Source organism: Phaseolus vulgaris, chromosome 8 (genome assembly GCF_000499845.2).
Source record: "Phaseolus vulgaris cultivar G19833 chromosome 8, P. vulgaris v2.0, whole genome shotgun sequence".
Classification (NCBI taxonomy): domain Eukaryota; kingdom Viridiplantae; phylum Streptophyta; class Magnoliopsida; order Fabales; family Fabaceae; genus Phaseolus; species Phaseolus vulgaris.
In genome coordinates this window covers 38,904,384-38,975,068 of record NC_023752.2, presented here as the reverse complement: position 1 = coordinate 38,975,068, position 70,685 = coordinate 38,904,384, and the positions used below count along the sequence as shown (strand labels likewise).

Here is a 70,685-nt window from a genome sequence, read left to right as displayed (position 1 = left end):
GCGATGCGGCAACGGTGAGAGCGGGGGAACCGAGTCAATCCTTTCTTCTTGTTCCTCGTGGGCTGGTGGAGGTGGAGGTGATGTGGCACTTGGAGGATCGTCCCTGAGAGAGCTCCCACCACCGGGAGACGCGGCTGATGAGGCAGGAAGGCCCGTAGCCCTCCTCTTATGGGAAACCAGGGCAGTGCCCGAGTCTTCACTGTCAGAGTCTACTTCCAGCACCCTTTTTCCTTTGTTAGGGCGTGCTGGGGCAGGGGTCGACGCCATGGCTAATGGAACAGCGACAATGGGAGGAGGAGAAGCAGATGGTGGAGGAGTCGGCAGGGAAGCGACGGTGGGCACGTCAGAGGCAGCGGCGTCTCCACCCTCTTTGGCAGATTTTGTGTTCTTCAAAAATTTGGCAAGAGCGAGTCGCCTCGAAGAAGTCATCACTGAACCTGCAGCAGAGAAGAATAGCAGAGCAAAGATTAATTCAGATAAAGCAGAAGGGGAGTTTTATAGCCAGACACGCGCAGATAACCACAAGGGTTCAAGCAAGCAAGTGAATCCGTATAACCACAACAGCTAATGCAGTATAAATAATCAAGGGCAGATACCAAAGTAGGTAGAGAGCCCATGGGCGTTGAATTCATTTGCGATGAGCTTGGCAGTATCGAAGACTACCCCAAGCCCCGCCAAGGCTTTGCACATGTCCCGATCAGCGGAGGCGAGCTGATCCAAAGCCAGGGCCTTCATGGTTATGGGCTTATCCGTCCAGTATAGGGGAAAGCCTTCTAGGGCGGTAGGATCGCGCTTGGTCACACGTACTTTGAAGAACTTCCCTTTCCATCCTTTGAACGAATTTTGGAAGAGCGTGAGGATGATGCGCCCGGCGACGCCAGAAAAGCTCATCCATAGGCTCTTCCCTTGTTTCTTTACCTCGAAAAAATGAAGAAAAACGTCCCCGGAAGAGGGGACACCCAGATATCCGCAGAGGATCTGAAACCCCCTTACGAAGGCCCAGCTGTTGGGGTGGAGCTGGGCTGGGGCGGTGTTTATCTCTGTGAGCAGTTCCCTCTCGAAGGAAGTAAGAGGCAGACGCAGGCCCACTCTCTTGAGCACCATTTGGTAAAGGAAGAAGAAGGGGCTTCCCCAGTGTCCCTTAAGTCCACACAAACGGGTATCCCAGGTCTCACCCGGCATACCAGGACGTGGGAGTCGTGAGTTTTATGGAAGGCGTTGAAATTGTAAAGCGCGGGGTCCCCCCTATGGGCCTCCACGTCCTCAACAGAGTTTAGGGTGGAGCATTCGTCGAGGAGATCGTCGGGGGCCCAGTCATACTCACCTTTATAGTAAGACTTAGGGAGCGGAGGAGGCGCGACGGTCTTAGTTTTCACCATTGATGCAAGAGCTGAAGAACAAAAGAGGAAAGAAAGGGTTCAGAGAAAAAGGGGTTTGGAGAAGAAAAGGGGAAAAAATGGAGGAATCCTAGGAGAACCCTACCCACACGAGAGAAAAGAGGAACGAGAGGAACGAAGAAGCACAAGAACGATATCTAAAGAAATGCAGTAACATGGACAGTCCCAGGCAGTTCATGCAGTAAAGGGAATCATCAAGGACAGGAAAAACCGTACCTTTGGGGGTTGAAGGGCGTGGAGAGCGGAAGCACGAAAGGGCAGGGGTCGCGAGAGAAGGGATTCGAAGAAGATGAACAGTGAGGAAAAGCAGAGAAAGTGGATGTAACAGTGGTTCCAAGCGCGGGGTTTGGGTAACTTAAACGTTACACTTGCAACTCAAGGAGCGTTAATTGGGGACCGTGCGATGGTGCCGCGTGTCAAAGGATGGGGCGCTCAAGGGGAGCGCAAGAGGTTCTCAAGGATGATCGCGTGATGAGCCACGTGGCACGAGATTAAGCATGGCCCCAAAAAGCGTTGATTTCCCCGCTTTAGAGGATGTCCAATCAGCCATTAAGAGCACCCCTAGGGTTCGGAGAGTGTCATGTCAATGTTTTCAAGGTTGCTACGTCATCAAGAATGACACGTCACCGGGTGCCACGTGGATGGCGTGGGCGAAGCCTTAGTCTTTCCGCTGAAGACCAGTCATCAGCTTAAGACTGGGGGGCTTGTGTACCGTCCCGTACCCGGGCGTTGACAAAGTCAAGGTCAAAGTCAATGTAAAGGTCAAAGTCAACGTGAGGCGTCGCCTAGGTGGAGGTGACGCCAAATACAGGCCTCGCCAAGAGAAAGCGTCGCCAAGGTAAGGCGTCGCCTAGCAGGACGTCGCCAGGATAGGGCGCCGCCCAACTGGGTGTCACCAAGATGGAATGACTCAAGGGCAAGGTGACCACAGCGCTGCTCCCCGGTACCCATGGGTAGGAAAGACCATGGAGGGGGCGACGCCGTGGGAAGGCCCCAAACCCTGGATAACCAGGGAACAGTAATAAAGAGAAGAGAAAGGTGGCTTCAAGGCCATAGAAATAGCGCCAGTATAGAGCAACCTGCCTCGTGAAGTGCCCCTGCCGTCCAGAAACGCCCTTGGGATAGATACGACCCAGGAGAGGGGTCACGCCCGGGGGCAGCCAGGCACAGGGCGCGAGAGGAAGGTAGATACGCTCTCACAGTGAGTGACTAGAGGCTTGGGGGCATGAGTTGGCACCCAAAAAGTCACCCCTTGCGCAGTTGCACTCCCAGGTAAGAGGACTCATGCGAGGAAACACCCTCAGAAAGGGTAACGGTGCTGTGAGGCCCTCCACGTGTACAGCAGCCAAGTCAGGATGGAAATGCCACGTTGCCAGGTGTGAGGTAATTAAGGTTATTTAACACATTTTCCGTTTCGAGCGTTTAAGGTACTGTAAATGCTCCCGCACGTTTCGAACGTCTTAAATGCGCTGAGCGTTTTATAATTAAATGCGCTTTAAGGCGCTTTGAATACAGGAAGAGCTTAAATAGCGCCTTGAATGTTGGGAACGGGGTTGGAACTTTTGGCAAATTTTCCAGAGACACTCTAGTTGCTTGCTCGAGCCTTGAGGTTACGCACAAGGGACTAGGGAAAGATTGTTTGTCAGAAGGAGAATATACACACAATACACAATCCATTTTCAAGACCTTCAGAGTGCCAAACGCGGTGCTCAGAGACGGAGGTGCACAGTTTTTGGTGTTTCTTGCTGGCTGACTTGAGTGTCGGAGTGCAAACGGCCGCTAGGGCGCCCTTTTTGTCCTCTTTTTGCAGGAATCCACAGGTAACCAATGGGAAGGAGTCCCTAGCTGAAGATTAAGGTCGCGCACGAAGACGTCCCAGTCAACCGGACGGAACAGACACCATGGTCAGATCAAGCTCGGGGTATTGGCAAGCGACTTGCTCCAGGGCGGCGTCGAACCCGGCGGCAAGGACTTGGGCGGAGCTTTGCTCGAGCTCTTCGATTTGTTTCTTCAGCTCGTCAGTTCGTTTCTTCAGCTCTTCAGTTTCCCCGCGAGCTTGAGCAAGGTCTTCAGCAACCTTTTTGCATTCGTTCCGCACCTGGGCCAGCTCTGCAGCAATCTTCTTGTTTTCCTCTTGAGCTTTGGCGAGCTCAGCCATGGTGTCGTCCCTCGCCTTCTCGACCTTCCCGAGGACTTCCCGATCTGCCGACCTTTTTTCAAGGTTTTCCACCTTGGTCGCATCTGCTTTCATTGCAGCCTCCAAGTTGGCCACCTTGAGCCTGTAATGTACAAGCTTGCTCTCCAGCTCGATTTTCTCTTGGGCTTGGAGGTGCAGTTTTTGGCGCAGATCGGAAGCCTCCTTGCGCGCGCCCCTTAGCTCAGCGCTCATGGCGTCCTCCAATCTTGAATGATCGATCTCTGCCACCATCAGATTGCAAGAAAGCTTCTCTGCCTCCATCCTTATCAGGCGGTTTGCCTCCTTAAGCGCCGCATTCTCGTCTTGAAGCTTCTTGCTCGAGTTCTTCACAACCTTCGTTATGATCGAGGGGAGATCCTCTGCCATCATCTTCAGTTTGGCTGTGAAGGGCCCCCAGATCTCTTCGATGGAGGGGGGAAGGCTTGCAATTGTTGCTAGTGGAGGTGCTGGAGGAGCTTGGTGCTGACTTTCACCACCACCCTCTTGAGTCTGTAGAGCAAGGGGGGCTTCTTGGCGTGGTTGTGAAGTGGGAGATTCGGTTATGAGTATTGGAGAGTTGTGAGCACCCTCATCTCCACCTGGTGCGGCCCCAGCAATAGAGGTGGTTGAAGGAGGACCCTCTCCAGCAGATACGAACGGCGTGGAGGCGCTTGGAGGGTTCTCTATGAAATTGGGGTCGCTGCTTTCAACCGCAGGGGGTAAGACAGCCAAGGGTGTTGCTTGGACTGGTTGTGCTGGAGCTGGAGGTGAGGGCGGTGTTGGAGCTGGGGGTGAAGGCGGTGTTGGACTTGGGAGTGCAAGTGGCGAGGAGGGAGCCACCCTTGTCCTCTTGGTAACGAGGACATCCTCGGTGGTCTCTTCATCCTCTTCATCCTCTTGTACCACTTGAGGAGTTTTCCTCTTTGGCTTCCTCAAGACAAGTTTTTTTCTTTGGGGGGCGGGTAGTGTCTCCGAAGGAGTTGGACCTTGAGGAGGAGTTCTGCCCTGGGCAGCGGCGATCTCCACCACCGAGTTGGGCACGGTTTGGGAACCTGTCGCCAACTTGTGAGTTCGGGCGATCGCCCTCAATTCAGCCAGTTTACCTTTTCCCAGCATGTTATCTGCACAAGGTAAAGAATAGGTGAGCAATTAAAACAGAAGCAGAAAATACAAGCATGTCTGTACAGGGATAATACAAGCAGCACATAGGTTAATAATAGAATGCCAAAGTAGAACGGAAAAAATACCAAGTTGGTGTTAAATTTGATGGTGAGGTGGGGCTTACCGATGTGGGCTTCGAGTTGACCCTCGAGGAATTCGAAGGTGATTATTGAGGAAGTAGGAAAGTTAATGTGGGCATCAGCCACCCTCTTCCAGAAAAGGCAGAGGTCCTTGTCCAACTCACCCATGTTGTCAGGACTTCTTGGCCTTCTGAAGTTTTCTTTGGAGTCCTTGCTCCCCTTGTTTACCCAATACAAGGGGAAGCCATCGAGCAGCGAGGGGTCTTGATCGTTTTGACGTACTTGGACAAACTTTCCTTTCCAGTCTTTGTAGGATTGCTGGAAGATTGAGAGGATCGATCTCCCAGCAATCCCGTTTAAGCTCACCCAGGGGCGGTCTCCGGGATTCTTGGCCTCGAACAAGAAAAGGAAAACATCTACCGAGGCCGGTAGTCCCAAGTGCGCGCACATGATTTGAAATGCCCTCACGAATGCCCAGCTGTTGGGATGGAGCTGGGCAGCGGCAATGTTGAGCTCGGTTAGTAGCTATCGTTCAAAGCGGGTGAAGGGAAACCTGAGTTTCACCTTCTTGAATAAAATGGTGTAAACGAAGCAGAACAACTCGTCATCGTTCCCCTTGTCATCCGCGCAGATTGGCACATCAGGAGGGCAAGGCAGCACCATTAACTTATCGTCGTGCTCCTTGTGGAACGAGAGGTTGGGTTCGTCCCCTTTCTTCAACCGTAGCACCGCCAACGCAGAGTTTACTGAAGAGGTCTCCTTCAGCAAAGTTGGGGTGGCCCACGGGTAGAGTTTCTTATAGTCTTGTGTAAGAATGGAGGCTCCTCCGGCAACTGGTGGAGTTGCCTGAGCGGGGTTGGCATGAGAAGTTGTAGGCCTCTCAGCCTGGGTAGAAGGAGCACCAGATGCTCGTGGTGGGTTACGCGCTGGTGGAGGATTTGCCCCAGGAGCAACCCCACGCGCTTGGGGTGGAGGGTTTCGCGATGAAGGAGAAGGGTTCGCGGTGGATTTCGCGTGAGCCATCGCAGGAACTGCAAAGGAAAAGGAAAGGGATGAACAAAGATTACAGAGAACGACTCGATTGAGGACGAAGAAAGAAGAACGAACGAACAAGAGTTCGTTGGGATGAACGTGATAGAAGACGAAGCCCTAAGTTACGAGAAGGGAGAAAAGGAAAAAACAACCCACAACGTATGCACCAGACAGATAATGGATGATGCGAATCGGTCAAAATGCAACAAGTATCAATAGAAGGCGTAAAAGAGTTACCTTTTGGTGATCGGATGAGCGTTGAAGAGAGTTGGAGATTGAGAGAGTTGAGAAGCTTCGTGGGTTCGCAGAGAAAAACTTAGAGTGTTTGAAAATGCAGAAAGGTGATGGAACAGTGGAAGTGCAGGGGGTTTTAGGGGGGTTTCGAACGTTTTCGGAAGCGCAAACGACAGCTGAAGATGACCGTTGATGAAGCCACGTGTCGAGCGATTGGAAAAAGGGGTTTGGTGGAGCGTCAGAAAAGCAGAGGGTACGAACGTTTGGAATTCCGTGTCAGCGCCACGTGGATCGACGGTGATGTGACCTCTTAGTCTTTTCGCTGGACAAGTCTCCGCTTAAGACTGGGGGGCTTGTGTACCGACCAGGTAGATGGGAGTGATGACGTAGCAACAAGCGGTAATATAGGCGTGTTGAATGGAACGCCTGGCTGACAAAAGGGAAGGAAATCGGGAAGTTTGTGTAGTTGCCAATCGTTAAGTTGGCGTGCTCCGATCTTTAGCATATCTAAATCGGCGGTCACCAGGCTTGTGTTGTAGTCGCCGTATGCGAGCTTAGGCGACCAAGTGATCAGAAACCACCGAGAGGGGGACATCGCCAAAAGATCAGGAAAGCTTGTTCAAGGCTTTCAAAGGGCACGAGTACGAAGGATGGAGTGATCAGATGATCATTCCCTAGCCAGAGGTTGAGGCCAGGGAACAGTTTACCAGAACATGCACGATGAGCAAGTAATGCAGATTGTGATCGCGGCAGGCGAGACCACAGAGAAGGTGCGCATGGTGACACCCCGTGCTCGCCACTAGAAGAAGATCGCGCTCCAAGGCAGCTATGCACCGAGTTGCTCCTCACTTGAGTAACTTAGTCGAACAGCCTGAAGAGTAGAAGTGACGCTCAAGCAGAGGACGTTCCAGATGGTGACACGTGTACAGCTGGATGCGAGCCACGTGTCCAGAAGTGTAACCGTCAGGAGAGAGAAATTGCACAGGTATATAAGGGATTCTAACGAACTTCTGAGGTACGCGCGTTTAGAACACTTCTTTACGCTTTGAGAATACCTGAGTACGCTGAGAGAGTTTTTGCACGGTTCCTTGAGTTTCTAGCTTTTGTCTCTTAGAGTTTTGGTGGTTCCGTCACTGACTTGAGCGTCGGAGCGCGATCGGCCGCAGCGGCGCCACTCTGTCTTTTGCAGGTTCTTGAGGAGAATCGAGGTGTGAAGGACGGAAGCTAGCCTGGTGCAAAGTCGATCCAGAGGAAGATACCTTTGACGTGGCAAGGCTTTTGCGCTCTGGTCAACCGACAGGATCACTAAATGCTTTAAATGTATGGGTTATTGTCATACAGCTGCAAATTGTCCTTCTAAACGAAGTATGTACATGCATGAGGGCATTGTAGTTAGTGAGCATGATTCGGATTCTCCTAAGCATTCTGATCCTGCCGGCAACTTGAACGTGGGTGAATCGCTTCGTAACACTTTCTGCCCTGTCTTCGCGACTGCGTCTCCTGAAGAATCACCTTCTGAACTCTCTCTCTCAGATGTCTTCAAAGTGTGACCTGCAAAATACACAGACGGCGCCTCTAGCGGCCGTTTGCACTCCGACGATCAAGTTAGTTCAACAGAACCACCAGAAACTGGAAACTTAGTAAAAATGTGTGTGTGAGAAAAACTTGCACTCTGTTTTTTCTCTCCCCTTCACTCTCACTCTGATTCTGCCTTTTATCTCTCTTTCCCTGCTTCTGGGCATAACAGAATTCTGTTATGCTTTTCTGGCATGTGTCAGAACCCTGTCGTGCTTTTCAGAGAAAGCGTACCTTCAGAATCAGCAATGGGGAGCGTGAGAGTCTGCGCATGTCTGCGCTTGGCTGCGCCTGTCTGTACCTTTAGCGGTACGGAGTGCTCTTTTGTCTGGACCGCACCCCTCTCAGATGGTGACACGTGGAGGCCTGCAACTCACATCTAACCACACACGTGTCACTTACTGGAAGGGCTCTAGCGCCTCTCTTTGTCCGCCTAAGCTACGCCCTTGCGGAGTAACTTAGGATGCTTCTCTTATCTAGGTAAATTGCACACTCTTAGGAGTGGTCGTCGGGTGTGGCTGGTCTAGGCGCACTCACCGAACGTTACTCTCTGTGTAGGCGACTTACCCTTCTGGATGACACGCACGTAATGGGTTGAGGGAATCACCAATCACTGACCGGCTTACTAGTTCCCTCAGGCCACTCTCGTGCATGATTCCTTGAGGTGTGCTCATGCGAGGTCCATGCGTAACGCTCTCGCTGGGAACCTTAGTCCCAGTTTAACTGCGTGTAACACGAGACCCCGATGACAATACACCCGATGACTGATCAGTGTTTATTCGCTACTCGCGCTCTGCCTCCAGGCGCGAGTCTGGGAACTGGTCTGCTGGTGGTCACTTGGCTACTGACCACCGATCACCATTCTGGGTGATCTATCCCCCGACCTCTCTGCCGCCTGATCTGTCGGTGGTAACTTGGTTACTGACCACCGATCACCTCTCTTGGCGATCGTCCCCCTACCTCTCTGCCACCTGGTCCACGTGTCACCCTGCGAGCGGTCCACGTGGTTCTCTGATGCTGACGTCATCGACTACCGATGACCGATCGGATCACATTCATTGCATTCTCATGCATCTAATGAGGAAGAGAGCGAATGTCCACTTGAAGGGGATTTGTTAGTTGTGAGAAGACTTCTTGGACGAGTTTCACAACCTTTTGATGAAAGTCAAAGGGAAAATATTTTCCATACAAGATGTCTTATTCAAAACAACATTTGCTCTTTGATAGTGGATGGGGGTAGTTGTGCAAATGTGGCTAGTACAAGAGTAGTAGATAAGCTTGGATTGCCTACTATCTCTCATACAAAGCCCTACAAATTACAATCGCTTAGTGAGGTAGGAGAAATAGTTGTTAATAAACAAGTCCTCATCCATTTCTCAATTGGAAAATACAAAGATGAGGTATTATGTGATGTTGTGCCCATGGAAGCCACTCATGTTCTTTTGGGAAGGCCTTGGCAATTTGATAGAAAGTTTTACATGATCGCTTTACCAACAAACTATCTTTTGAATTCCATGGTCACAAGGTTACTTTAAAATCTCTCTCTCCAAGAGAAGTCCATGAGGACCAAGTTATCATGAAGAAAAAGAGGGAGAGTGAAAAAGATAAAAAAGATAAAAAAGATAAGAGTTCTAAGCCTACACTCCTTTGTCTAGGCGTGAAATTGAAAGGGAAATAGTGGCTCATCATCATCTTTTTTTAGCCATCCCTAGAACTTTTAAGGTAGAAGCACTTGTTGATAGTCCTCATTGCTTGGAAAATTTGGTAGAAGAGTTTCAAGATGTGTTTCAAGATCCTCCAAATGGACTTCCACCTTTGAGAGGGATTGAGCACCAAATTGATTTGATATCGGGCTCTTCTTTACCAAACCGTCCAGCATATAGGACCAATCCAAGTGAAACCAAGGAAATTCGCCAACAAGTTGATGCTTTGATTGAGAAAGGGTGGGTTCAAGATAACATGAGTCCTTGTGCTATGCCTATCATCTTAGTGCCAAAAAAGGATGGCACATGGCGAATGTGTTCGGATTGTAGGGCCATCAATAACATCACAATTAAGTATAGGCATCCTGATCCTGCCTGTTGACCAAAACGTTGGAACTTGCCTCGTCAATGGATCGACGTGTGCACCGCTTCTACCTCCGTCCTTCGTCACGATCCACCTCAAGAACCTGCAAAAGAACAGAGCGGCGCCGCTGCGGCCGATCGCACTCCAACGCCCAAGTCAGTGACTGAACCACCAAATACTTCAAGAGTAACACTCAAGAACTCTCAAGGAACCGTGAACCAGTTCTCTCTCTCTTACAGTATGCTCACGAACTCGCAAGCGTAAAGAAGACAATCTGAACGTGCGTACCTCAGAAGTTCGTTGGGAAACCCTTTTATACCTGGTCACTTTCTCTCTCCTGGCAGTTACGCACCTGGACACGTGGCTCGCATCCAGTCGTACACGTGCCATCATCTGGAGCCTCCTTGACTTGGGCGCTGCTTCTGAATCTCTCTTGGCTAAGTTACTTATGCATGGTACTGCCCAGTGCATAGCTAACTTGGAGCGCGATCTCTACTGGGATTGGCGAGCTAGGGTGCCTTCGTACACCTTCCCTGTGGTCTCGCCGGCCGCCTTCATAATCTGCACCACCTTCATCTTCGGCGATGTGCTTGCTCCGGCGATCTCCAATCACTTGGTCGCCTGAGTTTACAACTGGCGACTTCATCTTTGACCCGGTGATCGCCGGTTTTGGTATGCTGAAGATCGGAGCACGCCAACTTCGTAACTGGCGACTACACGAGCCCCCCGACTTCCTTCCCTTCTGCCAACCTGGCGTCTTGTCAACACGCCTATACTGTAGCTGGATGCCACGTCATCACTTCCGACTACCAGGGTGGTACACATCCCATCCCTAGACTAGATGATTTGTTGGATGAATTACATGGTTCAAAAATCTTTTCAAAGATTGATCTTAAAAGCGGCTACAATCAAATCCGTATCAAACCGGGTGATGAATGGAAGACGGCTTTTAAGACCAACTTTGGTTTATATGAGTGGTTAGTTATGCCTTTTGGTCTAACTAATGCACCAAGTACCTTCATGCGCCTCATGCATCATGTTCTTAGACCATTCATTGGTAAGTTTGTTGTTGTTTACTTTGTTGTTGTTGTTGTTGTTGTTTACTTTGCTTATCTTTGGGTGACCATAGGTTGCATGTTAGGCAAGTTTTAGAAACCCTTAGGAAGGAACATTTGTATGCTAATATTGCTAAATGTATGTTTGCTCTTGATCATATAGAATTCCTAGGGTTTGTTGTGAGTTGCAAAGGGGTCCATGTGGACAAAACAAAGGTGATGGCCATTCAAAATTGGCCTACACTAAAATCTTTAAATGAGGTCCGAAGTTTTCATGGACTTGCTTCTTTCTATAGAAGATTTGTCCCAAACTTTGGTACCATTGCCGCACCACTCAATGACATAGTGAAAAAGGATGTGGTCTTTCAATGGGGAGAAGCACAACAAAAAGCTTTTGAAACTTTGAAAGAAAAATTGACTAATGCTCCCATCTTGGCCCTTCCTAATTTCACTAAGACATTTGAGATTGAGTGTGATGCTGCTAGCATAGGTATTGGGGCTGTTCTCCTTCAAGAGGGTCACCCCATAGCCTATTTTAGTGAGAAATTGAAGGGAAGTCATCTCAATTATTCCACTTATGATAAAGAATTATATGCACTTGTTAGGGCTTTGTTCACTTGGCAACACTATCTTTTTCCCAAAGAGTTTGTGATACATAGTGATCATGAATCTCTTAAATATTTGAAAAGCCAAAACAAGCTTAACAAGAGGCATGCTAAGTGGGTGGAATTCATTGAGCAATTTCCTTATGTGATCAAACACAAGCAAGGCAAAGTAAACATTGTGGCGGATGCTCTTTCTAGAAGATACACTTTGCTAAATCTTTTAAGCTCTCAATATCTTGGTTTTGATCACATTAAGGAACTTTATCATGATGAGCTTGATTTTTCTCTCATCTATCAAGAGTGTCTTAAGGGAGGACACAAAGACTTTTTTATACAAAATGGCTTTCATTTTAAAGGAAAATGTCTTTGTGTTCCTCAATGCTCTATTAGATTATCTCTTGTTAGAGAAGCTCATGAGGGGGGTTTAATGGGACATTTTGGGGTTGCTAAAACTTTGGATGTGTTGCATGAACATTTTTTTTGGCCTCATATGCATAAACATGTTCATAGTTTGTGTAATAAGTGCATAGCTTGCCGCAAAGCTAAGTCTAAGATGCATCCCCATGGTCTATATACTCCTCTTCCTATCCTTTCAATGCCTTGGTTAGATATATCTATGGATTTCATCTTAGGCTTACCCAAGACATCAAAGGGAAAGGACTCCATTTTTGTGGTAGTGGATCGTTTTTCAAAGATGGCTCACTTTATTCCTTGCCACAAAGTGGATGATGCATGCCACATTGCAAACCTCTTCTTCCAAGAAGTGGTTCGCTTGCATGGGATCCCTAGATCTATAGTGTCCGATAGAGATCCCAAGTTCTTGAGTCACTTTTGGAAGACCTTGTGGGGCAAGCTTGGGACTAAGCTTTTATTTTCTACCACTTGCCACCCACAAACTGATGGTCAAACCGAAGTGGTGAATAGAACTTTGGGACAACTATTGAGATGTTTTATTTCGGGGAATCCTAGAGTGTCGGAGAATTTACTACCCCATGTTGAGTTTGCATATAATCGTGTAGTAAATTCTACCACCTCACATTCTCCTTTTGAGGTTGCCTATGGGTTTAATCCCCTAACACCTCTTGATCTTCTTCCTATTCCCCTTCTTGGAGATGTCTTGTGCAAAGATGGGGATGAAAAGGCTTCTTTTGTGAAAACTTTGCATAAAGACATCAAGAAGAGAATTGAGAAGAAGGTTGGCAAGTATGCTGAACTTGCCAATAAAAGGAGAAAAGCATTGTTGTTTGATGAGGGTGATTGGGTTTGGCTTCACTTGAGGAAGGATCGTTTTTCTACTCAAAGGAAGTCCAAACTAATGCCTCGAGGGGATGGACCTTTCCAAATCCTCAAGAGGATTAATGACAATGCTTATGAGTTAGATATGCCTGATACATTCTTAGGTAGTCATACTTTTAATGTTAGCGATCTAACTCCTTTTTCTGTAGGTCTCCAGAATTCGTGGACGAATTCTCTCCAACTCGGGGAGTATGAGGGAGATCAAGCTCAAGTGGACATGGAGGCCAATCAACAAGATCAAGAAGAGGTAGAGGCGCAAATAGAAGATGCCCATGGAGGTCAAAGCCCACCTCAAAGGCTTACAAGAAGCATGTTCAAAGCTTTAGGAGCTAGGGGACAATTATTTTCTCTTTTTGTAATTTCTTTGGTTGAAGGTGCTTAGAGGGAAACATTAGAAACCTCTATTGTTATAGAATCTTTTAGGCTTTAGTTAGGAGCTTTAGGAGGGGGGGTGTGTTAGTAGATAGGTGTAGGAGTAGAATAGGAGGTGCCAAAGTCAAGGAAGAGGTCACACCTTCTTCATGCATTGTTTTAGGCGCCGATTCTAGTAGCTTTTAGGAGGGAGTTTTTGAATTTGTGTAGCTTGCATTTCAGCACCTTAGGCTATAAATAGAGGTGCTCCCTTTTTATTTTTTAGATTTGAATTTAGAGAAAAGAAACTATACTCAATTTTTGAGAGAGCATTGGAGAGCTTTTGAGCCTTCTTCTCTAGTCTTATCTTGAAGGATCCATGGTGTCCTCAAGTGGCGGCACCACACTCATCTAGGAGCAACCATCCTTCTAGTGGCGTGATCATCCAACCTTACATCTATCTTCATGAGCATTCTTCTCTCCTTCCTTCCTCCTCTTTCAATTGTTCTTGTTTTGAGCTTGATTCCTTAAATTTCTGTTCGGTGATCTTGCTGATTTGTAAATTTTTGGTTCGGCCTTTTTATATTTCTGTCCATTCATCTTGTTCCTTTGCTTTTCTTGCTCATATGTTCGGTTCATTTCAGTTCTTAAGTAATATGTTCGGTGCATTTGCCTTTTCTTCCACTTTAATCGGTTCAATTTGACTATAAATGGAACTTCCATATGAGTTTGGATTTGGTGCTAGTTTTGGTGAGTTCTTGACTTAGAACATTGATCCAATTCTAAGAAAAAGTGCCTAACTATTGTCCAACTCAAGTTGATTCCTAAGAAGGTCAAGAATCATTCTTGATCCTGCCTGTTGACCAGAACGCTGGAACCTGCCTCGTCAAAGGATCGACGTGTGCACCGCTTCAAACCTCCGTCCTTCTTCAAGATCCACCTCAAGAACCTGCAAAAGAACAGAGCGACGCCGCTGCGGCCGATCGCACTCCAACGCCCAAGTCAGTGACCGAACCACCAAATACTAAGAGCAAAAACACTCAAGAAATCTCAAGGAACCGTGCAATGTTCTCTCTCACAGTATGCTCCAGAACTCGCAAGCGTAAAGAGTATAATCTGAACGTGCGTACCTCAGAAAGTTCGTTGAGAACTCTTATATACCTGGTCACTTTCTCTCTCCTGGCAGTTACAGACCTGGACACGTGGCTCGCATCCAGTCGTACACGTGCCATCATCTGGAGCCTCCTTGACTTGGGCGCTGCTTCTGACTCTCTTTTTGACTAAGTTATTTATGCATGGTACTGCCCAGTGCATAGCTAACTTGGGAGCGCGATCTCTACTGGAACTGGCGAGTTAGGGTGCTCTCGTACACCTTCCCTGTGGTCTCGCCGGCCGCCTTCATAATCTGCACCACCTTTATCTTCGGCGATGTGCTTGCTCTGGCGATCTCCAATCGCTTGGTCGCCTGAGTTTACATCTGGCGACTTCACCTTCAACTGGGCGATCGCCTGGTATGCTGAAGATCGGAACACGCCAACTTAATAACTGGCGACTACACGAACCCCCCGACTTCCTCCTCTTCTGCCACCCTGGCGCCTTGTCAACATGCCTATACTGTAGCTTGGTGCCACGTCATCACTTCCGACTACCAGGACGGTACACAAGCCCCCCAGTCTTAAGCGAAGACTTGTCCAGCGAAAAGACTGAAAGAGTCACGTCAACAACGACCTACGTGGCACTGACGCAGAATTCCAAGCGGTTGTACTTTCTGCTTCTCTGACGCTCCACCAAACCCCTCACCCATCGCTCGACACGTGGCTTCATCAACGGTTACCTTCAGTTACCGTTTGCGCTTCCCAAACCCATTTCGAAAAACCCTTAAACCCATTTTCACTCCACTGTTCCATCACTTCTCTTCGTATTCGCAAACGCTCTAACTTCCTTCTGCAAAAAAGCTCTCAGCGTTCTCCAATATTTTGAATCACCAGCATCCTTCATCGTCTTCCTGATCATCAAAAGGTACCTCCTTTCCTTCTTCTGCTGGTTTTTCCTGCATTTTAACTGATTCGCATCATCCTGTAACTGTCTGGTGCATACGTTGTGGGTTATTTTTGCGATTTCTCCTTCTTCGTAACTTAGGGCTCTGTCAACATCACAACGAACCTTCGTTCGTTCGTTTTTCACCTTCCTTCCATGATCGAGTCAGCCTCTGTGACCCCTGATCATTTTTCCTTTTCTTCTTCCTTTGCAGCTGCAACAATGACTCGCTCAAAGATCACCCCAAATCCTCCTCCTTCATCACGAAACCCCTCTTCACAAGCACACGACCCACCGCGAGTACGTGGCGCTTCTTCTACTCAGGCTGAGAGGCCTGCACCTTCCCGCCCCAACCTGGCCCAGGCTACTCCGCCTGTCACCGGAGGAGCCTCCGTCCCCCCACCAGACTTCAAAAAGCTATACCCCTGGGCCAACTCGACCCTGTTGGGAGAAACATCTTCCGTTAACATTGCGGGGGCAGTTCTGCGACTGACGAAGGGGGATGAGCTTCACTAATCATTCCACAAGGAGCACGATGAGAAGATGGCAGTGCTACCTTGCCCCCCTGGCCTACCAGTTTGTGCTGACGACAAGGCAAACACCGGTGGAGCCTTCTGTTTCGTCTACACAACCCTATTCAAGAAGGTGAAACTCAGGTTTCCCTTCACCCGCTTTGAGAGGGAGCTTCTCACTGAGCTCAACATCGCCGCCGCCCAGCTTCATCCCAACAGCTAGGCGTTCGTGCGAGCGTTCCAAGTGATGTGCGACCATCTGGGTTTGCCAGCGTCTGTAGACGTATTTTTATTTCTCTTCGAAGCCAAGCATCCAGGAGACCGCCTGTGGGTAAGCTTGAATGGGATTGCTGGGAGATCAATCCTCTCCATTTTCCAGCAATCCTATAAAGACTGGAAGGGCAAATTTGTCCAGATACGCCCCAACGAGAAAGACGCGTCGCTGCTCGACGTTTTCCCCTTGTATTGGGTAAACAAGGGGAACAAGGAGTCCAAAAGCTGCTTCAGGAGACCCAGAAGTCCTAATAGCATGGGCGCTTTGGACAGAGATCTCTGTTTTTTCTGGAAGAGTGTGGCAGACGCCAACATCACCTTCCTCACCACCACACTTATCTGCTTCGAGTTCTTTGAGGACCAACTCGAAATTCGAATAGGTTAGAACGCTTGAGCTTTTGTTTTAATACTTACTTCTGTTAACTGTTTCTGGGCGTCTTGTGCGTTGTGCGCAAGACTTTGGTTTTATTTTTCTGCACCCCCTATCTGCTTTGCTGTTGCATGCTGCCTTATGCATTTATCTTTTCTCTGAACTAACCCATGCATTCTTGCTCTATGCAGATAACATGTTGGGCCAGGGCTAGCTTGCTGAATTAAGGACGCTCGCCCGACTCCACGGGTTGGCAACGAGTTCCCAAACAGTGCCAAATTCTGTGGTGGAGATCGCCGCCGCACAGGGCCGATCGCCACCCAAGGGCCCAGCACCTTCCGATGTCCAACCCGCCGCTCAACGCAAGAAACTTGTCCTCAAAAGACCCAAGAGGAAAACCCCCCAGGTAGTCCACGAAGAGGAGGAGGAAGACGACGAGGCCACTGAAGATGGCCTTGTTACGAAGAGGAAGAGGGTGGCACCTTCTTCACCATCCGCACCACCCCCTCTTCCAGCATCAACACCACCATCCACACCTGCCCCTCCTCCATCATTGCCACCTCCACCAGCTCCTGCTTCACCAGTCCAAGCCATTCCATTGGCATCCGCGCCACCTGCGGTTTAGGCCCCCCGAGCGCCTCCACACCTTGTGCAATAGTTGGAGGGGATCCTCCTTCAAATGCCTCAGCCACAGACGTTGCTCCAATCGGGGATGAGGTTGCCCATGCCTCTCCAATTCTGATTACCGAATCCCCGACGTCGCCACCACGCCCAGAAGCGCCTACTGAAGAACCAACTAAAGAAGGTGGCGACGAAAACCAACAACAGGCCCACCAAGCGCCTCTACAAGCAGCAAACCTCCCTCTTGAAGTCACGAGGATGTGGGAGCCTTTATCTGCCAAGCTGAAGACGATAGCAGAAGACATCCCCGCCATCATAACTAGAGCTGTGGAGAGCTCCACCAGGAAGCTCCAGGACGACCTCTTCAACCTTAGAACTGAGAACAGCACCATGAGGGTTGAGGTGGAGAAGTTGTCCTTCAATCTGACACTCGCGGAGATTGAACACTCCCGAGTAGAAGATGCGATGAGCACCGAGCTCCGGTTGGCGCGCAAGGAGGCCACCGATCTTCGCCACAAGGTGCAGCTTCTGGCTCAAGAGAAGATTGAGCTGGAAAGCAAGATTGTGCCTTATCGCGTTAAGGTGGCTGACCTAGAAGCCTTGATAAAAACTGATGCCGCCAAGGTGAAGAAACTGGAGTAGAGGTCCGCTGATCGGGAGATCTTCCTTGGTAAGGTGGAGAAGGTGAGGGACGACGCCATGGCTGAGCTTGCCGAGGCCAACAAAGAGAAGGGGAAGATCACTGCTGAATTGGGCCAAGTGCAAGCGGAATCCAAGAAGGTTGCTGAAGACCTTCTCCAGGCTCAAGAAAACAACGAAAAACTCAAGAAGCAAGTCGAAGAGCTGGAGCAGCAAAATAAGGGGCTGAAGGAACAAACTGAAGGGCTCCAGAAACAGATTGAAGAACTTAACATGAGTTCTGCCCAAATTCTGGCTGCTGGATTCGCGGCTGCACGGGAACAGTTTGCATGCTTGTTCCCCGATCTGGATCTCAGCATGGTGTCCCTAAACAACGAGGTGGTGGATGGGAAGGTGGTTCCCGTCGAAGACTGATCAATTTCCCCTCATCCACCGCCTTTATGCTTTTTCTTTGTTATGCAATTGTAATGAACTTTCTTCTTTTTCTATTTACGTACCCCGAACTGATATTTACTTAATGAAATTGCCTTTGCATTTCCTCTTGTAACTTCCTTGGCTGTTTTAACTTCCCTTGCGCAATTTACTTCAGAGAAATGACTTAGTAATTTTGTAGGCACGATCTTGTACTTAACTGTTTCGAACCATTTCAGCTTCAAACAATAATCACATTAACAACTCGTAATCTTAAGGCAATTAACCTTAGCGCGAAATTACTCTTCAAGCAACGAACTTCAACTCAACCACTGGCTTAAAACATTTCTTCACCCGATCTGCTTCATCAAAACGGGTCTTTAACTTTCTCGCCACTGTTTGAACTTTTCCCGGTCGCCAAAGACTCTTGGCGATATCAGCTTCTTTTTGGCTTCATGCGTTGGCCATTGCTCTTTTATCTGGGGGTAGAGGCGCCTTTCGGATCCTTCTCTACCTTCCTGAACTTCAGAACAAAAGGCTAGGCGTTCTCTTCGAACCTACCTTAGCCACCTTCCAAACTTCGTCCACCCTTAACACCGTACCTGAACTCGTTCGAGACGAGAAGGATTTTATCTTGCCTGAACTCGCTCATAGGCGAGAAGGTCTTTTACTTGCCTGAACTCGCTCATAGGCGAGAAGGTCTTTTACTTGCCTCTACATTACCCCGGGGGTTACATCTTCTCGCCCCCAGAAACACTGAGGACTTTTCACTGGTGCCTCTACATTGCCCCAGGGGTTACATCTCCTCGCCCCCAGAAACACTAAGGACTTTTCGTTCTTCCTCGCCTGCACTCGCTCGACGGCGAGGAGGTCTTTAACTCGCCTCAGGACGCGCGAGGGCGTTGAGGTCTTTTAGCTGGTGCCTCCGATCGCCGAAAGACGATGAGGACTTTAACTTTAACTTGTGCCTCCAATCGCCGAAAGACGATGAGGACCTAAAACTTTAACTGGTGCCTCCGATCGCCGAAAGACGATGAGGACTTAAAACTTTTACTGGTGCCTCCGATCGCCGAAGGACGATGAGGACTTAAAACTTTTACTGGTGCCTCCGATCGCCGAAAGACGATGAGGACTTAAAACTTTTTAGAAAGCATGCAATATATCTTTAACTTGCCTTAAGCCACATACAAGCGACAAGGTCTTTCTTCAAAACTTTCTGAAAACAACAGGCACGCAATCTAAAACAACTTGTACTTCGAAAACTTCTCTTTATTGGGTGGCCTCATTAAAAACCCTCCTTAGGGAAAAAAGAGTGCCCCCTTCAAACTGTTTTAACAGAGACACTGTAATATAACTTCGTGTTTGTCTTTACTTACAAGGCTTCTTAACTGTAATACAACTTCAGGTGCGTGGCGTTCCAAGTGCGAGGAATTGCCCCTCCTTCCAATGTCTCTAAGCGGTAGGCGCCGTTCCCGAGCGCCTCGGTTATTCTGAACGGCCCCGTCCACTTGGGCGACAGTTTATTCTCCATCTCGTACTGGTGGGCTTTCCTCATCACCAGGTCGCCTTCTCTAAACTGTCTTGGCATCACCTTCGAGTTGTATCTTCGTTCAATCCTTCTCTTCACCGCTTCAGCCTTCAATCTCGCCTCTTCCCTGACCTCATCCAGTAGATCCAGGTTCAGCCTTCTCTCTTCATTCGAGTCTTCCTCTACAACGTTCTGGAATCTCGGCGAGCTCTCCTGGATCTCTACTGGAATCATTGCATCACACCCATAGACCAAGCTGAACGGGGTCTCATGGGTTCCTGACTGCTCGGTGGTGTGGTACGCCCAGACTATACGGGGTACCTCCTCAGCCCAGCTTCCTTTGGCTCTCTCTAGTCTTCTCTTCAAACCTCTCAGCAACACCCGATTAGCTGACTCCACCTGGCCATTCGTCTGAGGGTGCTTGACGGATGCAAGCACTTGTTGAATTCCCACCCCTTCGCACAGCTTCTTCAACAAGTGGCTTGCAAACTGAGTCCCATTGTTTGACACCAGGCGCTTGGGCACTCCAAACCGGCACACAATATTCTTCCACACGAACCCTTCGATCTTGTGTGCGGTGATCTGGGCCACTGGCTCTGCTTCGATCCACTTGGTGAAATACTCAATCGCCACCACCAAGTACTTCATCTGCCTGATCGCCAGCGGGAATGGTCCCAGGATGTCGATTCCCCAAGTATGAAACGGCCAAGGGCTGTAGATCGACTTCAACTCCTCGGGAGGCGCCTTGTGCCAATCGGCGTGCTGTTGGCATTGTTTGCAACATTGGGCATACTTCCTGCAGTCTTCTCTCATCGATGGCCAGTAGTACCCTGCACGGAGAGTCCTCGCGGCCAGAGCTCGACCCCCGACGTGGCTTCCGCATATGCCTTCGTGGAGCTCTGCCATGATTCTCGTGCACTTCTCGCCATGTACGCACTCCAGGAGTGGGTGAGTGAACCCAAACCTGTACAGATCGCCATCAATCAATGTGTACTTGCTAGAATTTTTCTTTACCTTCCTAGCCTCTGTCGGGTCCAGTGGGAGAAGGCCGTCTGCCAGGCACGGCTTGTACTGTGTTATCCAGGTGTCTGGCTCATGGATAGCGCAGACCTGCGTCATTTTCACCTTCTCTCCTCGACATGCTCTAATTCTCGGCGATCTCAAAGTCTCTTGCGTCAGGGACTTATGACTTCTTGCTGCTTTCTCCGTCGACTTGCTTATCTGAAGAACCAGGTGATCTGCTACAAATGCTCTCGGCGTCTTCAGAGTTTCTTGAATCACCGTCCTCTGTCTACCCCCCTTGCCTGAACTGACGAGCTTAGCCAACAAGTCAGCTCGGGCATTCTGCTCCCTGGGCACATGCACCACTTCAAAGGAGGCAAAGGAACTCTTCAATTCCTGCACATACTCCAAATAAGCCGCCATTTGTGGATCTTTAGCCTGGAACTCGCCTGTTACTTGCCCTGTGACTAGCAGCGAGTCACTCTTAGCCATTAGCACCCTGGCTCCCATCTCTTTGGCCAGCAAAATCCCGGCGATTAGCGCCTCATATTCTGCTTGATTGTTACTGGCTTTGAAGGCAAATCTCAAAGATTGTTCGATTAGCACGCCGTTGGGTCCTTCCAAAATGACTCCAGCGCCGCTACCCTGCTGGTTCGACGATCCATCCACCAAGAGTCCCCAACGGAAGTCGTCCCCTTCAACTCGTGTCGCCTCAGACGAGAGCTTGACCACGAAATCCGCAAAGATTTGCCCCTTGATCGGGCCTCGGGGCTCATATTTAATATCAAACTCTGACAATTCTACTGCCCACTTCACCATCCTTCCTGCGACGTCAGGCTTCTTCAAGACCTTCTGGATGGGCAGGTCAGTCATCACCAGTATGGTGAAGCTATGGAAATAGTGGCGCAACCTCCTCGCCGAAAATACCACAGCCAGCGCAGCCTTTTCCAGGGCCTGATATCTCGTTTCGGGGCCCTGCAACACCTTACTCACAAAATAAATAGGCTTCTGGGCCTGATCTTGATCCTGGGCGAGCACCGCACTCACCGCCCTCTCAGTTACAGCAAAATACAACCTGAGAGGGGTTCCCACCAGCGGTTTGCACAAGACCGGCGGGTTCGCCAGATATTCCTTCAGCTTGACGAAGGCTTCCTCGCACTCCTTCGTCCAAACAAACTTGTTATTGCGCCTCAAGCACTGAAAATAGGGATGGCCCTTTTCTCCGCTAGCTGACTCGAAGCGAGACAGGGCTGCCATCCGACCTGTTAGCTGTTGAACTTCCTTCACCGTAGCTGGGCTCCTCATCGCCAAGATGGCGGCACACTTATCAGGGTTGGCCTCTATGCCTCTTTCAGTCAGGAGGAAACCCAAAAACTTTCCAGCCTCCACGCCGAAAATGCATTTCTCTGGATTAAGCTTTAATCTTAACTTGGCGATCGTCGTGAACAATTCTTCCAAGTCTGCAACGTGCTTGCTTTTTTCTGGCGAGGTCACGACCATGTCATGGACGTACGCAACACAAAACTTGACATGATTCAAAAATTAAAAGACACAACACAAATTGTAACAAGTGGAAGGAAGCTTAAGGTAAACTCTAGGAAGGATAATGCCATTCCAAAAGAGCAACCATACTCATAAGAATTATGAATGCCATAAACCTTTCCACAAACACTTGGAGCAAAAGAAAAACAGCAAGAATACTCAATTAAAATTCTAAAACAGAAACTTAAATTGCAAGAAATTAAAAAGAGCTCTTGAAATAAAGTGCACACAACTCAACAATTAAACAAGAATGAACCTAAGACTCATGATACCACATGATGTGATTCCAATAGCCACATAGAACAAGATTCTTGACACTTTGAGGAATCACCTTGAGCTGGAAAATATAGAGGCACTTTCTTAGAAGTTGGATCATGGTTCTAAGTCAAGAACTCACCAATAACAAGTACCAATTCCCAAACTCATTTGGATGAACCAAATATTGTCAAATTGAATCAACAAAGGAAACATAAAATGAATTGACCGAACAGAATTATGCAAGAACACATATGAACCGAACATAAAAGGAATTGAAAACAAAAACAGAACAAAGGTGCTGGAAAATTGGAATAGCCGAACCAAAACAAATCAAAAACACAAGGCAACATGAACAATTGAAAAAGAAGAAAGGAAGGAGAAGAGAATGCTCATGAAGATGGAAGAATGGTTGGATGATCACGCCACTAGAAGTATGGATGCTCCTAGATGAGTGTGCAAGCCGCCACTTGAGGAAACCATGGTCCTTCAAGATAAGACTAGAGTAGAAGCTCAAAGCTCTCCAAATGCTCACTCCAATTTTGAGTATAGTTTCTTTAGATAAATTCAAATCTGAATTTTACAAAGAGAGCACCTCTATTTATAGCCTAAGGTGCTGAAATGTAAGCTACACAAATTCAAAAAAAACTCCCTCCCAAAAAGCTTCTAGAATTTGCGCCAAAAACAAGGCATGAGGAAGGTGTGATCCTTTCTCTCACTTTGGCACCTCCTTATTTACTCCTACACCTATCTACTAATACACCCCTCTAAAGGTCCTATTTAAAACCTAAAAGATGCTATAACAAAAGAGGTTTCTAAGGTTTCCCTCTAAGCACCTTCAACTAAAGACACTACAAAAAGAGAAAATAAATGTCCTCTAGCTCCCAAGGCTTTGAACATGCTTCTTGTAATCCTTTGAGGTGGACTTTGACCTCCATGGGCGTCCTCCATTTGTGCCTCCACCTCTTCTTGAGCTTGATGAGTGGCCTCCATGTTCTCTTGGGCTTGATCTCCATCACTTCTCTTCGTCCATGGGATGCATCTTGATCTGATTATACCCCGAGAAGGCATCCAGGAAGCTCAACAACTTACACCCTGCAGCACTATCCACCAGGGCGTCTATGCTTGGTAATGGATACGAATCCTTTGGGCAAGCCTTGTTCAGGTCAGTGAAATCGACGCACATGCGCCATTTCCCGTTACTCTTCTTCACCAGCACGACATTTGCCAGCCATTCAGGGTACTGGACTTCCCTGATGTGGCCTGCAGCGAGGAGTTTCTGTGTTTCGTCCCTGATTGCCTGCCTCCTCTCTTCGTTGAACTTTCTTCTTCTTTGTCGCACTGGTCTTACCAAGTTGTCCATCGCCAGATGATGGCACAAGAAGTCGGGATCGATCCCGGGCATGTCCGAAGCGGACCATGCGAACGCGTCCAGATGCCGCTCAATCACCTTGGCGATCTGGTCCTCGAGCTCAACCTCCAGGGATCTTCCCAGCTTGAAGATCTTTCCCCCGATTTCTCTCTCGAACCACTGCTCGACGAGTTTTGGTCTGGTTTCTCTGGCGATCACCGCCCTGGCGATTCCCAGCTCTCTCGCTTCCTCAGGGCGATTCCTTGCCTCTTCCTCCTCCAGACCAGCGTTCCCCTCCCCCAGCTCAGCGTCCACCATCTCCACGTCCCTTCCGGCGATCTCTTCTGTTACCGTCGATCTGGGCTTCACACCAGGAGGCGGGGTGGTTGTTACGTAACTCACCGATCTCTTGTTTTTCAGGCTATTCTCATAGCACTTCTTCGCTTCCTTCTGATCAGACTTAATGGTCATAACCACCCCCTCCATGGACGGCAACTTCACCTTCATGTGCCGGGTCGACGGTATGGCACCTATCCTGTTGAGCGTGGGTCTTCCCAACAGGATGTTGTATGCTGAAGGAGCGTTTACAACGAGGTATTTGATTTTCTCTGTTCTCGAACCCGCCACGTCTGTAAACGTTGTCCACAATTCTATGTACCCCCTGACCTCCACCTGGTCACCAGCGAAACCATACAAACATCCTCCATAGGGCCTCAACTGGTCAAGGGGCAGCTCCAACTGCGTGAAAGTCGGCCAGAACATCACGTCTGCCGAGCTTCCTTGGTCCACCAGTACCCTGTGGACCTTTCTTCCTGCTGTTATCAGCGAAATTACTATGGGATCGTTGTCATGAGGCACAACATCCTGGAGATCTTGCTTGGTGAATGTAATATCCACTTCTGGCGAGTGGTCTTCAAACATATCCACCGTCATCACAGACCTCGCGTACCTTTTCCTCTGTGATGCGGTGCATCCACCTTCTGAGAAACCCCCTGCAATGGTGTGGATCTCTCCATGCGTGGGCATCTCGTGCTGCTGAGCCTCAGCACCTGCTGGTTGGGAGCTCGACGCGCCCCCCGTCCTTCTGTCCAGCAAATAATCGTTTAGGAACCCGCTCTTAACCAGATCGTCGAGCTGGTATCCTAATGCTAAGCACGAGTCCACTGTATGGCCAAAGCCCTGGTGAAACTCACACCAGGCGTCTGGCTTTGGTCCCAGCACCTTGTCGCCCACCTTTTCTGGCGCCTTCAACCTAGCGGATATGTTAGGAATGGTGATCAGATCCGCCAATCCCATGACAAACTTGTGCTTAGGCGGGTGATTGTATTCCCGGCGTGCTGGTTGCTGGCGTCCTTGGCCCCTGCTCTTGTTCTTCCTTGGATCATAAGGATGGCGAGTCCTCTGATCCCTCCTGGCCGCCGCTGTCTCCAGCACCCTTTGTGGCTGGATCCTGGTCTGGGCGCGTGGCCTAGTGGGGGCCACGCTTCCCCTCTTCTCGGCGACTTCGCTCTCGTCGGCGATGTGGGCCACCGCAAGTCGCCTAACCTCAGCAAACGTGGCGGGGTGTGCCCTGATCAACGCCTCGCAGAATGGTCCCGGCAACACGCCCTTCTTAAATGCATAGGCTAGCATTTCTTCATCTTTGGCCGGCGATCTGACCATCTGCGCCCCAAAGCGATTCAGGTAGTCCCTGAGGGACTCTCCCTGATACTACCTTATATCAAACAGGTCGTAAGACACCCTGGGCGGTGCCTTATTCACGATGTACTGCTCGACGAAAATCTTCGAGAACTGTTGGAAACTGGTTATGTGACCGTTAGGCAGGCTCACAAACCATTCCAGCGCCGTTCCCTGGAGCGTGCTCACAAACATCTTGCAATACACGGCGTCTGATCCCCCTGACAGCATCATCTGCGTATGGAACATGGTGAGATGAGCTTCAGGATCCTCCACGCCGGTGAAAACAGCCTTAACCGGAACCACGCTCGCAGGAATAGGCGTGTCAGTAATCGCCTGAACGAAAGGCATAGGGAAAACACGAGGCGGCGTCGACGGCGCGACCTCCTCAGCAATAGGACGCCCTTGCTGCTCCTGAAGAGCTTGACGCAGCTCCTCAGTCACCTTGCTAAGCTCATCATTCCTGGCGCGAGAGGCGACCAGGTCCTCGTGCATTCTCGCCTGTTCTATGCGCGAGGCTTCCACAGTTGCCAGCAACGAACGCATCATCTCTGCCATCTGCGCCATGGTCATGGCGGCGGCGCCTTTAGCGGCGACGGGCGCAACCGGACTTGAACGATTGCTTCTCATTTTTCTCATGAAACTTGGCGAATCACAGAATGCAGCGAACAACACTTACTTCAGCTACGATCGATTCAGCGATCAATCGGAAAAACTGCGCGAGACTCTGCAAGAAACTCGAGAACACCGCTAACCTCCAAAGAAACCTGCAACTCCACCAGAAACCACCAGTTCTCCCACGGATAACCAAACGAGCGAAGAAACTCAAACTCCACCGAACAAATCACGCGTAAACAGCAGAAAACCTCACTTCACCGAACAAAAATCCAAACGAACGGTGGAAAACGCGAAATCACCGAACAAATCTTAAGCGATCAGCGAACTACGGTTGCACCAGCACACAACCACACAGGAAATCACGAAAACCTCCAAGAACTCACACTGTGGATGGGAACAGGTTTTACACGGCCCCACGGTGGGCGCCTGATGATCCTGCCTGTTGACCAGAACGCTGGAACCTGCCTCGTCAAAGGATCGATGTGTGCACCGCTTCAAACCTCCGTCCTTCTTCAAGATCCACCTCAAGAACCTAAAAAAGAACAGAGCGGCGCCGCTGCGGCCGATCGCACTCCAACGCCCAAGTCAGTGACCGAACCACCAAATACTAAGAGCAAGAACACTCAAGAAATCTCAAGGAACCGTGCAATGTTCTCTCTCACAGTATGCTCTAGAACTCGCAAGCGTAAAGAGTATAATCTGAACGTGCGTACCTCAGAAAGTTCGTTGAGAACTCTTATATACCTGGTCACTTTCTCTCTCCTGGCAGTTACAGACCTGGACACGTGGCTCGCATCCAGTCGTACACGTGCCATCATCTAGAGCCTCCTTGACTTGGGCGCTGCTTCTGACTCTCTTTTTGACTAAGTTATTTATGCATGGTACTGCCCAGTGCATAGCTAACTTGGGAGCGCGATCTCTATTGGAACTGGCGAGTTAGGGTGCTCTCGTACACCTTCCCTGTGGTCTCGCCGGCCGCCTTCATAATCTGCACCACCTTTATCTTCGGCGATGTGCTTGCTCTGGCGATCTCCAATCGCTTGGTCGCCTGAGTTTACATCTGGCGACTTCACCTTCAACTGGGCGATCGCCTGGTATGCTGAAGATCGAAACACGCCAACTTAATAACTGGCGACTACACGAACCCCCCGACTTCCTCCTCTTCTGCCACCCTGGCGCCTTGTCAACACGCCTATACTGTAGCTTGGTGCCACGTCATCACTTCCGACTACCAGGACGGTACAATTCTCTTCCTTGCTATTGGAATCACATCACTCTGGGAGGCTGATGAACCAATCCATAGCCATCCCAATCAAAGTGATCATGAAGAGCTTGCACCTTACGGCATCAGAACCGCCAACCAAGATCATCTATGTGTGGAACATAGTGAGGTGTGCCTCAAGATCCTCCATCCCTGTGAAGGTTACCTTGGGCCTCGTGAACGTGTTGGGGATCGCTGTCTCTAGGATCGCTTGTGAGAATGGTGTTGTGAATTCTCTAGGTGGGGAGGCAGCCTCGGGCTCGTCTACATCGCGCCATCCACGGCGTAACTCCTCGTTGGCACGGTGGAGCTCATCGTTTCTCGCCTGAGAAGCTGCGACATCCGCCTGCATGCGCTCTTGCTCCGCTTTCGACGCTGCCATTGCTTCCTGCAGCCCTTGCATCATGCCCATGAGTTGTTGCATGGTCATCTCTTCACTCCTAGCGCGTACAGGTCTTGTGGTCATGGGTTTCTGGAAACCCTCTTAACTTATCTGGGTTTTGAGAACTGGAACTGAAAAACTTGTGTTGTGGGACTGATGTTTTATATCGGCCCCACGGTGGGCGCCAATGTTCCTGCCGGTTGACCGAGATCGTCTTTGCGCGTGGCTTGTCCTCGCGAGCTAGGGCACCTTCGTTTTGCTCCATCTGTGAGTACCTGAAAAGAAGTGAACAAAAGGGCGCCCTCGCGGCCGTTTGCACTCCGACGATCAAGTCAGCTAGTGAGAAACATCAAGGGTGACACCCTTTGGAGGTGGTCGAAAATAACCATACTGAATCACTAAAATTAGGTTGCCCTAATTGCCTTGTGCACACAGTCGGTGCGCAGCGAAAACAACTAGGGTTTGTGCTCTGTGTAACAATGAGAATTAGGTCAAAACTCCGGTCCCTTCAAATGCCCCAAGGTCCCTTTTTATACATCTCTAATGTTTAAAGCGCGTTAAAGCGCATTGAAAGCGTATAAAAATATTCCTTGGAACGTTCAAATCTTAACTGAATTAACGCGTACCTTGGCAAACTTTCACTGAAACCTTTAATGAGCACGTGCGCATCGTCACATGCCCTTCTGACTTGATCGTTATTCTGCGCAGAGGGTCCCACAGCGCCGCAACCCAACTTAGGGTTAATCCATTGTGTGGGCCCTTCTTCCTTCGAAGTGCTTTTGGCGCGTGGGTTGACTTTCTGGGTGCCAACTCATGCGTCCCAATCACTAGTCACTTGCCCTGGGGGTGTATCTACCTTTCTCTCGTACCACGCACGTGGTTCTCCCCTGGTCATGGCCCTCTCATGGGTCGTATCTGTACCAGGGTCTCCCAGCAGTGGCGTGGATACTTCACGAGTCAGGATATCCCCTACTGGTGCTAGAACTTATGGCCTTGAAGCCACCTTTCTCTTCTCCTTGCTACTCTTCTGGACTGTCGAGGCCCGAAGCCTCCTTGCGACGTCTTAACTTTGCGACGCCCCTCTTTGGGCGATGCCTCTCTTAGGCGATGTCTTTGCTTGGCGATGCCTCTCTTGGGCGATGCCTCTCTTGTGCGATGCCTCTCTTGGACGATGTCTTTGCTTGGCGATGCCTCTCTTGGGCGGTGCCTCTCTTGGGCGATGCCTCTCTTGGGCGATGTCAGACCACCTGATCTTCCATTATCTAACACGTCGGTGACACACAAAGTGGCGACAACCGATTATGTATGCCGCAGAACGCCACTTCCATAAACGGCAACTATGTACACCGCAGAACGCAACTTCCATAAACGGCGTCTATCTACACCGCAGAACGCCACTTCCATGAACGGCGACTGTGTTGACTTCTTGACCACCCACCTTTCTCTTGTCCACGTCATCACACCCGATGACCTGATCGGTACAACAAGTAAAGAGCCACTGGAATAGATACGACCTAAGAAGGTCATGTTTCAGGGGAGAGCTGCATGCATGGCATGTGAACGGGTGACCCCAGAAATTAGGTGCACGATGTGGTATCCAGGTGGTCACCCCGTCAGAGGTTGCACTCCAGTTAGGGAGCCCTACGCGCTAGGTTGCCTTAAGAGTGGGTAATAGCGGCGCTAGGGCCCACCCTCAGAAAGCCTATTTTGGGTAGTGGAAATAGTAGAAACCCTGGACTATATAAAGGGAAGTAATAAACTTAGTAAGGTACGCTATTCATTTGCGCCGCTTCACACACACAGTTTGTGTTCCGGCCAGTTGACCTGGGACGTCTTTGTGCGCGACCTCACCCGTCTGCTAGGGACTCCTTCCCACTGGTTACCTGTGGATTCCTGCAAAGAAGGACAAAAGGGCGCCCTAGCGGCCGTTTGCACTCTGACGCTCAAGTCAGCTAGCAAAAAACACCAAAAACTCTACACCTCCGTATCGGAGCACCGTGACTGGCACTCTGAAGGTGGTCTAATGAAACTGTGTCCTGTGTATCTTTCTCCCTCTGGCAAACAATCTCACTCTCTCTCTCTCTCTAGTCCCTTGTCCATAATCTCAAGACTCGAGCAAGCAACTAGAGTGTATTCTGGGAAAGTCTACCAAAAGTTCGAACCCTGTTTCCAACATTCAAAGCGCTATTTAAGCTACCCCAGCATTCAAAGCCCCTTAAAGCGCATTTAATTATAAAACGTAGCGCATTTAAGACGTTTAGACCGCATGGGAGCATTTATAGTACCTTAAACGCTCGAAACGGAAACTGTATTAAATAACTTTAATTACCTTGTACCTGACAAAATGGCGTTTCTAATCTGACTTGGCTGCTGTACACGTGGAGGGCCTCACAGCGCCGTGACCCCATCTGGGGGCATTTCTTCGTGTGAGTCCTCCTACCTGGGAGTGCAACTGCGCAAGGGGTGACTTGTTGGGTGCCAACTCATGCCCCCAAACCTCTAGTCACTCACTTGAGAGTGTATTTATCTTCCTCTCGTACCCTGCACCTGGCTGCCCCTGGGCGTGACCCTCTCGTGAGTCGTCTCTATCCCAAGGGCTCCTCTGGGGCGACAAGGGCATTTCACGAGTCAGATTGCTGTCCACTGGCGCCATTACTATGGCCTTGAAGCCACCTTTCTCTTCTCTTTATTACTACCCCAGATTATCGGGATTTGAGGCCTTGAAGCACCCTCCATGGTCTTTCCTACCCATGGGTATCGGGGAGCCACACTGTGATTGCCTTGCCTTTGTGAAATTTGACCTTGGCGACGCCCTAGTTGGGCGTCGCCTCAACTGGGCGATGCCTTCACCTAGGCGACACCTTGCCTTGGCGACGCTTCCTCTTGGCGACGCTGACACTTGGCGTTTCTTCACCTAGGCGACGCCTTATGATGACTTTGACCCCCGACGTTGACTTTGACCTTGACTTTGTCAACGCCCGGATACGGGACGGTACACAAGCCCCCCAGTCTTAAGCTGAAGACTTGTGTTCAGCGCAAAGACTAAGGTCTCGCCGACGCCATCCACGCGTCACCCTGGTGACGTGTCATTCTTTGCTAACTTAACACTTCTCGAACTATTGACGTGACATTCTCTGAACCATGGGGGTGCCCTTAATGGCTGATTGGACATTCTCTGAAGCGGGGAAAGTAACACCTTTTGGGGCCACGCTTAATCACGTGCCACGTGGCTCATCACACGGTCAGCCTCTAAAGTCCTTTGCGCTCCCCTTGAGCGCTTAATCCTTTGACACGCGGCATGATCACACGGTCCCCAATTAGCGCCTCTTGGGTTGCAAAGGTAACGTTCAAGTTAGCCAAAACCCCACGCTCAAACCATTGTTTCATCCATTCTCTCTGCATTTATGCACTGTTCATCGCCTTCGAGCCCTTTCTCTGCAATCTCTGCTCTTTCCTTCGCGCTTCCCTTCCTTCCACACTTCGACATTAAAGGTACGATTTTTCCTTCTCCATGACTCTTTTTCTCCGTCGCATTGCATCGCTGTGTATTGAACTGCCTGGGACTGTTTATGTTTCTGCATTTCTGTGTTCTTTCGCTCCTCCGTTCTTCTCCGTTCTCTTCTCCTCCTTTCTGGGTTTCCTCGCGTGGGTGGCATTTTTCTAGGGTTTTGTTCCCTTTTCTGCCTTGGCATCGCTTGTTAAAACCCTTTTCCTTTCTTCTTTCTCCAGCTATTTATCCGCATCATGGTGCGCCTGAAACCAAGGTCCAGTTCTCCCCCAAGACCGACTATAAGGCACTCTATACATGGGCCCCTGACGACCTTTTAAATGAATGCACCACCCTGACGACCTTTCAGGACTTGGAGGATCATCGCGGTGACCCACGTTTGTACAATTTCAACGCCTTCTGCCGCACCCACGATGCCCACATTTCCGTTCGTCCCGGCAGGCCAGGGGAACCTGTTTGCGTGGACGACAGACCCAGGAAAGGGAACCCCTTCTTCTTTATGTATCAAACTGTATTTAAACGCATCGGGGTACGCCTTCCGTTCACACCCTTCGAGAGGGAACTCCTTACAGAAAGTAATACGGCCCCTGCCGAGTTACATCCCAATAGCTGGGCCTTCGTTCGGCCCTTTCAGATTCTTTGCGGGTATCTAGGCGTCCTCCCTTCTGTGGACGTCTTCTTGCACTTCTTCGAGGTGAAGAAGCAACAGAAAAGCTTCTGGGTAAGCTTTTCCGAGATCGCTGGCAGGATCCTTCTTTCCCTTTTCCAGAACTCGTACAAAAGCTGGAAGGGAAAATTCTTCACGGTGTGCTGCGCCAAGCATGACCCCACAGCCTTGGACGGCTTCCCTCTGTATTGGACAGAGCATCCCAAGCTGTTCAAGGCCAAGGCCCTGAATGAGCTGTCCTCTGCTGATAGGGAGGTGTGCAAGGCCTGGGCTGGCCTGGGGATCGTTTTCGACACGCTGAAGCTCATCGGGTGCGAGTACAACACCCATTCCCTGACCACCTACTTTGGTAGGGAGACTCCTCTCTTATTGCCTTTTGTTATTTGTACTTTACTGCATCATGCTTGCTCTATTGGCCTCTTCCACCTGTTTTCCTCTATGCTAAGTGCCTTATGTCTCATTCATCTGCACGTTTGTGGATTTGTATAACTGTATTAGCCTTAACTTCTGCTATTTGGTTTGTCTGAATATAGGACCGGTGATGGATGCTTCCAAGAGGATGGTCTCGGCGAAAGCGATGAAGGCTGCTCGTGCCGCCAAGGCAGGAGCCTCCTCTGCCCCTGCTGCTGGCCCAAACCTCTCATTAACCTTGCCCTTACCACGACCAACCACTACCGAAGCCCCACTAGGCTCATCTTCACCGCCCCCACATAGCCCCCAACCACTTCAAACACCCGGCTCTCCTCCGCCCATCGCCGCCGTCCCACTAGTTGTGGCTTCATCACCGGCTCCAACCCCCCTTGGCAAGGGAAAAAGGGTTCTGGAGATCCTCTCCGATGATGAGGACTCTGATGGTGTGGTGTTCTTCAAGAGGAGGAAACCTGCGAGGGTTCCCGTTGTACCGACGGCATCGCCCCAGGGAGGGAATTCCTTCAGGGACAACCCTCCAAGTGCTACCTCTCTTCCTCCCACAATGGTCGAAGAGGAAACAGGCGAAGGGGCCGAATCTGCTCCGCCTCCACCACTGGCAGAGGTCTCTGCTGCTCCTGCCTCCGTCGCTGCCGCCCCAGACCTTATTGCTATCCCTCCTCCAATTATGCATCTGATGAGAGGCTTCAACGGGGGATCAATGCTAGAAGGCTCTGACAGGAGGGAGGGAATGCCCTTCTACTTGGGAGCCTTCTTGGCCGTGGCCCTTGATTGGCGTGCCTAAGCTAGAAATGCTGCTTTGCACACACAAGCCCTCCAAGCACTGGAGGAGGAGAAAAAAGCTCTGGGACGCCAGAACGAAACCTACCAAGCCTCTCTGAAGTTGGCACAAGAGGCCAAGGAGGAGGCTGAAAAGCAGCTGGGTGAGGCGATGGAGCTTCAGGCCGACTTCTACGCTCGGGAAGTCACTCTCCAAGTTCAAATAACGGGCCTCCAGGGCATGGTCGAAGCTTTCGAAGAGGTTCAAAAGGACTTGAAGGACCAATGCTGCGGACAGGCTGAAAAACTGGAGCGGATGGAGGGGGAGATGGCTGCCCAGGTCAAGACATTGGGCCTTCTCCAGGTTGACCACGACAAATTACAGATCGAGGTCAGCCGGCTCCGTGTGGCGAAGGAGACTCTGGAGAAACAGGTAGCTTATGGGGATGCCGCCATCGAGGAGTTGGAGAAGGCCAAGAAAACCCTTATCGACGACATGGCGGCACCTTCGATGAGGGGTTCAAAGAGGCTCTGGCCCAGGCCGTCTGCGAGAACCCGGGGATCGACGTTTCTAACTGCGATTCCACCCATCATGTCGTCGACGGAAAGGTCGTGCCCCTCGAGCTGGATGACTGAACCGCCGCCCTCAACCACCACTTTTACTCCTTTGCGCTTTATATTTGTCCATGTCATCTTTTGTTGAACTTGTAAATTTTTCGGAATACTTGCACTTTATCGGGGTAATAGGCTTTGCGTAGCCATTTCATATTCGTTCTTCATTTTTGTGTGCCTAAATCGCTTTTCCTGTTCTCTTACCTGTTTCAGACGCTGCGTTGGGCGATCGGGTTCGCCCGGCACCTTACTTCTAATCGTGTGCCTTGAAACCTGTTCCGCCCCGTGCCTACGAGGCTTCTGCCTCGTGAAGGCGATGACAGCTTCACCATTGCTGCAACGCAAAAGTTGAGACCTACTCTAGGTCTTAAACACTTGGGACAAGGTCACACGTCGATGCCCACGCCCATGGAGAGGCCTGCCTAACAGCGTCGTATCGTCCATGGGGTGTCTCAAACACCAAGGCGATCTGTCCCTTGATTCTTGATGCTCGGCGCCCACGCCTAAGGAGAGGCCTGCTACAGCACATATGGCGTCATCCAAGTGTCTCATTCGGCTAAGGCACATATCTGCGTCTGCCTTCTTTCTTCGGGCGTGTCCGCGTATGTGTTGATATGGGGCGACTTCAACGTATCTTGAGTTAGAGAACGATGACTCCTTGGCCTCCCTTTCGCTGTACAAACATGGAGGACGTCCACCCTGTTATCCTCCACGAATTTACGCAGAGCTTTAAGCGTTTCTTGGATCACTGTCCTCTGTTTACCCCCCTTGCCTGAGCTGGCCAGCTTGGCAAGCAGGTCAGCTCTGTCATTCTACTCTCTTGGGACATGTACTAGCTCAAGAGCGCCAAATGCTCCCTTCAACAGTTGGACGTATTTCAGATACGCCGCCATCTGTGGGTCTTTCGCCTGGAACTCACCCGACACTTGCCCTGTAATCAGTTGGGAATCGCTTTTTACCAAGAGGTTCTGCGCGCCCATTTCTTTAGCTAGGAGCATTCCTACAATCAGGGCTTCGTATTCAGCCTGATTATTACTTGCCTTAAAGGCGAAGCGCAGGGCCTGCTCAATCAGTACACCATTGGGTCCCTCCAAGACTATTCTCGCGCCACTTCCTTGCTGGTTGGAGGAGCCGTCAACCGAGACCAACCACCGTGAGCCCGCCTCCACCTCTTGTTCACCTCCGGGCGAGAGTTCTACCACAAAATCCGCGTATACCTGCCCTTTGATGGATCCTCTGGGCTCATACTGGATGTCAAACTCTGACAATTCCACCGCCCAGCGCACCATCCTTCCCGCTACATCAGGTTTCTGTAATACCTTTTGTATAGGGAGGTTCGTCATCACCACCACTGTAAAGCTGTGGAAGTAATGGCGGAGCCTCCTGACCGAAAACACCACTGCCAACGCTGCCTTCTCCAGAGCCTGGTATCTCGTCTCCGCGCCTTGTAAGGCCTTGCTCACGAAATAGATGGGCTTTTTAATCTGGTCCTGCTCCTGGACAAGCACAGAGCTGATAGCTCGCTCTGTCACCATGAAGTACAGCCAAGCAGAGTATGAGGCTTTGATCGCTGGAATCCTGCTGGCTAAGGAAATGGGGGCGAGAGTGCTGATGGCCAAGAGCGACTCGCTGTTGGTCACAGGACAAGTAACTGGCGAGTTCCAAGCCAAGGACCCGCAGATGGTAGCCTACTTGGAGTACGTGCAAGAGCTAAGAAGATCTTTCGCTTCATTTGAAGTGGTGCACGTGGCAAGAGAACAGAATGCCCGAGCTGACTTGCTAGCCAAGCTCGCCAGTTCGGGCAAGGGGGGCAGGCAGAGGACTGTCATTCAAGAAACTTTGAAAGCGCCTCGAGCATTCGTGGCAGACCACCAAGTTCTCCACGCTTGCATATCAATGGGAAGACCGGCGAGAAGTCATAGATCCCTAACGCAGGAAACTCTAAGGGCGCCGAGGGTCAGAGCGCGCCCAGCGGAAGGGGCAAGATCGATGCAGGTTTACGCTGTCCACGAGCCAGGAACGAGACTATAGCGAGTCGTATCGGTTCCAGTGGTTCTCTAGCGGTGGGGCGTACTGTCGCTTCCCTACACCTTTATGCATGGTCTTGGTGGTCTGGGCTTCTCTATACTAGTAGCTGGGGTGTGGCCTTCAAGCCACCTTTCTGAATCGCCTTTCACTTCGGGTGCCGAGGGCCGAGGACTCCTCGCCTTTCCTCCAAGACGAAACCTCCTCGGTCCTCTTCCACGTGAACCTGACGAGGCTCCTTCTTAACCAATTGAACTCTCCTCTGGGGCCCCTTTCTTTGGGGGTCCCATGTTTACTTTGGTCAATGGTCAATAGTCCCGGACGGTACACAAGCCACCCAGTCTCGAGCTGGCAACTTGTGCAGCGAAGAGACGCCTTGTAAGGCCTTGCTCACGAAATAGATGGGCTTTTGAATCTGGTCCTGCTCCTGGACAAGCACAGAGCTGATAGCTCGCTCTGTCACCATGAAGTACAGCCAAGCAGAGTATGAGGCTTTGATCACTGGAATCCTGCTGGCTAAGGAAATGGGGGCGAGAGTGCTGATGGCCAAGAGCGACTCGCTGTTGGTCACAGGACAAGTAACTGGCGAGTTCCAAGCCAAGGACCCGCAGATGGTAGCCTACTTGGAGTACGTGCAAGAGCTAAGAAGATCTTTCGCTTCATTTGAAGTGGTGCACGTGGCAAGAGAACAGAATGCCCGAGCTGACTTGCTAGCCAAGCTCGCCAGTTCGGGCAAGGGGGGCAGGCAGAGGACTGTCATTCAAGAAACTTTGAAAGCGCCTCGAGCATTCGTGGCAGACCACCAAGTTCTCCACGCTTGCAGATCAATGGGAAGACCGGCGAGAAGTCATAGATCCCTAACGCAGGAAACTCTAAGGGCGCCGAGGGTCAGAGCGCGCCCAGCGGAAGGGGCAAGATCGATGCAGGTTTACGCTGTCCACGAGCCAGGAACGAGACTATAGCGAGTCGTATCGGTTCCAGTGGTTCTCTAGCGGTGGGGCGTACTGTCGCTTCCCTACACCTTTATGCATGGTCTTGGTGGTCTGGGCTTCTCTATACTAGTAGCTGGGGTGTGGCCTTCAAGCCACCTTTCTGAATCGCCTTTCACTTCGGGTGCCGAGGGCCGAGGACTCCTCGCCTTTCCTCCAAGACGAAACCTCCTCGGTCCTCTTCCACGTGAACCTGACGAGGCTCCTTCTTAACCAACTGAACTCTCCTCTGGGGCCCCTTTCTTTGGGGGTCCCATGTTTACTTTGGTCAATGGTCAATAGTCCCGGACGGTACACAAGCCACCCAGTCTCGAGCTGGCAACTTGTGCAGCGAAGAGACGCCTTGTAAGGCCTTGCTCACGAAATAGATGGGCTTTTGAATCTGGTCCTGCTCCTGGACAAGCACAGAGCTGATAGCTCGCTCTGTCACCATGAAGTACAACCAAGCAGAGTATGAGGCTTTGATCACTGGAATCCTGCTGGCTAAGGAAATGGGGGCGAGAGTGCTGATGGCCAAGAGCGACTCGCTGTTGGTCACAGGACAAGTAACTGGCGAGTTCCAAGCCAAGGACCCGCAGATGGTAGCCTACTTGGAGTACGTGCAAGAGCTAAGAAGATCTTTCGCTTCATTTGAAGTGGTGCACGTGGCAAGAGAACAGAATGCCCGAGCTGACTTGCTAGCCAAGCTCGCCAGTTCGGGCAAGGGGGGCAGGCAGAGGACTGTCATTCAAGAAACTTTGAAAGCGCCTCGAGCATTCGTGGCAGACCACCAAGTTCTCCACGCTTGCATATCAATGGGAAGACCGGCGAGAAGTCATAGATCCCTAACGCAGGAAACTCTAAGGGCGCCGAGGGTCAGAGCGCGCCCAGCGGAAGGGGCAAGATCGATGCAGGTTTACGCTGTCCACGAGCCAGGAACGAGACTATAGCGAGTCGTATCGGTTCCAGTGGTTCTCTAGCGGTGGGGCGTACTGTCGCTTCCCTACACCTTTATGCATGGTCTTGGTGGTCTGGGCTTCTCTATACTAGTAGCTGGGGTGTGGCCTTCAAGCCACCTTTCTGAATCGCCTTTCACTTCGGGTGCCGAGGGCCGAGGACTCCTCGCCTTTCCTCCAAGACGAAACCTCCTCGGTCCTCTTCCACGTGAACCTGACGAGGCTCCTTCTTAACCAATTGAACTCTCCTCTGGGGCCCCTTTCTTTGGGGGTCCCATGTTTACTTTGGTCAATGGTCAATAGTCCCGGACGGTACACAAGCCACCCAGTCTCGAGCTGGCAACTTGTGCAGCGAAGAGACGCCTTGTAAGGCCTTGCTCACGAAATAGATGGGCTTTTGAATCTGGTCCTGCTCCTGGACAAGCACAGAGCTGATAGCTCGCTCTGTCACCATGAAGTACAGCCAAGCAGAGTATGAGGCTTTGATCACTGGAATCCTGCTGGCTAAGGAAATGGGGGCGAGAGTGCTGATGGCCAAGAGCGACTCGCTGTTGGTCACAGGACAAGTAACTGGCGAGTTCCAAGCCAAGGACCCGCAGATGGTAGCCTACTTGGAGTACGTGCAAGAGCTAAGAAGATCTTTCGCTTCATTTGAAGTGGTGCACGTGCCAAGAGAACAGAATGCCCGAGCTGACTTGCTAGCCAAGCTCGCCAGTTCGGGCAAGGGGGGCAGGCAGAGGACTGTCATTCAAGAAACTTTGAAAGCGCCTCGAGCATTCGTGGCAGACCACCAAGTTCTCCACGCTTGCAGATCAATGGGAAGACCGGCGAGAAGTCATAGATCCCTAACGCAGGAAACTCTAAGGGCGCCGAGGGTCAGAGCGCGCCCAGCGGAAGGGGCAAGATCGATGCAGGTTTACGCTGTCCACGAGCCAGGAACGAGACTATAGCAAGTCGTATCGGTTCCAGTGGTTCTCTAGCGGTGGGGCGTACTGTCGCTTCCCTACACCTTTATGCATGGTCTTGGTGGTCTGGGCTTCTCTATACTAGTAGCTGGGGTGTGGCCTTCAAGCCACCTTTCTGAATCGCCTTTCACTTCGGGTGCCGAGGGCCGAGGACTCCTCGCCTTTCCTCCAAGACGAAACCTCCTCGGTCCTCTTCCACGTGTACCTGACGAGGCTCCTTCTTAACCAACTGAACTCTCCTCTGGGGCCCCTTTCTTTGGGGGTCCCATGTTTACTTTGGTCAATGGTCAATAGTCCCGGACGGTACACAAGCCACCCAGTCTCGAGCTGGCAACTTGTGCAGCGAAGAGACGCCTTGTAAGGCCTTGCTCACGAAATAGATGGGCTTTTGAATCTGGTCCTGCTCCTGGACAAGCACAGAGCTGATAGCTCGCTCTGTCACCATGAAGTACAACCAAGCAGAGTATGAGGCTTTGATCACTGGAATCCTGCTGGCTAAGGAAATGGGGGCGAGAGTGCTGATGGCCAAGAGCGACTCGCTGTTGGTCACAGGACAAGTAACTGGCGAGTTCCAAGCCAAGGACCCGCAGATGGTAGCCTACTTGGAGTACGTGCAAGAGCTAAGAAGATCTTTCGCTTCATTTGAAGTGGTGCACGTGGCAAGAGAACAGAATGCCCGAGCTGACTTGCTAGCCAAGCTCGCCAGTTCGGGCAAGGGGGGCAGGCAGAGGACTGTCATTCAAGAAACTTTGAAAGCGCCTCGAGCATTCGTGGCAGACCACCAAGTTCTCCACGCTTGCATATCAATGGGAAGACCGGCGAGAAGTCATAGATCCCTAACGCAGGAAACTCTAAGGGCGCCGAGGGTCAGAGCGCGCCCAGCGGAAGGGGCAAGATCGATGCAGGTTTACGCTGTCCACGAGCCAGGAACGAGACTATAGCGAGTCGTATCGGTTCCAGTGGTTCTCTAGCGGTGGGGCGTACTGTCGCTTCCCTACACCTTTATGCATGGTCTTGGTGGTCTGGGCTTCTCTATACTAGTAGCTGGGGTGTGGCCTTCAAGCCACCTTTCTGAATCGCCTTTCACTTCGGGTGCCGAGGGCCGAGGACTCCTCGCCTTTCCTCCAAGACGAAACCTCCTCGGTCCTCTTCCACGTGAACCTGACGAGGCTCCTTCTTAACCAATTGAACTCTCCTCTGGGGCCCCTTTCTTTGGGGGTCCCATGTTTACTTTGGTCAATGGTCAATAGTCCCGGACGGTACACAAGCCACCCAGTCTCGAGCTGGCAACTTGTGCAGCGAAGAGACGCCTTGTAAGGCCTTGCTCACGAAATAGATGGGCTTTTGAATCTGGTCCTGCTCCTGGACAAGCACAGAGCTGATAGCTCGCTCTGTCACCATGAAGTACAGCCAAGCAGAGTATGAGGCTTTGATCACTGGAATCCTGCTGGCTAAGGAAATGGGGGCGAGAGTGCTGATGGCCAAGAGCGACTCGCTGTTGGTCACAGGACAAGTAACTGGCGAGTTCCAAGCCAAGGACCCGCAGATGGTAGCCTACTTGGAGTACGTGCAAGAGCTAAGAAGATCTTTCGCTTCATTTGAAGTGGTGCACGTGCCAAGAGAACAGAATGCCCGAGCTGACTTGCTAGCCAAGCTCGCCAGTTCGGGCAAGGGGGGCAGGCAGAGGACTGTCATTCAAGAAACTTTGAAAGCGCCTCGAGCATTCGTGGCAGACCACCAAGTTCTCCACGCTTGCAGATCAATGGGAAGACCGGCGAGAAGTCATAGATCCCTAACGCAGGAAACTCTAAGGGCGCCGAGGGTCAGAGCGCGCCCAGCGGAAGGGGCAAGATCGATGCAGGTTTACGCTGTCCACGAGCCAGGAACGAGACTATAGCAAGTCGTATCGGTTCCAGTGGTTCTCTAGCGGTGGGGCGTACTGTCGCTTCCCTACACCTTTATGCATGGTCTTGGTGGTCTGGGCTTCTCTATACTAGTAGCTGGGGTGTGGCCTTCAAGCCACCTTTCTGAATCGCCTTTCACTTCGGGTGCCGAGGGCCGAGGACTCCTCGCCTTTCCTCCAAGACGAAACCTCCTCGGTCCTCTTCCACGTGAACCTGACGAGGCTCCTTCTTAACCAACTGAACTCTCCTCTGGGGCCCCTTTCTTTGGGGGTCCCATGTTTACTTTGGTCAATGGTCAATAGTCCCGGACGGTACACAAGCCACCCAGTCTCGAGCTGGCAACTTGTGCAGCGAAGAGACGCCTTGTAAGGCCTTGCTCACGAAATAGATGGGCTTTTGAATCTGGTCCTGCTCCTGGACAAGCACAGAGCTGATAGCTCGCTCTGTCACCATGAAGTACAGCCAAGCAGAGTATGAGGCTTTGATCACTGGAATCCTGCTGGCTAAGGAAATGGGGGCGAGAGTGCTGATGGCCAAGAGCGACTCGCTGTTGGTCACAGGACAAGTAACTGGCGAGTTCCAAGCCAAGGACCCGCAGATGGTAGCCTACTTGGAGTACGTGCAAGAGCTAAGAAGATCTTTCGCTTCATTTGAAGTGGTGCACGTGCCAAGAGAACAGAATGCCCGAGCTGACTTGCTAGCCAAGCTCGCCAGTTCGGGCAAGGGGGGCAGGCAGAGGACTGTCATTCAAGAAACTTTGAAAGCGCCTCGAGCATTCGTGGCAGACCACCAAGTTCTCCACGCTTGCAGATCAATGGGAAGACCGGCGAGAAGTCATAGATCCCTAACGCAGGAAACTCTAAGGGCGCCGAGGGTCAGAGCGCGCCCAGCGGAAGGGGCAAGATCGATGCAGGTTTACGCTGTCCACGAGCCAGGAACGAGACTATAGCAAGTCGTATCGGTTCCAGTGGTTCTCTAGCGGTGGGGCGTACTGTCGCTTCCCTACACCTTTATGCATGGTCTTGGTGGTCTGGGCTTCTCTATACTAGTAGCTGGGGTGTGGCCTTCAAGCCACCTTTCTGAATCGCCTTTCACTTCGGGTGCCGAGGGCCGAGGACTCCTCGCCTTTCCTCCAAGACGAAACCTCCTCGGTCCTCTTCCACGTGAACCTGACGAGGCTCCTTCTTAACCAACTGAACTCTCCTCTGGGGCCCCTTTCTTTGGGGCTCCCATGTTTACTTTGGTCAATGGTCAATAGTCCCGGACGGTACACAAGCCACCCAGTCTCGAGCTGGCAACTTGCGCAGCGAAGAGACTAAGGCCACGCCTGGTCATCTCTCTGGGCCCACGCCCGCTCATCCCGTGGGGCCATCTCGGGCCACACCCGGTTAATCCTACGTGGCACTTCATGCCTGATTGTCTTACGCGGTGCTTCACGATTGGACGTGTACTTTGCACTAAAGCTTTTCTCTGCCCACATTTAAACAACTTACACGTGGCTTCGATCCAACGACCGAGTCTTAACGTCGTTTGCGTTAAGACACCCCAAAACATACGCTCCACTTCACTGTTCCATCAAGCAACTTTTTTCACAAGCTTCTTCTCCTTCCTCGCGATTCTCTACGCTTCATCTTCCTCCAAGCTCAAGAATTTCCTCTGATCAACCATCAAAGGTAACATTTTGCTCCGATCATTGCTCTTGTCATTCGATATTATGTTCTATTGAACTGCCTGGGCCTGTTTAAATCTCTACATCTCTCATTTTCTTTGCATTTCCTGGTTCCTCTATTTTTCAGAATTTTCTCGCGTGGGTAGGATTTTCTGGGTTTTCCATAGTTTGATGCCATAGTGCCCCTTGCTGAACCTTTGTCCTTTCTATTTCTAGCTTCTTCGTCCATGGCGCGAACCAAGACCACTGCCAACCCTCCACCTCCACTCGTAAACTACAGAGAGTCATAGTCTTGGGCCTCTGATAGGCTTCTTGCTGAGTCCTCAACCCTCACTTCGACTGAAGATTGGAAGGACCATCTCAAAAGTGAACCTGTAGGGAAAGCGTTTGGGAGGGACGACGATGCTTACATCTCCGTTCGCCCCTGCGTTCCTGGTGAACCTGTCTGTGTGGACAATCGTTCCAACAACGGGGAACCCTTTTTCTTTTTCTATCAGGCAGTGTTCAAACGCGTAGGGTAACGTCTTCCCTTCAACAGCTTCCAGAGGGAGCTACTCACGGAGTTGAACGTGGCACCTGCCCAGCTACACCCCAATAACTGGGCCTTCATTAGGGCCTTCTCTCTTTTAATGGAATACCTTGGCCTCTCCCCTTCAGTGGATGTCTTCCTCCACTACTTTGAAGCAAAAAGCCCGAGAACAACCTCTAGGTGAGCCTTAGTGGCGTAACTGGGAGAGTGCTCTTCTCCCTCTTTCAACAATCCTACAAGGGATTTAGGGGAAAATTCTTCAAAGTGTGCGCCTCTGACCACGACCGCACAACACTCGATGGCTTCCCTCTATACTGGGTGGAGGAGCTCAAGTTCAGAAAGGCTAAAACACTGGATGAGCTCTCCTTAGGTAGCCGCGAGATATGTAAGGTTTTGGCCAGCCTGGGTATGATTTTCAACACAGTTGATCTTATCAAACATGGGCGCGACCCCGCCGCCCTGGCCAACTACTTGGGTATAGGTTCCCTTCACCATTTCCTTTACCCACATTCTCTGCATAACTCTCTCCTTCATCTTTAACTGTGCATGCTTTAACGTGCTCATTCATCTCTAACTACGCATGTCTTAACTCGCTTTCTTCTAGTGCAGCCATGGTGATGACTGAAGAGAAGCGTGCTAGGTTCGCTAAACTCTTGGCTCATGGTGGTGCTGCTAACAAGGCAGGTCCTTTTGCACCCCCTACCTTCACCACCATTTCTTCAACTGCAACAACACCAGTGACCCTCACTCCTGGCTCTCCAAAGGACGCTCATGACTCTCCAGCTCCAATCAAGGTTATCCCCTTGGCCACGGTTAGAGCTACCTCACCTCCAGCCCCTTTGGGAGAAAACGAGGGTGTGGTGCACATCGAATCTGATGAAGAAGAAGAATCTGTTGGGGAACCTACCTTTAAGAGGAGGAAAACGACTAGGGTGGCCACCTCCCACTCTTCTTCCGCCAAGCCCCCTAGCGGTGTGCCAGATGAACCCCAGAGGTCCCCCTCTCCTCCACCTCATCTTGCTCTTGAAGAGGTAGTGGGGACCTCGGCAGAGCCTGCTCCTGCAACCGCCCCCGAACTCCTCAGCGTCGTTCAACACTTCCTAAGGGGTTGGCGGTAGGCTAAAGCTAGAGACTTGGTAACTCAAGATGCACTGATCGAAAGCGTATTCTATGGCCTCGGGAGCTACTTCACTAAAATCCATGATCAAAAAGCTGGCCATGGCTAACGAGGTGGCTAAACTGAAAGAGGAACTGGACCAACGCCAAATTGTGGTGAGCGAGGTGGCCAAGATGAATGAAGAAATGGCTCGACTAGGACAAGACTTCCTTAACAAAGAGACTGCCCTCAACGAAGAGCTGAGGGTGGTTCGTAATGCTGAGCGTGAGGCCAACAGGAAACTCCACGAGCAAGGACATGAGTACACCTCTCTCTTGACCAGGGTGGAGATAACTGAACTGAAGGACGCCCTCAAGGAGAAAGAAGGCAAGATAACCAACCTTGAGGGGCGATCGGTGACCTGCGAAGTACTTTTGGGCAAGGTTGAGGGTGACCTGGCCACCTGCCAACAACAGCTGAAGGAGAAAATCGAAGCCCTTGCTGCTCAAGCTGAAAAGGCTAAGGAGGTCGAGGTTGAGCTCTGGCGCAGAGGCCTATGGTGCCGGGTTTGAAGATTCCCTGGCTCAGGTGGTGTGTAAGCACCCTGAGGTGGACATTGCTTTCTTCACCCTGGACAACTGTGTGGCTGATGGCAACATAGTGCCTCATCCTCTTAACCTATCTTAGGCTTTCTGCTTTAATCTTGAACCTCCTGAACATGTTTAATTCTTATGCCATCGCTTAACTTTTAACTTTATCTGACTCTTACTTACATCATCCGCTTCGTATGGCTACTCGTACTTCTTAACTTGTGTCTTTGTTAACAACGCTTCTATGACTGATCTTTAGCTAACGCTTAAGACCTCTTTCTCTTTAACTTAAGTATCACGCCATCCCAATCCCTTGTCTTTAACTTGCTTCGAACAAAACACTAAGGTAGGGAGTGTGCGTGTACCTTTTAACTGTCCTCGCCATTGCCTCTTGCCTTGGTCGAGGAGCTCTTGCTTAGGACTTTACTTGTACCTTGCGGTCTCGAGGTGTTCAGCCTCCGAGCGCGTAATCTTGCCTCGTCATAACTCGAGGGCGAGGAGGACTTCTCTTGGCCGAAGCCTACTTGTTCGTACTTGGTGCCCACGCCCGAAGAGTGCGCCCCCCGCCACTCCCCTTCGGGGTGTCTAAACACCGGGACAATAGTTGCACTTGGTGCCCACGCCCGAGGAGAGGCCTGCTGAAAGCAGTGTCGTTTCGTCCCCAGTGTGTCTAAACACCAAGGCAACCAGTCCTTATAACTTGCACTTGGAGGCCCACGCCTGAGGAGAGGCTTGCCACCATGCAACATTGTTTCGTCCTCGGTGTGTCTAAACATTAAGGCGATCTGTACCCTTGACATCACGCCTGGGAGGAGGCGTCCCGAGGGAATCCGTTAACACCCGCCCGGGGTGTCCCTTCGTCTGGGTGATCCCATTTATTACTGGCCTCATCATTGCACGAGGGCGAGGAGGACTTTATCACTCGCACCTGATGCCCACGCTCGAAGGAGGCACCCCCCACCACTTCCTTACGAGGTGTCTAAACATCAGGGCGACCGGGGGCTTGTCGCTCTCACCTGGGGAGGAGGTGTCCCGAAGGAATCCGTTAACTCCTGCCCAGGGACAAGACGCCCAGATTTTAACTGGGTTATACCTACCTTTCGCACTCAACGCCCACGCCCGAAGAGTGTGCCCCCCGCCACTCCTCTTCGGGGTGTCTAAACGTTCGAGGCGGTTTGCACGCTTGGCGCCCATGCCCAGAGGAGACATCCGCGCCACTCCTGCTGAGGTGTTTAAACACCAAGGCGACGGGTTCGTTTCTCACTGAACCGCGTCATCTCTTCTTAGCGTTTCTTTACATCGTAATAAAAAACTTAAGACAATGTATGCTGAAACTGATTTTTACTTGGGTGACCTCGTTAAAAAACCTCTGAAAGGGAAAAAGAGTGTCCCCTTAAACTGTACATTACATAGAGTTTTTAACTGAAGTAAAACTTCAAGTTCGCCGCGTTCCACGTGCGCGGGATGGGGCCTCCTTCCAGAGTCTCAAGCTTGTACGATCCGTTCCCCCTAGCCGCGGTCACCCTGAAGGGCCCGGTCCAATTGGGAGACAACTTGTTTTCCAACTCATATGGATGAGCCTTCTGCATGACCAAGTCAGCCACTTGGAATTGTCGGGGCTTCACCTTGGAGTTGTACTGGTGCTCTACTCTTCTCTTGACGACCTCAACCTTTATTCTCGCTTCTTCTCTGACTTCGTCCAACAGATCTAGATTCACCCTTCTCTCCTCGTTGGACTCTTTAGCCACAAAGCTCTGGAAACGTGGCAAGCTCTCGTGAATTTCTACTAGGATCATCGCATCTGATCCGTATGCTAAACTGAATGGCGTCTCCATGGTGGAAGATTGGGGCGTGTTGTGATAATCTCATACTATCCTGGGCACCTCCTCCGCCCAAGTTCCTTTGGCTTTCTCAAACCTCTTCTTAAACCCCCTTAGTAGGATTTTGTTGACAGACTCCACCTGCCTGTTTGTCTGAGGGTCCTCGACAGACGTGAACACCTGCTTGATGCCTACCTCTGCACACAACATACCCAGTTGTTGACTCGCAAACTAAGTACCATTATCTGAGACAAGGCGCCTCGGTACACCGAAGTGACACACAATGTTTCTCCAGACAAAGTGTTGTACCTTGTGTGCGGTGATCTGTGTTGGGTTTAATAGTGCCAAAGTTTAAGAGGGGGGGTGAATTGACCTTTAAAAGTTTCTCGCAGAGTCAATATTTATCACAGTACACAGAAAATAAATCGATTTATTTGAAAATGAACAGATTTATTTTGGCACTATTTATGTTTGAAAACATTTATATCAGCCAAGTTAATCACGAGATTATGCAGATTGATTTTCCAGATACGCACACACTGATTTTAGGAGTGATCCTGCCGACAACTCGAGCGTGGAGGAATTGCCTTGTCGCTTGCTTGACCCGCCTCTGGCAACTGTGCTATCTGCAAGAACACTCTTAGAACCTCCTCCTTGGGAACTTCGAACGCAACCTGCAAAACACACAGACGGCGCCTCTAGCGGCTGTTTGCACTCCGACGCCCAAGTTAGGTCACAGAATCACTAGAAAGTAATGTGTGTAAAAAACAGTCTGTGTGTATTTCTCTCTGATTCTCTTTTTGTCCCCCTCTGTGTCTGTGCCCAACAGAATTCTGCTACGCTGTCCTCTGCGCGTGTCAGAATTCTGTTATGCTTTTTTATGAAAACGTGCCACAGTCAGGGTCACGGGTGTCTGGTTTTCTGTCTGTACCTTCCACGACACGGAGTGCACCTTTATCTGGGCCGCGCCCCTCTCAGACAGTGACACGTGGAGGCATACACGTGCCACCACCTGAAGGGCTCTAGCGCATCTCTTTGTGCACCTAAGTTATTCCCTTGCGGAGTAACTTAGCGCGTTTCTTCCATCTGGGTGAATCGCACATTCCCAGGAGAACGCCAGGTGTGGCTGGACTAGGCACACTCACCAAGCATTGCTCTCTGCATACACGATTTCCCCTTCACGATGCCATGCACGTAATGGGTTGAGAGAGTAACCAATCACTGACCGGTTTACTGACTCCCTCAGGCCACTCTCGTGCACGACTATACCGACGAGGAGCCCTTCTTTCTCTGAGGTATGATCATGCGAGGTCCATGCGTAACGCTCTCGCTGGGAATCTCAGTCCCAGTTTAACTGCGTGTAACACGAGACCCTGATGACTGATCGGTGCCCTATTGCTTCTCGCGTTCTCCCCCGGGTGTTTATCTTGGAACTGATCTGTCGGTGGCCACTCGGTTACTGACCACCGATCTCCATACCGGGGAATCTCCTCCATGACTACTCTGCCACTTGATCCACGTGTCACCCGTTTATCTTGGAACTGATCTGTCGGTGGCCACTCGGTTACTGACCACCGATAACCATACCGGGTGATCTCCTCCATGACTACTCTGCCACCTGATCCACGTGTCACCGTGCGAGTGGTCCACGTGGTTATCTGCTGCTGACGTCATCGACTACCGATGACCGACCGGATCACAAGCCCCCTAGTCTCGAGCTGTGAACTCGTTCTCAGCGAAGAGACTAAGTGGTCACGCTCTCGGTCCACGTGGCAAGTGGGACCGCATCACGTGCCACCTCACGTGTTGCCCTTTAACGTTACAACTTCCTTTCTTAATCTCGCGACACGTGGCCGCATCAACGGCCAGTGTGGAGTGCCGCTAGCGCTTCCCTTATTCAAATAGGCGCGCGTTTTCACTGTTTCATCATATTCTTCAACACTCTCAGGCTCACTTCGAATTCCCTCTCTGCGCGCCCATCTCCCTTCAAGCTTTCTACCTCCCAAACTTTTGCGATCACTCAAAGGTATGGTTTTTCTTCTTCCTTGGTCTATTTAGGCTCTTTTCACCGATTGCATTCGTCCCTTTCATCATCATGCATTCATCTTCTCTGTTTTTCCTCTTCTCGACCCGCGCTAGGGGTTTCGCGCCCCTCACTCTGCTTTCTGCTTCTCCCTCTTCCTCTTTTTTGCCTGGACATCTCTTTCTTCTTCCCTTCCTCTTATTTCACCGAACCATTCATCATTTCTTCTTCTTCCATTCCTCTGACCCTTCATTTTTCTCCATTGCAGTTATCTCGCAATGGCTCGCTTAAAACAAACCGCTCGAATCGTCGCTTCGTCTTCTGGTGCACAGCCTTTAGCAAGTGCACCGGCGCCGCCACCACCCGATGCAACCTCCTACCATGACAACGCCAGGGTCTACGACTGGGCTCCCTTGGCGTTGCTGGCCGAAACCTCCACCCTACTACCGCAGGGTCACCTCCAATCCCTTCTGAGCAACGACCCAGATGAGCCTTCTTGCGCCGTCGATAGGGAAAACGACTTTAACATCCGTATACGCATTCCTCCTCGAGGGATGCCCATCTGTGCGGATGACAGGGCCACCAATGGGGTGCCCTTCACCTTCATCTACTCCGCCATCTTCAAGAGGTTGAAGTTGCTCCTACCCTTCACTTTTTTCGAGAAGGAGCTGATGATGGAGCTGAACGTCGCACCCTGCCAACTCCATCCAAATGCTTGGGCTTTCATCCGGGCATTTGAGATTCTATGCTATTACTTCGGGCTTAACGCCTCCGTGGATGTGTTTCTCTACTTCTTCGAGGCGAAGAACCCTGGGGACAGGTCCTGGGTTAGTCTGAATGGGGTTGCTGGACGGGTGCTCTTGGGCCTGTATCAGCAATCCTTCAAAGATTGGAAAGGTAGGTTCTACATGATATCTGCCACGCCACAAAGTCCAACATTGCTCGAGGGGTACCCCCTCTACTGGGTTCCTAGGGTTGAGTTCAAGAAACCTCGGGGTCTCGAAGCCATGGCCCCCTACGAGCGCGAGCTATGTGGGCTGTTCCTGGGGGCCAAGTACAACTCTGCTCTTCTCATCAAACATGAGTTTGATGTGTTGTCTTTGAAAAAATACATAGGTAGGCTCTTCTTCTTTCACCTCTTAGGATACTTGCACATTCTCATGCATGCTTGCATACATTTTGACTCACTTGCATAACTATGCCATCTAACTCTTCTTTTTCCCTTCGATGTAGATACGATGTCAGGGAGGGAAAGGAGGAAAGCTTTGCTGGAGCTTGCCAGACTCAAAGGGGCCAAAGGGACTGGCTCCTCTTCTTCCACCACCGATCCTATCGCCGCTCTTCCTCTCTCGGTCGCGCCAGCTGAAGGCCCCGAGCCAGGAAGGAAGAGAAGAAAGCTGGTGAAGGCCTTTCCTTCATCTGCTGCTGCTGTTGCTACTGCTCCTGCTCCCTCAACCGAAGAGGAGAGCTCTGGCTCTCCTCTCGTACACCGCAAGAGGAAACTTCCAGCGGTTGGGGGGCTTCATCTCTTCAGCCTGGGGAGATTGAGGTAGTGGAGATAGAGGAAGGTTCGCCCTCGCCTCCTTCTATTCAACCTGCCCAGTGCCAACATGCTTTCCCTCTCCTCAACAACTGCCATCCCCAGCTCCTCGATCACCATCTCCTTCCCCAGCAGGCCAACCACTTGGTCAATCCGCTCCACCTACTGGGGGCGATTCTGCTCGCTCGGGGGATCTCCCGGGACCTCTCGTGACGCCACCACCACTGCCAACCTCCGCCGTTACCGCTGAAGGCGGCGGGGCCAGCTCTCGACCAAGCGGCTCTGGAGCAAGCAATGAGAACTTCAGCCGAGTCATTGCCTTGGTCCGACAGCTCATTCGCAGCCGGGAGCTTGTCGAGTGGAACGGGGAGGAGGTGGACATGCACCTGGCGAAGCAGATAGTGCTTTCCCTGGAGTTTTCCACCCAGCACCGCAAGCAAATAGCCCTGGAGAAAAGGATTAAGGAGCTTGAGCATGACAAGGAGTCACTGCAAAGTGACTTTGAGGCTGCCCAAGGGTCCGTAGATCTGATGAGGGGCATGGTGGAAAAAGCCAGGGGAGAGTACCTAGCGCAGGTCCAAGAGACCATCAAGACTGAGATCTTGATGGGGCAAGCCATCAATGTCTTGGACTGCGAGGTGGTGGAGTTGCGGGGCAAGGTGACCCACCTGGAGGCTGAGACTTCCTCCTTACGCCAACTGAACTCACAACTGGCGGGGGATCTCGAGTCTGCCAGAGAAACGACAACCACTGGGGAGAAGAAGCTTGAGGAGGCGGTGAGCAAGCTGTCCGAGGCGAAGGGCCAACTGGAAGAAGCTGCTTCTTCCATTGCTTCCCTTACCACCGAGAAGAATGCTGCGGAGGCCTCCAAGCAAAAGCTCGAAGTGGAGAATGCTGAAGCCCTTGCTGATGGGTTCGAGCTGGCACTCGAGCAGATCAAATGCATTCTCCCGGATCTGGACCTCTCCCAGTTCAGCATTTATCACGAAGTGGTAGATGGAAAACTCATCCCTCCTCCTTGAGCTCTTTCTCTCTTGTTTTTTTTGTAATTTTACACTTCTGCACAATTTGTTGTACTTGAACTTGTACTTTGTCGCTTAATATATACTGCTTAATATATACTAGTTTCAGACGCATATCTTTCTCTTCGCATTTTCTTAAGCTTTGTCTTTCTCTTTGCACACGACTAACTGTTAACCAGCTTAGGCTTAGCGCGATCTGCCTTCTTTGATCTTGGCCTCTACTTTGATCACGACTAACAACTCCCTTAGCTTCGTCCTTAATAGTTCTTGTGCACTGCTTTGTACTGGATGACTGACAAGGCATAGCCCGTCTGCTAGCTTGTCGTGTAGGAATTTGTTTGGACATGTTTCCTCCGACAAGGCAAGACTGATCAGTCATCGTTCTTCAAGCAGCGTACCCACCAACAACTCATCAGTCATCGTTCTTCGTACTTCACTTTGCTTCTCTATCGCTCTAGCGCTAAGTGCATAGAGGACATCGATCGTCAGAGGTGATACCTTGTTTGGCGAAACTTGCTCAACTGCGTGAACTCAGCAATACTTGAACTTGACCCTCCATGTACCGCTTTTAACTCGAGCAAGTTGTTTAACCTTATAACAAACTTGGCAAACTGTTAACTCAAAGTAAACTTGAGCAACTATCAATTCTTCGGCGATGACGTTCAATAAAACTTGTAAACTTAAGGCAACAAACCTTAACATCAAATCACTTACTAGGCAGCAGGTTTTGACTCAAACTAGTATTAAAATACAGTTTACCTGATCTGCCAAGTGAAATCCCCCCTACTTCTGTCATCGCCCGGAACTCTTCTAATCTGGTACTCGCTGCACAACCCCTTCACTGTCTCAACTTTCACGCCATAAGGTTCTGGCGATGTTACCTTTCTTCCTTTCCTGACCTGATCATTGTTCCCTCATCTAGGGGTAGAGGCGCCTTTCGGATCCTTCTTTACCTCCCTGAGTTTCAGAACAATGATCTGGTCTTACTGGGTCAACATTGATGTTTCACTTAAAGGGGGAAAGGCATTTTCCTTCCCTTCCCACCATTCAAGGTCACAAACACCCCTGACCTTCCAGCTCATTTTGCCTGGACTCACTCGGTGAGAAAGGCTTTTTCTTGCCTGAACTCACTCTAAGGTGAGAAGGACTTTCTCTTGCCTGAACTCACTCTAAGGTGAGAAGGACTTTATCTGGTGCCTCAACTTACCCAGGGTGTACATCTCCACCCCCCTGGATGCACTGAGGACTTTTAATCTTGCCTGAACCTACTCTAAGGTGAGAAGGACTTTATCTCTTTCTCGCCTCAAGACGCGCGAGGGCGTTGAGGTCTTTAATCATTGTTGAAGCTTTAAACTTTGAAAAACTCTTCTTTATTGCGTGGCCTCATTAAAAACCCTCCTTAGGGAAAAAAGAGTGCCCCCTTGAAATTGTTTTAACAAAAACTACTCAAATCTCTTCATATTCGTCTTTACTTATGATCCGATCGGTCATCGGTAGTCGATGACGTCAGCATCAGAGAACCATGTGGACCACTCGCAGGGTGACACGTGGACCAGGTGGCAGAGAGGTCGGGGGACGATCGCCAAGAGAGGTGATCGGTGGTCAGTAACCAAGTTACGACCGACAGATCAGGCGGCAGAGAGGTCGGGGGATAGATCACCCAGAATGGTGATCGGTGGTCAGTAGCCAAGTGACCACCAGCAGACCAGTTCCCAGACTCGCGCCTGGAGGCAGAGCGCGATAAGCGAATAAACACTGATCAGTCATCGGGTGTATTGTCATCGGGGTCTCGTGTTACACGCAGTTAAACTGGGACTAAGGTTCCCAGCGAGAGCGTTACGCATGGACCTCGCATGAGCACACCTCAAGGAATCATGCACGAGAGTGGCCTGAGGGAACTAGTAAGCCAGTCGGTGATTGGTGATTCCCTCAACCCATTAAGTGCGTGTCATCCTGAAGGGAAAGTCGCCTACGCAGAGAGTAACGTTTGGTGAGTGTGCCTAGACCTGCCACACCCGACGTTCTCCTAAGAGTATGCAATTTACCCAGATAAGAGAAGCATCCTAAGTTACTCCGCAAGGGCGTAACTTAGGCAGACAAAGAGAGGCGCTAGAGCCCTTCCAGTAAGTGACACGTGTGTGGTTAGATGTGAGTTGCAGGCCTCCACGTGTCAACATCTGAGAGGGGTGCGGTCCAGACAAAAGAGCACTCCGTACCGCTAAAGGTACAGACAGGCGCAGACATGCGCAGACTCTCACGCTCCCCATTGCTGATTCTGAAGGTACGCTTTCTCTGAAAAGCATGACAGGGTTCTGACACTTGCCAGAAAAGCATAACAGAATTCTGTTATGCCCAGAAGCAGGGAAAGAGAGATAAAAGGGAGAATCAGAGTGAGAGTGAGGGGAGGAGAAAAAAGATAGACGAAAAACAGAGTGCAAGTTTTTTCTCACACACACATTACTAGTTTCCAGTTTCTGGTGGTTCTGTTGGACTAACTTGATCGTCGGAGTGCAAACGGCCGCTAGAGGCGCCGTCTGTGTGTTTTGCAGGTCACACTTGAATACATCTGAGAGAAAGTTCGGGGAGTGATTCCGCAGAAGGCGCAATCGCGTAGACGGGGCAGAGAGTGCCACGAAGCGATTCCTCCACGTTCGAGTTGCCGGCAGGATCAACTTACAAGGCTTTAACTGTAATACGACTTGAGATGTGTTGCGTTCCAAGTGCGAGGAGTCGCTCCTCCTTCTAACGTCTCCAAACGGTAGGCGCCATTCCCGAGCGCCTCGGTCATTCTGAATGGTCCCGTCCATTTGGGTGACAACTTGTTCTGCATCTCATACTGATGGGCCTTCCTCATCACCAGATCGCCGCTTCTAAACTGCCTTGACGTTACCTTAGAGTTGTACCTTCGCTCAACTCTTCTCTTTACCGCTTCGGCTTTCACTCTCGCCTCCTCCCTGACCTCATCCAGCAAATCCAGATTCATTCTTCTTTCTTCGTTCGAGTCTTCCGCCACGAAGTTCTGGAATCTCGGCGAGCTTTCCTGGATTTCGACTGGAATCATCGCATCACATCCATAAACCAAACTAAAGGGGGTCTCGTGGGTTCCTGACTGCTCAGTGGTATGGAATGCCCAAACTATGCGGGGTACCTCTTCAGCCCACGATCCCTTAGCTTTCAATAATCTTCTCTTTAAACCTCTCAGCAACACCCGATTGGCAGACTCCACTTGGCCATTCGTCTGTGGGTGCTCGACAGATGCAAACACCTGTTGTATCCCCACCTCTTCGCACAGCTTTTTCAAGAGGTGACTTGCAAACTGAGTCTCATTGTCTGACACCAAGCGTTTAGGCACACCAAACCGGCACACTATGTTCTTCCATACAAAGCTCTCGATCTTGTGTGCGGTTATCTGGGCCACTGGCTTCGCTTCGATCCACTGGGTGAAGTATTCAATCGCCACCACCAAGTACTTCATCTGCCTGATCGCCAATGGGAAGGGTCCCAGGATGTCAATTCCCCAAGTATGGAACGGCCAGGGGCTGTAAATCGACTTCAGCTCTTCTGGGGGTGCCTTGTGCCAATCGGCGTGCTGCTGGCATTGCTTGCAACGCTGAGCGTATCTCTTGCAATCTTCTCTCATCGTGCGCCAGTAATAGCCTGCACGGATAGTCCTTGTCGCCAGCGATCGACCTCCAATGTGGCTCCCGCAAATTCCCTCATGGAGCTCAGCCATAATCCTCGTGCACTTCTCTCCGTGTATGCATACAAGAAGGGGGTGCGTGAATCCAAACCTGTACAGCTCACCGTCAATAAGGGTAAACTTCTTGGAGCTCTTCTTTATTTTTCTGGCCTCAGTTGAGTCCACTGGAAGCACACCATCCGCTAAATAACGTTGGTAAGGTGTTATCCACGTGTCTGGCTCGTGGACAGCGCACACCTGCATCGATCTTGCCCCTTCTTCTGCTGGGCGCGCTCTGACCCTCGGCGCCCTCAGAGTTTCCTGCGTTAGGGACCTATGACTTCCTGCCGGTCTTCCTATCGATCTACAAACATGGAGAACTTAGTGGTCTGCCACGAATGCTCGAGGCGCTTTCAAAGTTTCTTGAATGACAGTCCTCTGCCTACCCCCCTTGCCCGAACTGGCGAGCTTGGCTAGCAAGTCAGCTCGGGCATTCTGTTCTCTTGGCACGTGCACCACTTCAAACGAAGCGAAAGATCTTCTTAGCTCCTGCACGTACTCCAAGTAGGCTGCCATCTGCGGGTCCTTGGCTTGGAACTCGCCAGTTACTTGTCCCGTGACCAACAGCGAGTCGCTCTTAGCCATCAGCACTCTCGCCCCCATTTCCTTAGCCAGCAAGATTTCAGCGATCAAAGCCTCATACTCTGCTTGATTGTTGCTTGCTTTGAAAGCGAACCTCAATGACTGCTCTATCAACACTCCGTTGGGCCCTTCCAAGATGACCCCAACCCCGCTGCCCAGCTGGTTGGACGACCCGTCAACAGAGAGTACCCAGCGAAAGTCACCCTCGGCGTTTTGTGCCACCTCGGAGGACAACTCGACCACGAAATCGGCGAAGACTTGCCCTTTGATCGATCCCCGGGGTTCATACTTGATGTCGAACTCCGAAAGCTCGACCGCCCACTTCACCATCCTTCCAGCCACATCGGGCTTCTTCAAAACCTTCTGGATCGGCAGATCAGTCATCACCAGTACCGTGAAGCTCTGGAAGTAATGGCGCAATCTCCTCACCGAGAATACAACCGCTAACGCTGCCTTTTCTAGGGCCAGGGTACCTTACCTCCGGGCCTTGCAGCACCTTGCTAACGAAATATATAGGGCTTTGGGTCTGGTCCTGATCCTGCACTAGCACTGCGCTGATCGCCCTCTCAGTTATGGCAAAGTACAGCCTGAGGAGTGTTATGTCTTGGGGCTTGCACAGAACTGGAGGGCTCGCCAAATATTCCTTGAGCTTTACGAAGACCTCCTCACACTCCTTTGTCCAAACAAATCTGTTGTTTCTCTTCAAATATTGGAAGTATGGGTGGCCCTTCTCTCCGCTTGCCACGAATCGAGACAGGGCGGTCATCCGCCCCGTGAGTTGCTGCACCTCCTTCACATTGGCGGGGCTCCTCATTGCCAAAATGGCGGCGCACTTCTCGGGGTTAGCCTCAATTCCCCTCTCTGACAGAAGAAACCCCAGAAATTTCCCTGCTTCTACACCAAAAACGCACTTTTCGGGATTCAGTTTTAGCTTGTACCTGGCTATTGTGGTGAACAACCCTTCCAAGTCTGCGACGTGCTTGTCTTTCTGTAGGGACGTCACGACCATGTCGTCGACGTATGCCTGCACATTCCTTCCGAGCATGGGCGCGAGCACCTTGTCCATCCGCCTTTTGTACGTGCCCCTGCATTCTTCAACCCGAAGAGCATCACCCTGTAGCAATAACACGACCTCTCCGTCATGAAGGCGGTCTTCTCTTCGTCCATGGGGTGCATTTTGATTTGGTTGTACCCCGAGAAGGCATCCAGGAAACTGAGCAGCTTGCACCCTGATGCACTGTCAACTAGGGCGTCAATGCTTGGCAAAGGGTAAGAGTCCTTCGGGCAGGCCTTGTTCAAGTCTGTAAAGTCAACGCATATCCGCCATTTTCCGCTGCTCTTCTTGACCAGGACAACGTTAGCGAGCCATTCTGGATATTGGATTTCTCTGATGTGGCCCGCTGCAAGTAGTTTCCGTGTCTCTTCTTCGATCGCCTTCTGCCAACCTGGCGTCTCATCAACACGCCTATACAATAGCTTGATGCCACGTAATCACTTCCGACTACCAGGGCGGTACACAAGCCCCTCAGTCTTAAGCGAAGACTTGTCCAGCGAAAAGACTAAAGGAGTCACGTCAACACCGATCTACGTGGCGCTGGCGCAGAATTCCAAGCGGTTGTACTTTCTGCTTTCCTGACGCTCCACCAAACACTCCTCCCATCGCTCGACACGTGGCTTCATCAACGGTTACCTTCAATTGACGTTTGCGCTTCCCAAACCCATTTCGAAAAACCCTTAAACCCATTTTACTTCACTGTTCCATCACTTTCTTCGTATTCTCAGACGCTTCAACTTTCTTCTGCAAAAGCTCTCGACGTTCTTCAACCTCCAGAATCATCAACTTCCTTCATCGTTCGTCCGATCATAAAAAGGTACTTCCTTTACTTCTTCTGCTGGTTTTTCCTGCATTTTAACCGATTCGCATCATCCTTTAACTGTCTGGTGCATACGCTGTGGGCTGTTTTCTCTGTTTCTCCTTTCTCGTAACTTAGGGCTTCGTCTTCGTTACAACGAACCTTCGTTCGTTCGTTTTTCACCCTTCTTCCACGATCGAGTCAGCCTCCGCGAACCCTGATCACCTTTTCTTTTCTTCTTCCTTTGCAGATGGCTCGCTCAAAGATTACCCCAAATCCTCCTCCCTCGTCTCGAAACCCTTCGTCTCAAGCACACAACCAATCGCGAGCACCTGGTGCTTCTTCTTCTCAGGCTGAGAGGCCTGTACCCTCTCGCTTTAACCTGGCTCAGGCTACTCCCCCTGTCGCCGGAGGAGCCTCTGTTCCCTCCCCAAACTTCAAAAAATTGTACCCATGGGCCACCTCGACTTTGTTGAAGGAAACATCTTCTGTAAACTCTGTTGGGGCAGTTCTTCGTTTAAAGAAAGGGGACGAGCCTCACCTATCCTTCCACAAGGAGCACGACGAGAAGATGATGGTGCTACCTTGCTCTCCCGACATGCCGGTGTGCATTGACGACAAGGGGAACACCGGCGGGTTGTTCTGCCTCATATACACCACTCTGTTCAAGAAGGTGAAACTTAGGTTTCCCTTTACTCGCTTTGAAAGAGAGCTACATACCGAGCTCGACATCGCCGCCGCCCAGCTCCATCCCAACAGCTGGGCGTTCGTACGGGCCTTCCAGATCATGTGCGACCACTTGGGGCTGCCAGCGTCAGTGGACGTCTTCCTCTTTCTTTTTGAAGCCAAGCACCCAGGAGATCGCCTGTAGGTGAGCTTGAACGGGATTGCTGGGAGGTCGATCCTCTCTATCTTCCAGCAATCCTACAAAGACTGGAAGGGCAAGTTCGTCCAGGTGCGCCCCAATGACAAGGACGCTTCTCTACTCGACGGTTTCCCCTTGTATTGGGTGAACAAGGGGAACAAAGAGTCCAAAGGCAGCTTCAGGAGGCCAAGGAGCCCTGATAGCATGGGTGCTTTGGACAAAGACCTATGCTTCTTCTGGAAGAGTGTGGCAGACGCCAACATTACTTTCCTCACTACCACACTCATCTCCTACGAGTTCTTCGAAGATCAACTCGAAGTTCGCATAGGTTAGAACTCACCTCAACGTTTAAGTCTTTACTTTGACATTATCTCTGCCAACTGTTTCTGGGCGTCTTGTGTGTTGTGCACAAGACTTTGGTTTTATTTTCTGCACCACTGATCTGCTTTCTGCTGCATACTGACTTATGCGTTTATCTTCTTCTCTTGAGCTAACCCATATATCTTTGCATTATGCAGATCGTATGTTGGGTCAGGGCAAACTTGCTGAACTAAGGTCGCTCGCCCGATCCCATGGGTTGGCATCGGGTTCCCAAACCGTGCCAAACTCATTGGTGGAGATCGCCGCTGCGCAGGGCAGATCGCCACCCAAAGGCCCAACTTCCTCCGAGGCCCATCCCGCCAACCAGCGCAAGAAACTTATCCTCAGGAAACCCAAGAGGAAAGCCCCTCAAGTGGTTCATGAGGAGGAAGAAGAAGACGACGAGGCGACTGAAGATGGCCTTGTCACCAAGAGGAAGAGGGTGGCACCTTCTTCACCATCTGCTCCACCCCCTCTTCCAACATCAACACCACCATCCACACCTGCCCCGCCTCCAACATTGCTTCCTCCACCAGCTCCCGCCTCGCCAGTCCAAGCGATTCCTTTGGCATCTGCACCCCCTGTGGTTGAGGCCGCCGAAGCCAACTTCTTGGAGAACCCCCCGAGCGCCTCCACGCCTTATGTATCAGCGGGAGGGGATCCTCCTTCAAATGCTTCAACCGCAGGGGCTGCTCCAGTCGGGGATGAGGGCGCTCACAACTCTCCAATCCTCATCACCGAATCCCCGACGTCGCCACCACGCCAATGAGTACTTACTGAGCAACCAACTCAAGAAGGTGGCGGCGAAAACCAACAACAAGCCCCTCCTGCGCCTCCACAAGCAAACCTCTCTCTTGAGGTCAAAAGGGTATGGGAGCCCTTTTCAGCAAAACTGAAGATGATGGCGGAGGATTTCCCCTCCATCATCTCTAAAGCTGTGGAGAGTTCCACCAGGAAGCTCCAGGATGACCTCTTCGCCCTTCGAACTGAGAACAACACTATAAGGATTGAGGCGGAGAAGTTATCCTGCAATCTGACACTCGCCGAGATTGAACACTCCCGAGTAGAAGATGCCATGAGCACTGAGCTCCGGGTGGCGCGCAAGGAGTCCACCGATCTCCGCCATAAGGTGCAGCTCTTCGCTCAAGAGAAGATTGAGTTGGAGAGCAAGCTAGTGCCTTATCGCGTCAAAGTGGCTGACCTGGAGGCCTTGATCAAAGCTGATGCCGCCAAGGTAAAGAAGCTCGAACAAAGGTCAGCCGATCGGGAGGTCTTCCTGGGGACGGTGGAAAAAGAAAGAGACGACACCATGGCTAAGCTTGCTGAAGCCAACAAAGAAAATGGGAAGATCGCCGCTGAACTGGGCCAGGTGCAGGCAGAATCCAAGAAGGTTGCTGAAGACCTTCTTCAAGCTCAGGAAACCATTGAAGAACTCAAGAAGCAAGCTGAAGAGCTGAAGCAGCAGAACGAGGGGCTGAAGAAACAGATCGAAGAACTTGACTTGAGCTCTGCCCAGATTCTTGCTGCTGGATTCGAGGCCGCCCGGGAACAGTTCGCCTGCTTGTTCCCCGATCTAGATCGTACCATGGTGTCTCTCAACAACGAGGTGGTGGACGGGAAGGTTGTTCCGGCTGAAGACTGATTGATTCCCTCCATCCACTACCTTTATGCTTTCTCCTTACATATGACTGTAATAAACTTTCTATTTTTCTGTACATGTGCCTGGAACTGATATTTACTTTATGATAAGGTCCTTGTATTCTTCTAGTAACTTCTCTGTCTGCTTTAACTTTGCTTGCACAATTTACTTCAAAGAAATTAACTTAGTAATTTCGTAAGCGCAAACATATACTTAAGTGCTTCGAACCACCGATCTTCGAGTAAAACACTCTAACAGCTTGTAACCTCAAGGTAATGAACCTTAGCGTGAAATCGCTCTTCAAATAACGAACTTCAACTCAACTAATGGCTTAAGACATCGCTCACCCGATCTGCCTTATCAAAACGGGTCTTAACTTTCTCGCCATTGCTTGAACTTTTCCTCTGGTCGCCAAAGACTCTTGGCGATATCAGCTTCTTCCTAGCTTCATAACTTGGCCATTGTTCCTTTATCTGGGGGTAGAGGCGCCTTTCGGATCCTTCTCTACCTCCTTGAGCTTCAGAACAAGAGACCGGGTGGCTAGGCGTTCTCTTCGAACCTACCTTAGCCACCCTCCAAACTTCTTCCACCCTTTACACCATACCTGAACTCGTTCGAGACGAGAAGGATTTTATCTTGCCTGAACTCGCTCATCGGCGAGAAGGTCTTTAACTCGCCTGAACTCGCTCATCGACGAGAAGGTCTTTAACTCGCCTGAACTCGCTCATAGGCGAGAAGGTCTTTAACTTGCCTGAACTCGCTCATAGGCGAGAAGGTCTTTAACTTCCTGAACTCGCTCATAGGCGGGAAGGTCTTTAACTCGTGCCTCTACATTGCCCCAGGGGTTACATCTCCTCTCCCCCAGAAACACTGAGGACTTTTCGCTGGTGCCTCTACATTGCCCCAGGGGTTACATCTTCTCCCCCCCAGAAACACTGAGGACTTTTCACTGGTGCCTCTACATTGCCCCAGGGGTTACATCTTCTCCCCCCCAGAAACACTGAGGACTTTTCACTCTTCCTCGCCTGCACTCACTCGACAGCGAGGAGGTCTTTATCTCGCCTCAGAACGCGCGAGGGCGTTGAGGTCTTTTAACTGGTGCCTCCGATCGCCGAAAGACGATGAGGACTTTAGCTATAACTGGTGCCTCCGATCGCCGAAAGACGATGAGGACTTTAACTTTAACTGGTGCCTCCGATCGCCGAAAGACGATGAGGACTTAAAACTTCTTAGAAAGCATGCATTATATCTTTACTTGCCTTAAATCACATATAAGTGACAAGGTCTTTCTTCAAAACTTTGGAAAACAGCAAGCATGCAATCTAAAACAACTTTAAGCTTCGAAAACTCTTCTTTATTGGGTGGCCTCATCAAAAACCCTCCTTAGGGAAAAAAGAGTGCCCCCTTTAAACTGTTTCAACAGAGACATTGTAATATAACTTCGTGTTTGTCTTTACTTACAAAGCTCTTAACTGTAATACAACTTGAGGTGCGTGGCATTCCAAGTGCGAGGAATCGCCCCTCCTTCCAATGTTTCTAAGTGGTAGGCGCCGTTCCCGAGCGCCTCGGTTATTCTGAGCGGTCCCGTCCACTTAGGCGACAACTTATTCTCCATCTCGTACTGGTGGGCTTTCCTCATCACCAGGTCGCCCTCTCTGAACTGTCTCGGCATCACCTTCGAGTTATATCTTCGTTCAATCCTTCTCTTCACCGCCTCAGCTTTTACTCTCGCCTCTTCCCTAACCTCATCCAGTAGATCCAGGTTCAACCTTCTCTCTTCATTCGAGTCTTCCTCCACGAAGTTCTGGAATCTCGGCGAGCTCTCCTGGATCTCCACTGGAATCATTGCGTCGCACCCATAGACCAAACTGAACGGGGTCTCATGGGTTCCTGACTGCTCGTTGGTGTGGTACGCCCAGACTATACGGGGTACCTCCTCAGCCAAGCTTCCTTTGGCTTTCTCTAGCCTTCTCTTCAAACCTCTCAGCAACACCAGATTGGCTTACTCTAGTTGGCCATTCGTCTGAGGGTGCTCGACGGATGCAAACACTTGTTGAATTCCCACCCCTTCGCACAGCTTCTTCAACAGGTGACTTGCAAATTGAGTCCCATTGTCCGACACCAGGCGCTTGGGCACACCAAACCGGCACACAATGTTCTTCCCCACGAAACCTTCGATCTTGTGTGCGGTGATCTGGCCCACTGGTTCTGCTTCGATCCACTTGGTGAAATACTCAATCGCCACCACCAAGTACTTCATCTGCCTGATCGCCAGCGGGAATGGTCCCAATATGTCGATTCCCCATGTATGAAACGACCAAGGGCTATAAATCGACTTCAACTCCTCGGGAGGCGCCTTGTGCCAATCGGCGTGCTGTTGGCATTGTTTGCAACATTGCGCATATCTCTTGCAATCTTCTCTCATCGTTGGCCAGTAGTAACCTGCACGGAGAGTCCTTGCGGCCAGAGCTCGACCCCCGACGTGGCTTCCGCATATCCCTTCATGGAGCTCTGCCATAATTCTCGTGCATTTCTCGCCATGCACACATTCCAGGAGAATCAAGGTCTCTTATCCTTATCCTTCTCGCCATGTTCACCTTCTCCCCCCGACATTCTCTTATCCTTGGCGACCTCAAGGTCTCTTGAGTCAAAGATCTGTGACTCCTCGCCGCTTTTCCCGTCGACTTGCTTATCTGAAGAACCAGGTGATCTGCCACAAATGCCCTCGGCGTCTTCAGAGTTTCTTGAATCACCGTCCTCTGCCTACCCCCTTGCCTGAACTGGCGAGCTTAGCTAGCAAGTCAGCTCGGGCATTCTACTCCCTGGGCACATGCACCACTTCAAAGGAGGCAAAGGAACTCTTCAATTCCTGCACATACTCCAGGTAAGCCGCCATTTGTGGTTCTTTGGCCTGGAATTCGCCTGTTACTTGTCCCGTGACTAGCAGCGAGTCACTCTTTTCCATCAGCACCCTAGCTCCCATCTCTTTGGCCAGCAAAATTCCAGCGATCAGCGCCTCATACTCTGCTTGATTGTTGCTGGCCTTGAAAGCGAACCTCAAGGATTGTTCGATCAGCACGCCGTTGGGTCCCTCCAAAATGACTCAAGCACCGCTACCCTGCTGGTTTGACGATCCATCCACTGAGAGCACCCAACGAAAGTCGTCCCCTTCAACTCGTGTCGCCTCAGATGAGAGCTCGACCACGAAATCTGCGAAGATCTGCCCCTTAATCGGGCCTCGGGGCTCATACTTAATATCAAACTCCGACAGCTCCACTGCCCACTTTACCATCCCCCCAGCAACGTCAGGCTTCTTCAAGACCTTCTGGATGGGCAAGTCGGTCATCACCAGTATTGTGAAGCTATGGAAATAGTGGCGCAACCTCCTCGCCGAAAATACCACAGCCAGCGCAGCCTTCTCCAGGGCCTGATATCTCGTCTCTGGGCCCTGCAACACCTTACTAACAAAATAAATAGGCTTCTGAGCCTGATCTCGGTCCTGGGCGAGCACCGCACTCACCGCCCTCTCAGTTACAGCAAAATACAACCTGAGAGGGGTTCCCACCAGCGATTTGCACAAAACCGGCGGGCTCGCCAGATACTCCTTCAGCTTGACGAAGGCTTCCTCACACTCCTTCGTCCAGGCAAACTTGTTATTCCTCCTCAAGCACTGAAAATATGGGTGGTCCTTCTCTCCGCTAGCTGACACGAAGCGGGAGAGGGCGGCCATCCGACCTGTAAGCTGTTGTACTTCCTTCACAGTGGTCGGGCTCCTCATCGCCAAGATGGCGGCACACTTATCCGGGTTGGCCTCTATTCCTCTTTCAGTTAAGAGAAATCCCAGGAACTTTCCAGCCTCCATGCCAAAGATGCATTTCTCTGGATTCAGCTTCAACCTGAACTTGGCGATCGTCGTGAACAACTCCTCCAAGTCCGCAACGTGCTTGCTTTTCTCTGGCGAGGTCACGACCATGTCATCCACGTACGCTTGCACATTCCTTCCCAGCATGGGTGCAAGTACTCGATCCATCAACCTCTGGTACGTGTCCCCCGCGTTCTTCAGCCCAAACGGCATCACCTTGTAGCAGTAGCACGATCTCTCAGTCATGAAGGCAGTCTTCTCTTCATCCATGGGATGCATCTTAATCTGGTTATACCCCGAGAAGGCATCCAGGAAGCTCAACAACTTACACCCTGCAGCACTATCCACTAGGGCGTCTATGCTTGGTAAAGGATATGAGTCCTTTGGGCAAGCTTTATTCAGATTAGTGAAATCGATGCACATGCGCCATTTCCCATTACTCTTCTTCACCAGCACGACATTTGCCAGCCATTCAGGGTACTGGACTTCCCTGATGTGGCCTGCAGCGAGGAGTTTCTGTGTTTCGTCTCTAATCGCCTGCCTCCTCTCCTCGTTGAACTTTCTTCTCCTTTGTCGCACTGGTCTCACCAAGTTGTCCATCGCCAGATGATGGCACAAGAAGTCGGGATCGATCCCGGGCATGTCCGAAGCGGACCATGCAAATGCATTCAGATGCCGTTCTATCACCTTGGCGATCTGGTCCTGGAGCTCAACCTCCAGAGATCTTCCTAGCTTGAAGATCTTTCCTCCGATCTCTCTCTCGAGCCACTGCTCGACGGGTTTTGGCCTGGTCTCTCTGGCGATCACCGCCCTGGCGATTCCCAGTTCTCTCGCTTCCTCGGGGCGATTTCTTGCCTCTTCTTCCTCCAGACCGGCGTTCCCCTCCCCCAACTCAGCATCCACCATCAACACGTCTCTTCCGGCGATCTCTTCTATTACCGTCGATCTGGGCTTCACACCAGGAGGCGGGGTGGTTGTCACGCAACTCACCGATCTCTTGTTTTTCAGGCTATTCTCATAGCAGTTCTTCGCTTCTTTCTGATCGGATTTGATGGTGATCACCACCCCCTCCAAAGACGGCAACTTCACCTTCATGTGCCGGGTCGACGGTATAGCGCCTATCCTGTTGAGCGTGGGTCTTCCCAGCAGGATGTTGTATGCTGAGGGAGCGTTTACGATAAGGTATTTGATTTTCTCCGTTCTCGAACCCGCCTCATTTGTAAACGTAGTCCTCAACTCTATGTACCCCCTGACCTCCACCTGGTCACCAGCGAAACCATACAAACACCCTCCATAGGGCCTCAGCTGGTCAAGGGGCAGCTCCAACTGCGTGAAAGTCGGCCAGAACATCACGTCTGCCGAGCTTCCTTGGTCTACCAGGACCCTGTGGACCTTTCTTCCTGCTGTGATCAACGAGATGACTATGGGATCGTTGTCATGAGGCACAACGTCCCGAAGATCTTGCTTGGTGAACGTAATGTCCACTTCCGGCGAGTGATCTTCGAACATATCCACCGTCATCACAGACCTCGCGTACTTCTTCCTCTATGATGCGGTGCATCCTCCACCCGAGAAACCCCCTGCAATGGTGTGGATTTCCCCGTGTGTGGGCATCTCGTGCTGCTGAGCGTCTCCACCTGCTGGTTGGGAGCTCGACGCGCCCCCCGTCCTTCTATCCAGCAGATAATCATTCAGGAACCCGCTCTTGACCAAATCGTCGAGCTGGTATCCTAAAGCCAAGCACGAATCTACGGTGTGGCCAACGCCCTGGTGAAACTCACACCAGGCGTCTGGCATTGGTCCCAACACCTTGTCGCCCACCTTCTCGGGCGCTTTCAACCTAGCAGATATGTTGGGAATGGCGATCAGGTCCGCCAATTCCATGACAAACTTGTGCTTAGCGGGCGATTGTATTCCCGGCGTGCTGGTTGCGGGCGCCCTTGGCCCCGCCCTTGTTCTTCCTTGGATCATAAGGATGGCGAGTCCTCTGATCCCTTCTAGCCGCCGCTGTCTACAGCACCCTCTGCGGCTGGATCCTGGTCTGGGCACGTGGCCTGGCGGGAGCCACGCTTCCCCTCTTCTCGGCGACTTCACTCTCATCAGCGATGTGGGCCACCGCAAGTCGCCTGACCTCAGCAAACGTGGCAGGGTGAGCCCTGATCAATGCCTCGCAGATTGGTCCCGGCAGCACACCCTTCTCAAATGCGTAGACCAACATTTCTTCATCTTTGGCCGGCGATCTGACCATCTGTGCCCCAAAACGATTCAGGTAGTCCCTGGGGGACTCCCCTTGATACTGCCTTATATCAAACAAATCATAAGACACCCTGGGCGGTGCCTTATTCACAACGTACTGCTCGACGAAAATCTTAGAAAACTGTTGGAAGTTGGTTATGTGACCGGTAGGTAGGCTCACAAACCATTCCAGCGCCGTTCCTGGAGTGTGCTCACAAACATCTTGCAGTACACGGGGTCTGACCCTCCCGACAGCATCATCTGCGTGTGGAACGTGGTGAGATGAGCCTCAGGATCCTCCACGCTGGTAAAAACAGCCTTAACAGGTACCACACTCGCAGGAATAGGCGTGTCAGTAATCACCTGAGCGAAAGGCATAGGAAACACACGAGGCGGCGTTGACGGCGCGACCTCTTCAGCAATAGGACGCCCTCGTTGCTCCTGAAGAGCTTGACGCAGCTCTTCAGTCACTTTGCTAAGCTCATCATTCCTGGCTCGAGAGGTGACCAGGTCCTCATGCATTCTCGCCTGTTCTATGCGCGAGGCTTCCACATTCGCCTGCAACGAACGCATAATCTCCACCATCTGCGCCATAGTCATGGCGCCGGCGCCTTCAGCAGCAACGGGCGCAACTGGACTTGAACGGTTGCTTCTCATTTTTCTCATGAAACTTGACGAATCACAGAGTGCAATGAACAACAGTTCCTTCAGCGACGATCGATTCAGCGATCACTCGGTCAGAACTTCGCGAAACTGCGCAAGGAACCTCAAGAACACAGCGAACCTCCACAGAAACCAGCGACTCCACCAGAAACCACCGCTTCTTCCTCGAAAAACCAAACAAGCCAAAGAACTCAAATCTTCACCGAACAAAAACCCGAACGAACGGTAGAAACGCGAAATCACCGAACGAAAACTAGATGAACAGCGAACAATGGTTGCACCAGCACACAACCACACAGAAAACTGCGAAAACCTCCAAGAACTCACGCTGTGGATGGGAACAGGTTTTACACGGCCCCACGGTGGGCGCCTGATGATCCTGCCTGTTGACCAAAACGTTGGAGCTTGCCTCGTCAAACTTGGATCGACGTGTGCACCGTGTCAACCTCCGTCCTTCGTCACGATCCACCTCAAGAACCTGCAAAAGAACAGAGCGGCGCCGCTGCGGCCGATCGCACTCCAACGCCCAAGTCAGTGACCGAACCCTTATATACCTGGGCACTTTCTCTCTCCTGGCAGTTACACACCTGGACACGTGGCTCGCATCCAGTCGTACGCGTGCCATCATCTGGAGCCTCCTTGACTTAGGCGCTGCTTCTGACTCTCCTTTGGCTAAGTTACTTATGCATGATACTGCTCAGTGCATAGTTAACTTGGAGCGCGGTCTCTACTGGGATTGGCGAGTTAGGGTGACTTCGTACACCTTCCCTGTGGTCTCGCCGGCCGCCTTCATAATCTGCACCACCTTCATCTTCGGCGATGTGCTTGCTCCGGCGATCTCTAATCACTTGGTCGCCTGGGTTTACATCTGGCGACTTCATCTTCAACCCGGTGATCGGAGCACGCCAACTTAATAACTGGAGATCGGAGATCGGAGCACGCCAACACGAGCCTCCCGACCTCCTTCCCTTCTGCCAACCTGGCGTCTCATCAACACGCCTATACAATAGCTTGATGCCACGTAATCACTTCCGACTACCAGGGCGGTACAGAAATCTTTCAAGAACACATGCTAATTCTCTGTAAATCCTTGATTCTCTGATGTAAAACTTGTTTTCTCAAATGTATGATCGATATTAAAACGTAGGAGCAAATTTTCTTTTTATAGAAAAACAACTTATAAAACAACTTATTACAGATTTTCAAAAAACAGTTAAAGCTGTTATAAAAAGAACAGATTGAAAATAAAATGAACAGACTTATTTTCAAAAGTAGTTAGAGAATCTGTTATGTGAAGGAGAATCAGTCAACCATTCTGGTGCAGGGACAAAACGAAAAACCGTTTAAGATAAGTATTGCACCAGACTAAAAAGAATTTATTCATTTACAAATGAACAGATTTATTTTTCAAAACGATAACAGAAAAAACTTAACTATTGAAACACAGTCGTTTTGAAAGAGAGAAGACTTAGTCAAAATACATGATGCACAAAATCTGATTTTCACAAGACTTAGCCAAAGCATCAGTTTAAAAAAGAATCTGTTTATTTAGAAAAGAACAGATTTATTTTTATGCAGTAAAGGTGTTTTTTGCAAAACATGTGAAAAACAGTTTAAGAAATTTTGTGCTTGCTCTTATCACATGGTCAGGGGTTAAGAGGTGAGTTACTCAGCAAAAAGCCTACTCTTAAACAACCTCTAAACTCTACCTAAGACTTTCTTAAAGCAAATGTAAATATCCATGAAATGTACACAAATGTCTTCATCAAACACATGTCTTGAAGGGGCAGCAACCATCTTCAACAATCTGCGCTATCGATTTTTCTTCTATCCACTTCGTGAAGTACTCAATAGCAACAATCTGCGCTACCGATTTTGCTTCTATCCACTTCAACAATCTTCTTGCCCTCCTCGGGCTTTGCTAGAAGGATCCCATCAGCGATGTAGCGCCTATAGGGCGTCATCCACGTGTCCCCTTCTTCCAGGGCGCACACTTGCATGGGGTCCTTCTCTTCTGGCGAGGTCGGATAGACGCTTATACCGGGAGCTCTCGCCGTGTCCTGAGTCAAAGACCGATGACTCCCCACCCTTCCTTTGAATGCACTAATCTGGAGGACGTCCACCCTGTTATCCGCCACAAACGTTCACGGCATTTTGAGGGTCTCTTGGATGACCATCCTCTGCCTTCCCCCCTTGCCCGAGCTGGCCAGCTTGGCGAGCAGGTCAGCACAGGCGTTCTGCTCTCGTGGGACGTGGACCAACTCGAATGCCACGAACGCCCCTTTCAGCACTTGGACATATCTTAAATACGCAGCCATCTGCGAATCCTTGGCTTGGAACTCCCCGGTCACTTGCCTCGTGACCAGCTGGGAATCACTCTTCGCTAGCAGGCTCCGCGCACCCATCTCCTTGGCTAAGAGCATCCCAGCTATTAGGGCCTCGTACTCTGCTATTGTTACTTTCCTTGAAGGCAAACTTCAGGGCCTGCTCGATCAACAAACCGTTTGGCCCCTCAAGGACCACATCGACTCCACTCCCTTGCTGATTCGAGGACCCATCCACCGAGAGCACCCATTGGGAGCCAACCTCTTCCTCTTGCTGCGCGCTCCCTGGCGAGAGCTCCGCCACGAAATCCGCGTACACTTGTCCCTTGATGGACCCCCTGGGCTCATACAGGATATCAAACTCGGATAGCTCCACGGCCCAGCGGACCATCCTCCCTGCGATATCTAGTTTTTGCAACACCTTTTGGATGGGGAGGTCCGTCATTATCACCACCGTTAAGCTTTGGAAGTAGTGACGGAGCCTCCTAGCTGAGAACACAACCGCCAGAGCTGCCTTCTCCAACGACTGATACCTTGCCTTTGGCCCTTGCAGGACCTTGCTTACGAAGTATACAGGCTTTTGTGTCTGGTCCTACTTCTGAACTAGCACAACACTGATTGCCCACTTGGTTACAGCGAAGTACAACCAGAGGGGCACACCTATCCGTGGCTTACAAAGCACGGGAGGAGCAGCCAGATATTCCTTGAGCTTGAGGAATGCCGCCTCGCACTCCTCGGTCCACACGAACCTACTGTTTCCCTTCAGGCACTGGAAGTAAGGGTGGCCCTTGTCTCCTCTAGCGGACACAAACCTGGACAGAGCAGCCATTCGCCCTGTCAGTTGCTGTACCTCCTTCACCGAGGCGGGGCTCCTCATCATCAGGATCACTGCACACTTGTTGGGGTTCGCCTCTATTCCCCGTTTGGTGAGCAGAAAGCCTAAAAACTTACCCGCCTCAACCCCAAAGACGCACTTCTCAGGGTTCAGCTTGAGGCGGCACTTAGGTATTGTTCCGACCGGTTGACCTGGGTCGTCTTTATGCGAGGCTTGTCCTCACGAGCTAGGGCACCTTCGTTCTGCTCCGTCTGTGAGTACCTGAAAAGAAGTGAACAAAGGTGCGCACTCGCGGCCGTTTGCACTCCAACGATCAAGTCAGCTAGCAAGAAACATCAAAGGTGATGCACCTCCGTATCGGAACACCGTAAAGAATGCTCTGAAGGTGGTCGTAAAATAACTGAATGACTGAAACTGTGTTGCCCTAATCGTCTTGTGCACACAGTGGGTGCGCAGCGGAAACAACTAAGGTTTGTGCTCTGTGTAAAGTTGCGAGAATGAGGTCAAAACTCGGATCCCTTTCAAATGTCCCAAGGCCCCCTTTTATACACCTTCTGCATTTAAAACGCATGGAAAGTTGTACCGTCCCGTACCCGGGCGTTGACAAAGTCAAGGTCAAAGTCAGCGTCAAGGTCAAAGTCAACATAAGGCGTCGCCTAGGTGAGGCGTCGCCACGTGCAAGCATCGCCAAGGCAAGGCGTCCTGGACGAAGCCAGGGAAGAAGCAAGAATAAAGGCCGAGGCAGTGAAGAGAAGAGTAGAGCGACAGTATAGCTCTAAGGTGAAGCCACGGCAGTTTCAGGTTGGCGACTTAGTTATGAGGAAGGCTCACCCATATGAGCTAGAAATTAAATTGTCTCCCAAGTGGACCGGACCCTTCAGAATTACCGACGCTAAGGGGAATGGTTCGTACAACTTAGAGACTTTGGAAGGGGGTCCCATTTCGCGCAGCTGGAATGCGACCAATTTGAAGTCTTATTTTACTTTAATTATGTAAGTGAGAAGCCATGTAACAATTTTATCGTAGGGGACACTCTTTTTCCCTCTCGGGGGTTTTTTAACGAGGTCACCCAAATAAAAAGAGAAAGAAGTTCAAGAAAAACCTTTCCTCAGTTTTTTATCTTCTTCCCACTCGAAGT

At 50.8% G+C, this 70,685-nt stretch overlaps 3 protein-coding genes across 3 annotated transcripts in view; 1 reads left to right on the top strand and 2 right to left on the bottom strand.

Annotated features, from left to right (window-relative positions):
* Window positions 1–4,982, bottom strand: part of LOC137825087 (uncharacterized) — a 5,270-nt gene extending 288 nt beyond the window's left edge. Inside the window, exons 1-4 of the mRNA XM_068630761.1 lie at window positions 4,859–4,982; window positions 3,496–4,694; window positions 597–729; window positions 1–437 (exon numbers count right to left, since the gene is read on the bottom strand). The exon at window positions 1–437 is cut by the window's left edge and continues 288 nt beyond it. Coding sequence (XP_068486862.1) covers window positions 1–437; window positions 597–729; window positions 3,496–4,694; window positions 4,859–4,982 — 1,893 coding nt within the window. The remainder of the gene's footprint in view (window positions 438–596; window positions 730–3,495; window positions 4,695–4,858) is intronic.
* Window positions 4,983–32,224: 27,242 nt separating this feature from the next.
* On the top strand, window positions 32,225–32,896 carry LOC137825086 (classical arabinogalactan protein 9-like). Its single transcript, XM_068630760.1, has one exon. The coding sequence runs from the start codon at window positions 32,225–32,227 to the stop codon at window positions 32,894–32,896; it is 672 nt and encodes a 223-aa protein (XP_068486861.1).
* A 12,707-nt stretch (window positions 32,897–45,603) lies between these two features.
* Window positions 45,604–46,020, bottom strand: LOC137825084 (uncharacterized). The gene has a single exon (XM_068630759.1). The coding sequence runs from the start codon at window positions 46,018–46,020 to the stop codon at window positions 45,604–45,606; it is 417 nt and encodes a 138-aa protein (XP_068486860.1).
* Window positions 46,021–70,685: the final 24,665 nt, after the last annotated feature.

What these genes read in the sequence shown, in the direction of transcription:
- LOC137825086 (XM_068630760.1), top strand. Translation starts at nt 32,225, where the DNA reads ATGGATGCTTCCAAGAGGATGGTCTCGGCGAAAGCGATGAAGGCTGCT.
- LOC137825084 (XM_068630759.1), bottom strand. Translation starts at nt 46,020, where the DNA reads ATGGAGACGCCATTCAGTTTAGCATACGGATCAGATGCGATGATCCTA.